Here is a 72,089-nt window from a genome sequence, read left to right as displayed (position 1 = left end):
ATGGCAGATCAATTAATGTCTCTTAAATTTAGATAAACCATCAAGAATGGTCTATGCTTTCAGGCATTGCTATTGCTCTCTCTCTCTCTCGCCCAATGATTATGTTATCATTTACTTACCTTCTTGTTGCTCCAAATCTTTTTTGGAGCACAAGTATTGTATTAACTTTAGGAAGAACACCCAAAAGACGTTTTGTTAAAGGGACAAAACAAGCACCGTGACAGTATCATAAAAGTAGTGCATATGACATGTGTGCTATATTCCAAGTCTTCTGAAGTCATATAGTTGCTTTAAGTGACAATCAGAGCTAAATTTATGTAATTGAGTTATCTTTCCCACCATCAGATTGACTTTCAAAGAGCAGCCAGGATATATCTAAAAAAGAACATCATACTTGTTTGTACCTGTATTAGCGAGTTAGCAAGCTAATCGCCAGGCCTAGCTTCGTCCGCCATTTTGGAGTTTGTTGCAATGCATTATGGGATTTCTTTCTCCTCGAAGAATAATCAATGCCGCCCTAATTTATACAATTAATGAAGGCAAACTTTTTTCTCCTGAATGAACTAAAGCACCCTAGGCAAACGAAGCCTGCATTTATACAGCGTGCGGCGTCAGGTGTCTGCCACTGAATGTTAGCAAACATCAAGTTCATCAGAGTGACTTGTCTTCATGTTCTAAACTGTAAGTAATTCATAACATTTCACAAAAGAGCCACAGTGGCTTTTTTAGGGGGATGGAGGGAGGGAGGGAGGGAGGGAGGGGGGTTTTCTCCCCTTTTCTCCCCAATTTGGAATGCCCAGTTCCCAAAGCGCTCTATGTCCTCATAGTGACTTACCTCAATCCGGGTGGCAGAGGACGAATCTCAGTTGCTCCGCGCATGAGACCGTCAATCCGCGCATCTTATCATGTAGCTTGTTGAGCATGTTACTGCAGAGACCTAGTGCGTGTGGAGGCATAACGCTATTCTCTGCGGCATCTACGCACAACTCACCACGTGCACCGCCGAGAGTGAGAACCACATTATAGCGACCACAAGGAGGTCACTCCAACATGACTCTACCCACCCTAGCAACCGGGCCAGTTGGTTGCTAAGGAAGCCTGACTGGTGTCACTCAGTACGCCCTGGATTCAAACTCACGACTCTAGGTGTGGTAGTCAGCGTCTTTACTCGCTGTGGCAGTTTTTACAGAAGTGATGATTTTGTTCTCTTAAACATATGTTATGGAAACACTACCTTGTTCACAAATAGTTTTTGCAATATTCCGATTTTGCACATAAATTAAACCTGCTGTAACTTTGATGGAAACATGACTACTGATGCCTTACATTTCTGTCTAGGTAGGCAGCTCACTAGGTTTTGACTTAAAGTGACTCATGTTTAGTAACTTTAAAGTCAGTTATATATATGGGCAAACTTCCCAGTGCATGACAACAGAGCTTTATCAGTAATAATCACAGATATGAGGCGCAGAACAGTCAAGCAATATCTTTTAATATGGGAATTCCCTAGTATAATGGGTATGTGTCAAGGATTATTAATAATGTTTCATTATTCATAACGTGCCAAATAAAGGCACTGTTAGCTGTTGCCCTTTCACATCTGTTGCTGTTATTGTAAATTAACCGCAATGTTGTTTTCCAACCCTACCTAAATTACACCTGTGTCAAGTTTGCCATGTGTTTGCTGCCAAGATGAGCTTATGGAGGGCTTGAGTGAAAATCAACCTGACACATGCTAATCAAAATAAGAGTAGTAAGCATTTTATGCACTTTTATAGATTTCTCTAAATAAGTTTAAGATAGATCTGTTTTATTTTCAATGTTTTTTTTTTTGCCATTTAGAGAGTAAGGGTTTGTCGATTACAGAAGCATGCAACGGCATACCGCACAACAAAACGTTAAAAAAGTTTGATGGGAAACAACATTGACAGTGGTTGTAATTACGTCAGTTTAGTCACCCGAAGCCTAAAACGCCTGTGGAAAATCACATTTGTTGTATAAATCATATGATTGTCAGTGGTCCAGATGTGCACACCTGCAGACAAGTGTGACATTATGAACCTCAACAGACTGAGCCTCGATTGTGCACAAAATGAGCAAATCTGGAAGACTTTGGATAATTCCAACAGTGGTTACCAAACAATTTGAGCCTGAAGCAAATACAAAATACTAGATGAACTTCCGGCCAATAGAATCTCAGGACACACATTACAAGTGGAAAAAGAAAAGGATCAACATGCTGCAATTCGCATTAGAAATGGCACCATCAATGACAGGTGGTTCACTAAGTCACTCTGACGATCACATCACAAACACCCCTGACAGAAGCATCCCTGCACTGTGAGAATCGAACATATGGTCCATATGAGCATGTGAGATTAACATCAACAGTCCACAGTTGAAGCAATCATACTGCAATCAATTGAAAACACAGTCTGACAATTGCTTACAACAATCGTTTATCTGACTAAACATTGAAGATATTTCCAAGAACTTCTGTTTCTATCAGGAAGACTCGCAGACTGGAGTGAGATTTTAGATGACATTTATTTGATGAATATAAAACAGAAAAGTAATGTCTCTCTTTGGCGTAGGCCCGGTCTGGTGGTCCGAAGAAGTTGTACTCGGAAGCGTCATATCCTGCCGGGGATAGAGGCGAGGAGCCTACCCCCGTGCAGGATGGGACTCAACAGGTGGTGGAGGGGTGGAGGAGGTTGCCGTGTTAGCACACTGAATCAGCAATGTGATAGATTGTGAGCAGACTTATAAAGCGACAGCTTGCATGTGATTGGCTGGGAATTACCCAGCTAATGATGTGATGATGTACAGCTGCTAGTCTTCCCGCTAGAACTACGCTGCGCTTACATTTCCATTTTGTGCACATAAAACTCCAGATTACATGAGTTACGAGAATTAGACATTCAAACTGTACAATTTATAGAACAGACATCTACTATTTCCAGCCTTGATTTCATCTGCATCAAATTTAATATGGAGAACCAAGTCTGACAATTTCTTTCAATCCCATACGGCAAACAAAAAAAAAATAAGAAGAGTGTATCATTTTTATCCGGCCCAAAAAATATATAAATATTCCAAATATATGTTGTAATCAGTACATTTAAATAAATAAATAAATAAATAAATAATATATATATATATATATATATATATATATATATATATTTAGTTTTCAAATTATATTACAGAACACAACTTGAATATATATATATATATATATATATATATATATATATATATATATATATATATATATACACTCACCTAAAGGATTATTAGGAACACCTGTTCAATTTCTCATTAATGCAATTATCTAATCAACCAATCACATGGCAGTTGCTTCAATGCATTTAGGGGTGTGGTCCTGGTCAAGACAATCTCCTGAACTCCAAACTGAATGTCAGAATGGGAAAGAAAGGTGATTTAAGCAATTGTGAGCGTGGCATGGTTGTTGGTGCCAGACGGGCCGGTCTGAGTATTTCACAATCTGCTCAGTTACTGGGATTTTCACGCACAACCATTTCTAGGGTTTACAAAGAATGGTGTGAAAAGGAAAAACATCCAGTATGCAGCAGTCCTGTGGGCTGAAAATGCCTTGTTGATGCTAGAGGTCAGAGGAGAATGGGCCGACTGATTCAAGCTGATAGAAGAGCAACTTTGCCTGAAATAACCACTCGTTACAACCGAGGTATGCAGCAAAGCATTTGTGAAGCCACAACACGCACAACCTTGAGGCGGATGGGCTACAACAGCAGAAGACCCCACCGGGTACCACTCATCTCCTCTACAAATAGGAAAAAGAGGCTACAATTTGCAAGAGCTCACCAAAATTGGACAGTTGAAGACTGGAAAAATGTTGCCTGGTCTGATGAGTCTCGATTTCTGTTGAGACATTCAGATGGTAGAGTCAGAATTTGGCGTAAACAGAATGAGAACATGGATCCATCATGCCTTGTTACCACTGTGCAGGCTGGTGGTGGTGGTGTAATGGTGTGGGGTATGTTTTCTTGGCACACTTTAGGCCCCTTAGTGCCAATTGGGCATCGTTTAAATGCCACGGCCTACCTGAGCATTGTTTCTGACCATGTCCATCCCTTTATGGCCACCATGTACCCATCCTCTGATGGCTACTTCCAGCAGGATAATGCACCATGTCACAAAGCTCGAATCATTTCAAATTGGTTTCTTGAACATGACAATGAGTTCACTGTACTAAAATGGCCCCCACAGTCACCAGATCTCAACCCAATAGAGCATCTTTGGGATGTGGTGGAACGGGAGCTTCGTGCCCTGGATGTGCATCCCACAAATCTCCATCAACTGCAAGATGCTATCCTATCAATATGGGCCAACATTTCTAAAGAATGCTTTCAGCACCTTGTTGAATCAATGCCACGTAGAATTAAGGCAGTTCTGAAGGCGAAAGGGGGTCAAACACAGTATTAGTATGTGTTCCTAATAATCCTTTAGGTGAGTGTATGTATATATATATAGCAGTGGGGATTTCTTTAAGACTGCAAGGGAAGCTCAGCTTCCCCTATAATGTCAAAAAAATAATGGTCAAATATGTACTATTGTGTAAACAATTTATTGACTAAAAATGCGTTAGAACACGTTCATCTCGAAGACGAGTTCGTTCAGAATCAGTTACATTACATATAGCAGGTCGGCTGACTCGATTTACTTCTCATACATTCCCGTAGCGTCAGTGCATTTCCCTGTTGAAGCCGAGCGTCCATTGACTTCAACGGGGCTGCTCTGAACAGTTTTTTCAGTGCTCGAAAATAGACGGTCATTGGATAAATGCTGCGATTATGTCCGCCCACGGACGCTCAGCGTCTCTGGGGGTGAATGAGGAGTGGGCTGGCCCGACTCCGGGCTTCGCGTGATGATTGGAGGATCTGTCGAAAGACTGCATCTCCTTTTGATTGACAGCGAATCTGTACTATAAGAAGTCACTGAAGCTATTTCAAGCTCAGTCCCATCAGCGGATTTCTCAAGTGTAGTCGAAAGACAAACTGCTGCAACCTATTTCTTTATATTTGTTTGGCGAAATTGCTAGTCAATTTGCATAATACATTTCACACAATTATACACCACATTCCTTGTTTCAGTTTTACCAAGTTTAATATATTTTGTTTTAGAGCTGTTCGTTCGTTCGTTCATTCATTCATTCATACAGTAGGCTAGGCTAGCGTCGTACGGGTGAAACTGCGCACGATGGCAGACGGTGCTAATATTGTCGACCTGATTTTGGCGAAGCCATTTGAAAGTCTTCCTTACGAGGAAAAAATTAGAATTAAACAGCAGGGCAGATCAACACCTAAGATTGATTTAGTGCAAAAAATAGGGTAAATAAGTTTATAATGTAGGCCGAAAATGAGCTTCCCTCATTGAAAGACCAGCAGCCGCCACTGATATATATATATATATATATATATATATATATATATATATATATTTATTAAATATAGAAGAACAAAAATGAAAAACAGATATCTAAAAATATATTGAATCTAATATATTTCTATATATTTAAATACATGAAAATTTATAACAAAATCTCTGTTATTTCAACATATGGGACAAGAGAAACCAGGACATTTTTTCAGAAAAAAAAAAAAAAAAACTGAACGCTTTTACAAAACAAAACCCCCTTTCATCAGATAATGCCTTCTAAGACAGGCCTTGGCTGGAAAGAGAATTCGTCCAGGTTGTTTTGATTATTGCTGTTTAGTTCATTATAGCAGAATAAACAGGACGAGCTGTGTATCGGTTAAGAGAGACAGATGCTTTTAATTAAGCTGGAAAAGTCTTGTGAGCCGTGGAGTAATTTTCTTGTGCTGGAAAGTAGATAATGGCCGTTTTCTGAGAAAGCTAGAAGCATCTTTATGTTGTCCTCAGTTCCCTCAGAAACACGGACATCTGTTGTCTGCTGTGGAGGGGTTAGGAGGCCGTGGCTTCATTAGCGTTAGCGTAGGATAATTGGTGGTGCGTGTTTTGAGTGAGGGGGACGTGGAGGAGGGGTGTTTGGGTGGGTGACCCTGGAGACGCAGGCAGACCCCCAAATTCCCACAGATTGAGTTGAAGAAAGGATAAAAAGGAGTTAGTTCATGATAGCTTATCAGATACCTCCACCCTACCTTGTTCTTCTCAAGCTCCCCACCAACTCTCTGTGTTTCCTCCCTGGAAGGGTCTGCTCCACCCCGTAGGAGAAGAATGCCTCTCTTCGTCTGTAATTTAAATTCATTCCTGGCTTTTCCAGCAGGGATTCTTTGTCGGTCCTGCCCCCTTTAAACACACATGGCAATGTTTGGAATGGAATACTTGCTCGCTAAACTGCAGAAAAAATAAATAAACAAATAATTAAAAACATTAAATCAGTATGTTTATCTTGTTTTCACGTAAAAAGAAAAATTGCTTAAGATATAAAAAATTAAATGAAAATATCTTGAATTGAGTTTATTTTATTTTACCCATTTGCAAATTTTATTTTCTTGTTTTAAGTAAATTTTACAACATGTTCTGTTATGTTTTTTACTAAATTGACAATGTGAGGAGAACAATAAACAGTAAAATAATAAAAACTAAATATAAATAAATGGATGAGTCTCAATACACTTGTCAACAAAATGACCCAGTGATATTTAACCCCAAATAAATAACAAATAAATCAATAAAAAAATATTAAAATGAAAGAAAAAAAAAGCTTCATAATTAATAATAATTGTATTAATAATAATATTATTAATACATAATAATGTATTATATATAATTATATAATAATGGGGGGTGTACAATGTGTTTAATGTTACAATATAAAACATTTATGGACCTAAAAATAAGCTTAATTTTCTAAAAGAAAAAGAAAATGTCTTATTTTTGACTTTTGATTTCGGAGTAAAATAGGACCAGGACATTTCATTACATGTTCAGCAAGAATTACCAATTGCAAGTTCGCTAGTCATGTAAATGTATCATGTTTTAACAATGTTTAATATTTATTCTTTGGAAAAAAGACACTGATTATGAAAATAACTGTGCAGTACTATTCTTTCAGAGCAGTAAGTTAAACAGTACACATTATGCAATGATAATTGTATCAAACTGAAGTGTTCTCTTAATCAGCATTTTTGTCTCGTTTTCCTGTAAAAATATCTAAACATCCTTCAAATAAGATACATTTACTTGAGAAACAATATTGCGTAAAATAATAAGAGTTTTCAGAGAAAATGTCGGCAGTTACTTTTGCTAAATGTTCATAATTGTTTTGACTAAATTGCCAATGTAGTAAGAAAAGTAACTATAGTTAAATATAGATTCTGCTATTTTGAGGATGTTTTGACATTTTTACTGGAAAAAAAGACAAAAATATAAGGAAAATATCTTAAGCCGTGTATGAACTGAATACTGTGTAGTGCACCGTTTTTATTTTTATACTTTTCTTTAAATAAATGTAATTAAGCAGTAAACATTGTGCAAAAAAAATAAAAAATAACACACACACACACACACACAAATATAAAAGAGTAGTTTGCTATATTGTTGTCACATGACCTCATCATGAGTGGAGTCTAGTTATTATCTTGGAAATTAAAATGGTTATTTTGCATTTTTATTTTATTTTTCTGAAAAATATATTAACTTTGGTAATCCAATGAGTCAAATAAAGATTCAAATAAAGAGCCAAATAAAGAGTTAAGTAAAGGGTCAAATAAAGAGCCAAATAAAGAGTCAAGTAAAGGGTCAAATAAAGGGTCAAATAAAGAGTCAAGTAAAGAGTCAAGTAAAGGGTCAAATAAAGAGTCAAGTAAAGGGTCAAATAAAGAGCCAAATAAAGAGTCAAATAAAGAGTTAAGTAAAGGGTCAAATAAAGAGCCAAATAAAGAGTCAAGTAAAGAGTCAAGTAAAGGGTCAAATAAAGAGTCAAGTAAAGGGTCAAGTAAAGGGTCAAATAAAGAGTCAAATAAAGAGTCAAGTAAAGAGTCAAGTAAAGGGTCAAATAAAGAGTCAAGTAAAGAGTCAAATAAAGAGTCAAATAAAGAGTTAAGTAAAGGGTCAAATAAAGGGTCAAATAAAGAGTCAAATAAAGATTCAAATAAAGAGCCAAATAAAGAGTCAAGTAAAGGGTCAAATAAAGAGTCAAATAAAGATTCAAATAAAGAGCCAAATAAAGAGTCAAGTAAAAGGTCAAATAAAGAGCCAAATAAAGAGTCAAGTAAAGGGTCAAATAAAGGGTCAAATAAAGAGTCAAGTAAAGAGTCAAGTAAAGGGTCAAATAAAGAGTCAAGTAAAGGGTCAAATAAAGAGCCAAATAAAGAGTCAAGTAAAGGGTCAAATAAAGGGTCAAATAAAGAGTCAAGTAAAGAGTCAAGTAAAGGGTCAAATAAAGAGTCAAGTAAAGGGTCAAGTAAAGGGTCAAATAAAGAGTCAAATAAAGAGTCAAGTAAAGAGTCAAGTAAAGGGTCAAATAAAGAGTCAAGTAAAGAGTCAAGTAAAGGGTCAAATAAAGAGTCAAATAAAGAGTTAAGTAAAGGGTCAAATAAAGGGTCAAATAAAGAGTCAAATAAAGATTCAAATAAAGAGTCAAGTAAAGGGTCAAATAAAGAGCCAAATAAAGAGTCAAGTAAAGGGTCAAATAAAGGATCAAATAAAGAGTCAAGTAAAGAGTCAAGTAAAGGGTCAAATAAAGAGTCAAGTAAAGGGTCAAATAAAGAGTCAAGTAAAGGGTCAAGTAAAGGGTCAAATAAAGAGTCAAATAAAGAGTCAAGTAAAGAGTCAAGTAAAGGGTCAAATAAAGAGTCAAGTAAAGAGTCAAATAAAGAGTCAAATAAAGAGCCAAATAAAGAGTCAAATAAAGATTCAAATAAAGAGCCAAATAAAGAGTTAAGTAAAGGGTCAAATAAAGAGCCAAATAAAGAGTCAAGTAAAGGGTCAAATAAAGGGTCAAATAAAGAGTCAATAAAGAGTCAAGTAAAGGGTCAAATAAAGAGCCAAATAAAGAGTCAAGTAAAGGGTCAAATAAAGGGTCAAATAAAGAGTCAAGTAAAGAGTCAAGTAAAGGGTCAAATAAAGAGTCAAGTAAAGAGTCAAGTAAAAGGTCAAATAAAGAGTCAAGTAAAGGGTCAAATAAAGAGTCAAATAAAGAGTCAAGTAAAGAGTCAAGTAAAGGGTCAAATAAAGAGTCAAGTAAAGAGTCAAGTAAAGAGTCAAGTAAAGAGTCAAGTAAAGGGTCAAATAAAGAGTCAAGTAAAGAGTCAAGTAAAGAGTCAAGTAAAGAGTCAAGTAAAGGTTCAAGTAAAGGGTCAAATAAAGAGCCAAATAAAGAGTCAAATAAAAAGTCAAATAAAGGGTCAAATAAAGGGTCAAATAAAGAGTCAAGTAAAGGGTCAAATAAAGAGCCAAATAAAGAGTCAAATAAAGAGCCAAATAAAGAGCCAACTAAAGGGTCAAATAAAGAGCCAAATAAAGAGTCAAATAAAGGGTCAAATAAAGAGCCAAATAAAGAGTCAAATAAAGGGTCAAATAAAGAGCCAATTAAAGAGTCAAATAAAGGGTCAAATAAAGAGCCAAATAAAGAGCCAAATAAAGAGTCAAATAAAGGGCCAAATAAAGAGTCAAATAAAGGGTCAAATAAAGAGCCAAATAAAGGGTCAAATAAAGAGTCAAATAAAGAGTCAAGTAAAGGGTCAAATAAAGAGCCAAATAAAGAGTCAAGTAAAGGGTCAAATAAAGGGTCAAATAAAGAGTCAAGTAAAGAGTCAAGTAAAGGGTCAAATAAAGAGTCAAGTAAAGAGTCAAGTAAAAGGTCAAGTAAAGGGTCAAATAAAGAGTCAAATAAAGAGTCAAGTAAAGAGTCAAGTAAAGGGTCAAATAAAGAGTCAAGTAAAGAGTCAAGTAAAGAGTCAAGTAAAGAGTCAAGTAAAGAGTCAAGTAAAGAGTCAAGTAAAGGGTCAAGTAAAGGGTCAAATAAAGAGCCAAATAAAGAGTCAAATAAAAAGTCAAATAAAGGGTCAAATAAAGAGCCAAATAAAGAGTCAAGTAAAGGGTCAAATAAAGAGCCAAATAAAGAGTCAAATAAAGAGCCAAATAAAGAGCCAACTAAAGGGTCAAATAAAGAGCCAAATAAAGAGTCAAATAAAGGGTCAAATAAAGAGCCAAATAAAGAGTCAAATAAAGGGTCAAATAAAGAGCCAATTAAAGAGTCAAATAAAGGGTCAAATAAAGAGCCAAATAAAGAGCCAAATAAAGAGTCAAATAAAGGGCTAAATAAAGAGCCAAATAAAGAGCCAAATAAAGGGTCAAATAAAGAGCCAAATAAAGGGTCAAATAAAGGGTCAAATAAAGAGTCAAATAAATAGACAAATAAAGGGTCAAATAAAGAGTCAAATAAAGAGCCAAATAAAGGGTCAAATAAAGGGTCAAATAAAGAGTCAAATAAAGAGTCAAATAAAGAGCCAAATAAAGGGTCAAATAAAGAGTCAAATAAAGAGCCAAATAAAGAGTCAAATAAAGAGCCAAATAAAGGGTCAAATAAAGAGTCAAATAAAGAGTCAAATAAAGAGCCAAATAAAGAGTCAAATAAAGAGTCAAATAAAGGGTCAAATAAAGAGACAAATAAAGAGTCAAATAAAGAGCCAAATAAAGGGTCAAATAAAGAGTCAAATAAAGATGCTAAACTTTAAAAGAGGAAAAGGAGGCATCACCGAAATCCAGAAGTTCCCAAACTAACATCAGTGACCACAAAAAAGAGAGAAATCTGAAACACATAAGCAGCCCCAAGAGTTTTGGTTTTAATGCATTTGAACTGAAACAAATAAAGGTATGACAGTAAATCACCCTTGCCAATTGAAGCACAACAAACACTATGTAAAGTGTGTAATTTCAGATTTCACATTGACAAAGCTCAAATATAATTTGCATGGGCTGCACATTGAGTAAATCGATGTTATCTTTCAGAAACTCTATTTTTTTTTTTTTTTTTCGTGGGTGGTTGCTAGGGCATTGCTAGGGTGTTCTGGGTGGTTGTAGGCAGTTACTTTTGCTGGCCCAAGTCTCTATGTTATTCTGATATGATCCAACCTTAAATGTAAATCTGACCATTTTTTGACCGTTTTATCAATAAAAACATGAAAATCTTACGTGTAAACACTTTAGACACATCTTTCCAGAACAAGCCACAGGATTTAAGTTTTCATTCATGACTGTAGCACAAACTGTGTGCCAAACATTACGCATGCAAGTGTAATAATTCGAGGTTCTTTAATATCCCTAATCCAGAGTATGAGCAATAGCGATGCTAGCTTCGCGAACACCATTATCTAGCACACTTTTCAATTAGGGCAGAAAACGCATTGTCTTAAGATATAGCATTTTCCGCTAATTGCATTTGACCTAGCATAGATCATCCAATCAAGGGTTGTATAAAACATATGCCTGACCCCAAACAAATGAGGCTTTGCACATCTTCATAAGAGAAGGAAGTTTGCATATATTAAAATTGAATATGCAAAACTGGAATGCAAATGCTGCTAATGTGATGCTAGCTTAGCTTGTCTGTTGATATTTTGACTAATTAACTTCCATGAATAATTATTTGCTCATCAGATGTTATTGTTCAGTTAATCATTTGATAAATCATGCATAAATATCATACAACAAGGGTTTAGCAGATACAGATATGTGTTCATTAACTGTTTGAAATGTTAACATTTGAGCTAATATGATGATAAATAATGCTAGCTAAGGCAGGCATACTTATGGTTAGGTTTGTGTGCTATTACTTTTCGGTCACACTTTATATTAGGTGTCTTTAACTCCTATACATTAATATTAAAATACATACAATACAATGTATTTATTGAGGAACTACATGTTGTTCTGCAAAAATCTCAAAAGATTCACATTTGCTGCTATTGAGATTGAGGTTTGGATAGGTTTTAGAGTCGTGAGTTCAAATCAAAGCATGCTGAGTGACTCCAGCCAGGTCTCCTAAGCAACCAAATTGGCCCGGTTGCTAGGGAGGGTAGAGTCACATGGGGTAACCTCCTCATGGTCGCTATAATGTGGTTCTCGCTCTCGGTGGGACACGTAGTGAGGCGTGCGTGGATCCCGTGGAGAATAGCTTGAAGCCTCCACGCGCACTACATCTCCGCGGTAACGCACTCAACAAGCCACGTGATAAGATGCGCATATTGACTGTCTCAGACACAGAGTCACTACGCCGCCACAAGGACTTAGAGCGCATTGGTAATTGGGCATTCCAAAATGGGGAGAAAAAGGGGAGGAAATCACAAAATACAAAAGCAGGACCTTCTTTCCTACGATATCATATTTGGCTCTTTTGATTTGGGCCTGGAAGCAACAACCCAGAATACCCTAGCAACTACATAGCAACTTGCTAAGACCACTCAGGACACCTTAGCAACCAAACAGCAATGGCTTAGCAAGCACCCACAACACCCTGGCATTGTCCGTTGAGGTGAGTTTTGCACAGGCAAGCTAAGCACCACTCACATTTTCGTAAAAAATGCTTAAATCGAGTAACTTAAAGAGCTGTATCCGAGTCCCATTTCTCTTGGTGATCCATTGCCCTGGACGGCAGTAATAATTGTCCATGTTCTTTGTCTCCACATGTTTTTAATTAAGATGGCTTAAGTTGTGTTGCCATTTTTCAGAGTTGGGTTGCAGCCAATGTCAACAAACATCTTCAGGACATAGCTCCTTCAAGAGATACAGCTCTGTCACAAATGTTTTATAGACTTTCCATGTATACTTATCATCATGGGACCGTTCAAAGAGTGTTTGTGTTGGTGTGTGTCTGTTTTTGCCGGCGTTTCACACCGATCAACACCTTTCAGGTACAGGAGGAAGTTCATCCACAATCAACCACAGTCAACCATCAAAGCGAGCCTGTCTCAACTTACAGTTCCATGCCGCAAAGGATATGAGTAAGTCGAGGCTGTTATAGTCAACCGTGTATGCGCTGCAAAGCAACACATCTGGTTCAACAGGTTCTTAGGGAGAAGCTCACACTTGCTCTAGTGTCAGTTCGGTTGCATGAGTCAGTCACTCAATACGCACGCTAACACCTGCGATTTCGTCTCAAGCACCGGAGGTGGATGTGTTTGCTGTGAGAACAAGTGAAGATAGGGGACAGTTTTGATAAGGAGATGCGATACAGAGGATCTGTTTACCCGTGAAGATGTATTGGCCAGAATCTTAAGGTTCATACCAAGTAGGATGTGCACTTCCATTTATTACTATTTTGCACCTATCAGAAGGATAATGAAGGCAAATGGAAGTATGAGAATGATGTAGTGACCACATCTGATATTTGAACTTCTTCAAAGCAGTTTTTCAAGCAGTGTTATTGAATGGGTTCCCATGCATTCTGGACACTTGTTGGCTGGGCTTCCTTCAGTATCCTCTCCAGCTTCGAAAACTTTTTTTGCTTTGTTAAGAAATTAGTACATAGGCACCAATTGCATTTGTTTCCAAAACTACTTTCAAATAATTAAGCATAAGCCTTCAGATCAAAATTTGTAAAGGATCATGGGAAAACATTTATCCAAGTGTCCAAACATTTGACTGGTAGTGTACATGCTAAATTTACAGATAATTATTCATAATAAAACATTACGCTACTAAGCTATGTTAAATTCAGAAAGCGCTGGGTCAATATTGTCTCACGCCTCTTTGTTTATCTCTACTTGACGGTCCTGTCACATCATTCAAAACTACAGTGAGAATGCATTGGAAGACAATACAAATCTGAATATAGTGATGCAGGAACTTCTCACATCATTATTGTTGTGCTTTCACGCCAATTTGCGAGATAAGCATCCATCGAAATAAAAGAGGTGAACTGTTTGTTTCGAACAAATGGCACACACAAATATAAGAAGAGTAATCCAGGTAAGACAGGTGTTTTTTCGGTCCTTGATCATTTGTTCCAAGGAAAGCCTTCAGTTGACATGCTGTTTTATAAACCGTATCATATTTAGCATAGTGATGACCACGATATAGAGTGAGCACTGCCATCATTTATTGTGAAAAGAAATCTTTGTACACATGAATTGGCCATGTTCGACATGCCTCATTAGTAGGGTATGCGTGTAGTGAAGTGTACAACTCATAAATGCCATAAATGGGGAGTCTTGGCTGATGCAAATAAAGAGAGTTGTGTTTTTATTTCTTTCTTCTCCTACAGCTTCAAACCAATATTACACATACTGTATCTATATAGAAAATCATTCCCATAGCCTAACCACTAAGTGATAAAAACGAACCCCTTTACAAAAGCATAACACATCTTTTTAAAAAGTTAAACCAGACACCATAGTTGCACCGATATTTACAAATCCCATTAAATTACAACATAAATTAGAAAATATTTACATTTGGAGAAAGACGATTGGAATAGCCTAACTTCTAGTCTGACTTAAATGCATGGGAAGACGATACACGCAAACAGGGTTGTACTCTCGTACAAAAATGCACATGCACGCACACCCAATCACATGATATTTTATACGACCACATTAACTTAATCATTGTAACAACACTTCTTAATTGATGTCATTTCTGAACTTTTTAGGCCAACCTCGAAGGAAACGCTAAACTAAATGACATTTCCTGGATGCTTCACTGATCTACTTGATCCAAATGGGTTACGGTTGTTTAAAATGGTAATCATACATCCATGCACACAAAACACGCACTCATGCCAACAACTCTCCCACAAACAGAATAACAATAACACTGAGTCCAATGAAGTCAAGCGTAGAACAACTTATAATGTCTCAAACATAATCACATCCCTGGTAAGTCCGATATGAGGTCAGCACCAAGGAGGAGGACACAGAGGAATGAGATTTCCTCCCCCCAAATCGGTAGCGAGTAAAAACATCATTAAAATCCACATAAACTCTTGAAATGGTGACTTTGGGAAACTCAACAACTTCCTCTTTGCGGTTCTCCTCAGAGAGCCAACTTCCTGATGCTCATCTGAAACATTGCTCATTCTGTGGCCCCACAGCAATCACTCAATAAAGAACTTCACCGTAAGCCTCACATGAAGGCTAAGTATTGAAATGTTTATGCGTCTTTTTGGAGGAGAAAGTGCTGGAAGACGTGGAAAGAGGGCATCAAGTTAAAGTTTATGCTTAACCTTGACGTTCATAAAGCAAAACGGAAACAGTATCGACAACTACGATAACAAGGAGTCAGATCTGGTTAAAAAGTTTGAAAGGTCCAATCCATTTCAACCTCGACTCATCAAGTCTCACTTTCTGTGTTTGTCCATCTTGTCTACTTTGTTGGTGCCATCGGAAGACATCTGTGAGGAATCTCCGGTAGAACTCACATACATTTTATCCACCTGCTTTAGTGCCTCGTTGAGGTAGTTCTGCAGCGAGGTCATTGCTGCACAGATGGCTGGAGAGCCGAAACCGTGGGTGATGAGACTGAAGTGAGTCAGGCAGTTTTGGATCCCTGGTTCGAGAATGGGAGCCGGTCGAGAGTTTCCCAATGGTGATCGATCCTGAGTCAGCAAGTCAGTAAACTCCTTACAGATTTGCCTGAAAGATTAAATGGCCATTAAGAGATTTAGACTATATCATTAGAGCAAAAACTCAAATTTTAAAAGCATGTTTTGTTTTATTGCAGGGAAGATTATTAATTGATTAGGTGGAGATATCCTAGAACTAGAGGACGGATTACTTTTACCACAGAGTCTGGCCATCCTAACCCTACACTATAAAAATTATAAATCTCGAGGCACCATTTGAGGTTCCTCAGCTGTCACACCAGCTGAACCCTGTGGTGGTCCATCAGATCCTTACAGTTCGCAGAGAAACTTACTTTTAGTTCCTGCAAAAACTCTAAGGACTAGGGATGGTTCCTCCTGTAACCCCATCTTAAGGGAAAGACTTCTAGGCTCTTGAGATATATATATAACATACGTTTATAAGTTTCCTGAGTGCATAAATAGGATATTTGATGGTCCTTTAAAGGGAGTCTGGTGGATCAACAAAGCGTCCTGCCACTGTGGCATCTGAGGAACCCCAATTGGTGCCTTGAGTGTCTTACTCAAGGCACCATTTGGGGTTCCTCAACTGCCACACTGTCGAAACCCTTTGAAGATCCTCCAGACACCCTTTCAGTTCTCTGAGAAACTTAATTGTAGATCTTGCAAGTACTTAAGGACTGTGAATGGTTTCTCCAGTAACTTAATCAAAGGGAAAGCCTTTGAGGCTCTAGAAATAAATAATGAAGTTCCTTGAGTTCATAAACAGGATATTTGAGGCTTCTATTGAGTGTCTAGGGGATCCCCTGAAGGTTCCAACAGTTTTGCAGCTGAGGAACTCCAAATGGTGCCTTGAGTGTCTTTTAATTTGTACAGTGAAGAGGTCACACTAGAGGAAGCTTTGACAGAGAGTTTGATGGAATGCAAGAATTTGTGAGATTTTTTTTGAGGGTTATGGAAAGAGCTTTGTCAGTTTTAATTGAAATGAGAATACAGCAAATTGGATTTTCATAAGCACAACTGGACATGCCTCTCTGACATACCTTTCATACGGTTGCATGACAGTGAATCACTTTCTCAAACTCTAGCTTTTTCCACTATGTCCTTCCGACGCACCATCTTCATTGAAATAAATGAATTTGTTGCACAAGCTCGAGTGTCTAGGCTCCCTAAATCTTCAAGCATCTGGTTTCACTTTATAGTGGAAGAACAAATGGATGGTTACTCACTTGGCAGCCAGGAGCATGGTTTTACGAGGGTTGATCTCATTGCGTTCCATGTGTGGTCGACCTAGGTACTCCGCAATTGCTTTTGCGGGAAACTCAGTCTCACAGACATACCCAAAATCTCTCGCCAGGTGTACGGCCTCACCTGCAGACAGAATCAGATGTGAATCAGATGACTCACATACCATATGACTGAGCCACCACGATGAGTCTATGTCTACTCCATTAGTTTGGAACTGACTCAAAGTAGCATCACAAAGACAATCATTTCCACTCTAAGCAAAGGTCCACTGAGATTACGAGATTCTCTCTTGCGGAGAAGGATGGTCACACTGCATGTCCTTAATGAGCCCTTGTTGCCTAAGGCATCTAACGGACGTTGAGACCCAACAGGCTCTTATTGATAGACTAGCACATTATTCACAGTCATCGTCTTTAAGGTCAGTCTCTCCTCTTGGCTAGCATGTGATAACAAGCTCTAATTCAGCTTTGAAGGTCTGTAAATAACACAGCCTTCTAGTCATGTCCCTGCTTCCAACCCATGAGCACATTAATGGCGAGAATAGTGACATTAAGAGAGAATGCTAAAATTACTATTCATTGCTTCTGGTGCTAGTTTACTCGTGATCTTTGCGGTAGCATCTCAGTGATTCAGTGCTTAACTATACTCATGGGAAAGGTAAAACCAGAGATGAAATGTCAAGAAATGTAAAGATTGCTTACATGTACACAGTATATTTATATATACAATATTGCAGAGGAGACTGAGGGTAGTTGAAAGTTGTCACAAGGGCTGTATCTCACTAGCTACAGTACGTATAAGGTTTGTAGGCAAAAGTTCAGTTGCACAAATGCTGGTTTAACCTAGTAGTGGTTTTGTGCTCCATGTTGGTTTCAAAAACCTAATTCACAATGGTCTCCTAACTCTGAATTCCTTCCCATTAAAATTCCAATGGCATCATATTTTTATAGCTGTTGGGTATCATCAAGAGTCTTGATGCCAAGTCATATTGGCTTTGTTTAGCATTATCAATAGTTCCTCTATGGAAGTTCTGCTGGAATTTAGACACTTGTTTCCAATTACATTTCCTGGCACTTCAGACAGAAACAAAAAGCTATTAAATAACAAGTTAGCTGTATGTTGGAAAAAGTGTGTTGGAAAAGTATGGTAATTGGTTTGGACTGGATTGTTACATCATCATGTTTATTTGTCAGCAGATACTGGATATGCTGATTGAAATAAGCTTATGTTGTTAGCATTTAGCATGCTAAAACTCTGGCATGTGGCTGGATTAACAGGAACAGTGATGTAACAATCGACTGACATTAAAGTGCTTACCTTCAACCAGGGCTGTTAGTAAGGTGACATTAGCAGCCTTTCTGCGACCCGCTGGCAGGTTTAGTCCAATTTTATCCAGTTTTTCCCTCAGCGATCGTCCGCCGTTCTTTGACTTTGCCCTTCATAATAAAATAAACATAATGAAGTTCATGATTCATGTTGTTATAAGCAATTTTGATGCACTTTTTCCACAGTTTCTCCATAATTTACCAGTTTCTCACAAGAAAAATGGCAGATAAAACCCTTTGCAATATCACATATTCCATCCCATGTAAGAATAACATCAAAGTGATTTTTACCACTTTAATCACATTTTACTCAATTTTAAATGGAAATCCCCATTTCATGCCTATGGATCATTCTATTGCACTTTTATGAGCAAGCAACAGCACAATAACGAGGGGGGTGGAGCTTAGCATTAGCTCAATGATTACAGGTAAAACACATTGTATTTCTTTTGTTTGTGTTATACAAAGTTGGAGCAAATATGTGAAGAGTTCTTGGATAAGTATTCGCAAGAAAACACAGGCGCATGAAGCACAATGATGTCACAGCACAAGTGTTTAAAATGCAATGAAACAAACATGCATACACACGCAGACCGAGTCCCCACTTGCTGTTTCCATCTTCGTTATATATGCATGACTAGAGCTGTGGACTCGCATTTCCCTTTAATTGTGGTGTGAGGAACTGTTGGCAGGAGGCATGAGTACATTGAGTTTGAGTATTTTTATTGTTTGATTCTCATTAGAACCTATAACAGTAGTTTTTAATACAATATCCTGATGTTTCTTTATTTAAAAAAGCATTTATTAAAGGCACCCAGGTCACATGAACATTATGTGACTGTGGCAATATTTTGCAAAACAAAATTACGTGCATTATTACACGTTTGGCTGCAGTTTCTCAGTGAAATTTCCAGTGGGGGGCGCCAAAAGCGAGTGAAATAGTGTCCGAATTAGATGAGATTTTAATGTGAATATTAGATGGAGGTTTTAATGAGTAAAACATACCTCCCTAACATAAAACTTTAAACTAAACCTATCAAATAGTGCCCTAAAATCAAATGAGAGGTGAACAAAAGAGACTTCGTTACCCTAAACCAAAACCGATAGTGTCCTAAAAGCAAGTGCAACATGAAAAGCACATTTTCTGAAGCAACCACGTCATTTTGTGTGGCTTCTATGACACTTTCGTCTCACGTGTACTTCTGAGTCCAACACTCTATACTAGATGAGGTACCGCAGAAGATAATCAAATTGGGATAAGTGTGTAAATGTAGGTGAGGCTGTAATACAAGCGTTAAAATGTGTCATTTTATAAATGATGAAAGTGTTTCGGTATCATAACTTATTACATGGCTCTTTGGTATACTCGATTCTGATTGATCAAAGGCACTATCCAGCGGTCCAGTATTGCTCTGTAACAACCGCACATCCACGTATCAGACCGCTCATCCGGGTTTGGCGAGCTGTTTCTCCTGCTTTTCGGCACACTGAGCAATCTCTACAAGTAAGCTAAGGTAATAAGTTCAACTCAAATCAATGTTTCATGTCCATTTATTTTTTTATTTGGCAGGTAGTCTTGCAATAGGCTGAATAATGATCAGTCATACAGTCATTTTCTCAAAATAAACACCAACAGAACTCTTGATTTCAGCTGTTCAGCCATTTCTTTCAATAGTATACTGTATGTCCATGTATTTATTAATTACGTCAGTAGCTTTGTAACATAAAACCTTCATGGTGATACAAGACCCCTGATATAATTTATAATAACATTCATTCTATGAGTCTAGGTTGATTAAAGGCACTACAACAAATCGAAATATATCACAGCATTTATCACAGTATTTCTGGGCATCCAAGTGTTCATATATGTATTATGATAGCTGCTCACCTGCGTAATACCCCACCAAGCAGGGAGGCGTTTAAACACTCCGGTGGAGACAAGCGTCTCTGGACTTCTGCTACCGTTACTTTGTACTTTGATGTGGAACTCAGAAGAGAGAGACGACCCGGCACAGAACAGAACACCTCTGTAGGGTTCGACACCATTCCCAGAAGAGGCTCCTTCTGGAAGGGAATTCCAAACGCATTTCCCTTCGGCAGAGACACTGTAAATGTGAGGCATAGTTGGATGGTCAACAGAAAAGCTCCAAAAAATAAACAGGACTGAGTAAAATGTAATTGCTTTCATGTTTCATTTAGGTATCAACTTTGTCCCAGATATTTCTCCTAAAATTCCTTTGGAGAAATAATAGTAGACAATGCTTTTGATGCATTGCAGCATCCTGACCAGCCAACGCAACCACTGATGTGAGTTTGGGACGAGACTACCTGTCCATTTGACCAATGGTAGGTGGGGGGAGTGTTCGTGAAACCGGTTAAAAACCATTATTTTTACACACTTACCAAAAGAGTGAAAATTATGTATCATTTTGCAAAGAGCTGAGATGGCATAAATGGGAGCCAACCATGTGACATACGTTTTGATAAAAACCAAAATGGCACACCACACTACAACGCAGTCATCCATGCTATAATCATGTCTACATAAATACTGACATAAACGTTCATTCCGCAAGGCACACTTGTGACTCATAAGAACATCTAAATTACTGACGGACTAAAAAGCACGGCAGAATCGGTCAATCAGCTGTCACATATAATTATACTTTAAGAAATGGCAAAAAAATATATCATCTGAAACAGATTTTTTTTTGTCTTGCATGTCTGTAATTGCTCGCGTAAAAGATCTTACTGCACTCTTCGACAGCGTACTTGCATGCAATGCATGTTTGCATATACTTCAGACACTCCTTACCTTGGTACATTCTTCTCATTTTTGTGCCATTTAACTACTTTGCATGCAAGCTTAACACATATTAACAAGTTTGCTTCTTTTTAAAGATCTGTTTTATAACCTGATATCTTTACGTTACCTCATTTCGGCATTACAAAGTCCTACAACACTACAACTCAAAGTTAATGTCTTATGCTTTTGGCATACACCAGTACTTTTAAGTGGTGGGTCACAACCCATCTTTGCTAGGCTTGCAGACAGCAGCGAAAAAGCAACGCTAATTGCAAATAATAAAAGGCAAATGACCATATAATCATGCATAGTTAGGATTGCAAAATAAATACACTTCCCATATCTTTTGCTGTTGACATCAACAGTGTGCGTCCTATGTTATGGTATTTTCGATGCAAATTCATCAGTCACTATGTAAAAGCAAGCCAAATTAGACATATGCCAATGTGTACAGTTAACGTGACATATCCTCATCCTCAAAAACCATGAACCGAACTATGCACGACAGAAAGAATATCACGAAATTGTTCGTTACTAAGATACTGTGTTGGGTCGCCACTTTGATGCCCAATGTAAAAGTAAAACCAGTTGAGAAGCATTAGTATATGCCATTCACTTCAGCAACTAGTGGGCTCACAAAACAAACAGACTTACAAAACTGTCTCTGGGTTTAACTTTTTCAAAAAGATTTCATGTCAAAACATATGACTGAACAAAGTACCCATGCATGTTTAAAATCCGCCACACCCCAAAAACAGTTGATTCTTGTTTCTTCATCTTTCTCTCTGTGTGTGTATTGGGGAAGAACAGCGTGATGACAACGCTCAATGCTATTTCAAAAGGCCAACGCATTAAAAAAAAAAAGCAATGCTAGGCATCGTCTCTCTGAGCAAACACACCATTTTAAAGATTGCCCAACTTCCACAACATTGGCTAGTCTTCCATTTTGGAAAGAGAATTCCTTCCTTTGGCTTTCTATTCATGTTGAAAGATTGGCATAACGCTCGTTGTATCAATGCTAGATTAGTTAAATGGACCACATGACCAAAAGGATTAGTGCTGTATGTATGAACCAGTACCACCCCAACTCAAACTAAACTAGTTTCGGGAAAAGCCAAGCCAAAGTTTCGAGCCTGACTTAGTTTTTCCACATAAACATCCTTTGACAATGAAGGTGTTTGTTTGAACTCGTTAACACATTTTAAGTATCAGGATCGAGGTCACATAAGTGATAAAAATGTGATCCATGCCTATGCATGGCATTTAAACAACCTATACTTGAGTATTTGCAAAAAGTGCATAAAATAAGTTTCAAGCAATATTCCGGGTTGAATGCAAGTTGAGTGGCATAAAATTGATCGGGACAAAAATGTATTTCGACACATCCCTCCTTTTATTAAAAGAAAAAATAAAGGTTACAGTGAGGCAGTTACAGTGGAAGTCAATGGGGCCAATTTTTGGAGAGTTTAAAGGCCGAAATATGAAGCTTATAATTTTATTAAAGCACTTACATTAATTTGTCTACTGAAACTTGTGTATTATCCCGTTTACTGGGATTAAAGTGTTGCGCCATTATGTCAGCATGGCAACAAAGTTGTAAAAATGGAAGTTACCAGTTTATCAAGAAAAAGTTATATCACACTACAATCATGTTAACAGGCATATTGTTCACATTTTGTGGCTATACTTTTAAAAAAGTGAGTATTTTAATGTTTACTGATTGGCCCCATTCAATTCCATTGTAAGTGCCTCACTGTAACATAATTGAGCTTTATTTATTTATTTGTATTTAAATGAGGGACAAGTTGAAATAACTTTTTGTGCCGATCAACATCATGTCACGATTGAGCTTAACTTGCATTGAACCCAGAATATTCCTTTAATGCAAATGTACAATTTGAATGCAAACTTTTTATTATTATTATTCACTGATTTTTATGTCATAATCTTATTTTGTCTAATCACACTTTACAGAATTATAGAGGGATAGTTGATCTGTGATATGCTACGCTACGATATGCTACGCTCCATCTTAATCTATTGTAAACAACATTTTATAATTGTATGCATCACAAAATCTTGTTGATAAAAAACTCTATATATTATGAGTTCAACTGCCCCATTAAATATACATTTTTATGATTGATCTTGACAGACGTATTTGTCTTTCTGAGATACAGAAATTATATTTTGTGGAATCACATCATATTTTAAGAAGTAAAAATTCAACCAACCTTTTTTGATGACAGTATGATCAGGAATTACAATACTGTGATCACCTTCATGCTGCAAGAAACAAATTGCAGATGCATTACCGTCCACTTATTCCCAAACACATTAATATACAATAACCATTTAAACATATATCACATGAACTCACCTGAACATCGTCCAATCCGTGGCCTAACTCGTGCAATCCAATGTGATCGCCTAGTGAATCTATGCCATGCATGTGTGGTGTCAGTAGCTCTGGTCTCCTAAAGCCGTCCCGACGCATCCCGGACGAGCCCCCTTCCAGGCCCAGAATCGGGCTGGCGAGTCCACTGCGGCCGTGGGTCCCAATTGCCTCTTGTCCTTGCCGTCCGGGCCATGACTGCTGCTGGTTAGACACTGCAGATTGGTGTATTGAGTTGATATTAAACGGGTCACCCAGGTGAGAGTACGGGTCACTGGATTGAGCGTATGTTAGTGGTTGGTAAGGGGGAGGGAAGTATGGTGGTTGGAAGTCCGAGCTGGCAGTATGCGAGAGTGACGGTGGCGGGCTGTAAAGGTGCTGGCTCACCGCGGGAATGTGTGGTAGCCTGGAGCTTCCATTACTGCTAACGTCATGTCTTTCCTGCTGAAACAGAGAGAACATCCCATTAAACGACCCAAAGTTACCCCTTACAAATCAGTACAAATTTGTTCATTGAACTACTATAATTTCACATACTTTTAAGTCACTTTGGATAAAAGTGAAGTACATATTGCCAAAAACATACATGTAAATGCATATATTTGTAGTGCTTCAAAGGGAAAGCATACATTTGGTGATCCAGGAAATCTCAAAGTAAAAAACATAATCTTCCATTTCAAGTTTCAGTTCTTGTTTAGTTATTAGCCTTGACAATTGCCATGGATACAGGCAATTTGACAGTCACAATTCACAAATTCCTGTAAATACAATTCCTGAAATAACTGGGATGTTCCATGCAAATCAAAGACAGAATTGTAGTCTTTGCATATTAAAATATATAATTAGCATATGTATGCAGCCTATTTTTTAACATGCAACATTATATACAGGCTCAAATGCCTTGCAATAAATAACACCTTGCTTTTGTACATTTTAAAAAGTGAAAAGATGCAATTATTGCCTTAACAGTTACTTACATTAGTGCAATCTAATATACTCCGGTTAATTTACATTTGAATAACATTTTTGATTTTAATCAAACTAGTTGTGATTTAGATCTTTCCACATGATGCACATTTTTAGGGTACTTGAAAACAGCTTTTACGGTGTAATTTTTTCTCTTTTTAATATACATAAAATGCAGCTATTTTGCAATAAAGCACTATTGTTTTAATAGAAACGCTCCTCTTGTGATATGGTGTGCACAGTCACTTGTGTCTGGCAAAAATGATGGCCCATTTCTGTACAGGTAAATAGAGACCATATTTCTCATATTACTCATATTCACTTTTATACTGAAAACTGATACTCGAAAACAATCAGTCATGTTGCTGTTATGGAATAATGTTGTGCCCAAGTGGTATGTGGAATTAATGCAATATAAAAAAATTGTTTTACTTTTTTTATTACACTTTTATTATAAGGCCTATCCTCGTCATAGTCATGTGTTAATAATTTTACAAGTATTGTTCTTGTAAGTAGCTACTTCAATTATTATTATTAACTAATGAAGTAACTTTTTAATACATTTTAAAATGTATTTTTCATTTATTTATTTTTTTGATTGGTTGTCACAAATAGTCTAGAGATGTCTTTCAGCACAAGTTTGAATTAAAAAATGTCATCTATTACAAAAAATTAAAAAGGAAAGAAAAGAAACGCTTAAGAGAGAGGGGGAAAACTCTTACGCAATTTCTCTTTCGTGCGTAATTAAGCCATGTATCTTTGGTTAACTCTTCCCCAGAACTCGGTTTGCATATTTCAAAATATAAATTGCGTTTCATTTGTCATTCTGATATTTTAAACAATTAAAATACACTCGCTTCTCTAATAAAATACTACAAAACTTAGTAAAACTATTGTTTTGGACATAAAAAAGTGCTTTATCTCATCGGGTTCTCCCTCTTACCTCGCAGTCATCTTCATATTTCACGTTATCTGCTAATTTCCACAACATTTTGCCTTTCACAAGCGCAAATTTGTGGATCTGTGGAGCTGTTGAGATGGTTTCTTACAGTCTAGAATTTTCTAATATATTATGTTCTCCAAAAGTATCCAGAAGAGCATTTAATCCGAGGCTTGATACGTAGACGTCAAACATCAAAACGAAGCGAACTCATGAAGCTCTCAACACAAACTGATTCGAGGGGTCCCGCTCCTAAAAGTTGCGTTTAAGTGCTGATACTCGACTCCCTCTGACGGCCAGAAGTGTTGCTCAGTCCTTCACTCGCTGACATTCTGCACAATTCTCACTATTATATTTGCGTGAGCCAGCAGTGGGCGGGGCGAAGCATTGCCCGCTGCTGATTGGTCAGTGAGGGAACGACGGACCAATAGCAGAGCTATCCGTCTGTTCAGAGGGTACAGTAATCTTGGACGAAAAGTTTCGATGCGTTCGTTGATGTAGACATAATAACAACAATAATAGTCATTATTTATGACTATTATTAGGCTATACAAAATAGAATGCGTTTTAGTTAGAATTTAAATAATGATAGATTTAATAGATAGCAAATTTAAGATGTCTATAGGTCAGTAATCAAATAAAAGCACGATTGTGACCATGTTAAATCTTTGCACAGACAGATCTCTTTGCTTTTATTGAATCACACAAAATGCTCCTTGGGAAATTGTGAAATCATGCTGGATATCAAGCAAATAAAAAATGGAGATTATATTAGCCTATATATAATACAGCATGTATTAAAAAGAAGATAAAAAAAAAAGTAGTTTTCACTGCAAAATTTTACCCAAATTGTTGTAATTAACCATTTTGTTTCATAAGACTTTCTGATTTTTTTTTTTTTTTGGGTGTCGGGAAAAATGCAAAATAGAACAATTTTAACTAAAGAAGTGTATACTTTTGGGCAACACTGTACATTTTCCCATTTGATTGATTGATTTATTTATTAATTGTGTATCTGCTTAACGAAAAATATCGAATATAGTAATAATAACAATAGGCTACATTTTTATAATGATAATCATGAAAAACAAAATAAGCTACATTTTATTAAAGACAAATCTTTTGCATGGAAAGAAAGAAAAATTAGAAAAAACAAAACATTATTGGCGATAGATAATCCACAGGTCTCACCAACACAGTCACCTGTCTGTTCATTCCTTTAATGCAGGTGAATTAAATGTAATCCCGGGGCAAAAGCGCCTGCGGTTATTTACTGTCTCAGCTCGAGCTTGACTGCGATAAATGACGCTTTTGTTGCATCCTTACAAACGGTGTGTAAGTACAGGGAGCTTAAACGCTCGTGTTCTCACTAAACCGCAGAAGCTGGTGGGATTCACCTCTAATCTTAATGAGCGCTTTCGGTGAAGCTGCTGCCAGAGATGTGTGATCCTGCATCAACAACAGCAAGAGACTTTTTGCATCGCAAGAAAGCGTTCACTGACATAATACAATGCCTAAAACAATATCGAAATAGTCGGCCTGTGCTGAAATGGTCATTTTGTTTTGTTGCTGCTGCATTGGGTCACTCACTGTGATACGAACTGCATCACTATGAATGATCAATATAAAGTAAGTCGTATTCACAGTAGCCTATATTTTATTTCATGCAGGCCTATTTTAGGTCAAATATCCTCATCTGAGAAAGAAATAATAGAAACAAATCTATATATAGGCTATATATATATAATATATATGCGCAGAGTAAAACAAATCAAATTGACCATTCATAAGTTGTTCATGAATTGTTAAAATAGACTACCTGCATTGAAATAATAGTACTGAAAAGAGCTTTATAAAACCAATGTGTACAATTTGCTATCTACTTAACACAATTTGATGGTGTTTCCAAAACTACAATATTTCGCATCGCCAATAACGAATCTTTCATTTGTTATAAACAAAACGACAACATTTCTAATTGTGACAGCTTGTTTTTTTCTTTCTCATAAGCCGCTTTTGAGAAGAATTTATGGAAAATTAATAAATTGAATGCAGCGTTAGTTATACCAATTTATATTTTCTGCCTGAACACACACACACACACACACACACACACACACAAAATAATAATAATAATAATAAATAAAATAAAAATAATATATATATATATATATATATAGGTCTAAGCTTTCAAATTTCAGTCCACTTGAGTAATTTTTTATCAAATAAATAAACTAAATATATTTTACGTCTTGTTAATTAAATTTGGTTAAAATTACACAATTAAATTAGCTGAAATTTAGTTACATTTAAAAGCGTAAATTTTAAAAATAGGCTAAAATATGTTTGCCACTAATAACACGGACGAGCAGGTAATAAACTTTGCAGTTATTCGGCTGTTGTTATATTATAATTATTAGCATTATTAATATAATTGTGATTACTATTTATATTATTTTACAATTGTGAGACTTTCTGCACAAAAAATTAAATAAATAAATAATAATTTTTGATTATTGGAGCAATACATTTCCCACAACATTTTAGGCAGAAGCAGCAATTGTGAAACTTGAAATGTTGAAACTTTCTTATTTATTATTTTTAATGCATTAATAAAAATAATTCTGAAAATAAAACAAATGTTATTTGGAAAACATTATAAACACTGAAGATTAAAACATTTGCACAGATGTGGGCCAATGCGTGTGGAACAATTGTGGATTTATGTCAAAATTAGGCCTAGTATGTTATATCTATATGATAGCAATTTTTTTTTTTTTTTTTGGTTGTTGTTCATCCATAGCAAGCTCATCTGCAGAGACCAATAAAAAAAATAATAATTGAGTTGAAAAACCTACCCGCCAATCTAGCCTCTCCAGTAACGACATCTGCATTGCTGTTCAGTCCCCACCGTGAAGCAGTGAATGCTCAGATCACAGGCGCTGCGCATCACTCATTACACCTGGACGGAGGCGGCTGACAGTGCGCATGCGCGGCCTGTTGAATCACCTGAGCGGGGGGAGCAACATTCCGATCGATGTAAGTGATTAGTCATCACATCAGCTCTGCAGAGAAACACACTATTGCACAATGACACTTTAATGAATTTAAGTCCAACATTGACAATCCGGTTCCCACACCGTTGACCAACGAAATACCACTTTTCAGTCATTCGTTATTATGAAGAACATAATTCTGCGTGCACTAACACATATATTATAAAACCACAAGCTAAACCAATACGGATAATCACTATAAAAAGAAATGCATCAGATTCAGATCTGGAAAACAGCATTTTAAAATCCCCTGATTGAAATACAACAATAAATACAAATAAAAAAACATAATAATAAAAAAGTCCATCAGGCAAACTTAAATTGTGCAACATTTTTAGGAAGCAAAATAATGCATATATACATTTAATAGTTCCCTAAAACAATTTGAGTTCCTTAAAACAATGTGTAATGCATGATCTTTGAAGTTGCACTTTCCAAGTAAATATTTATAATATTTTAAATAATTGCTGTAACACACACAGGAATTAAGAAACATAGAGGACAACTCAGAGTCTGGGTTTTAAAATGTAAATGGTCTGTTGTACATCAAATATAATATTGAGGTTAACGCAAAAGTAAAGATGAAATGATGTGTTAATGGTGCAGAGCTTAACTGTAGACCTCTACTGCCACCATCTGGTGACATGTTTAAATGAAGCAACACATTCCGAAATTGTGCATAATGACTTCCAAACATGTATTATTGCTCCTAAATAACACCTGTGATGCATTTTTGCTTTAACCGCCTTAAACTGAATTAAACCAGCAACACAACATAAACGAGATATTGCTGCAAAACACTTGTACTACTGATAAACAAATACAGAGTCAGAATATCCAAAAATGATTTATTACAAAAACAAATGAACACTTAACAGGTTTGCATAAACTGTTCAGGCCTATGAAGAGTTTAGCATGCAAGGAAAGCTCTATCGATAAGATGTCCATAACTGGAATATAACCACACGGTCAACAGGTGATTTTAGGGTCAAATCAAATTAAAACAGGAGGCAATGTATCGATCCACCAGACAGTGGGGTGTAATTCGCTGCTTATCCAAAGCCTGACCACTAGAGAGTGCACTCAAAAGTGGTAGGGCGTGTGAGTGACCCAGTTGGAGATCTGGTCTTTGGTGCGTTTGGCAGAGCTGTGAGAGGTGCAGAGCGATTTGTAGGTCTCAGATTTGTCCTGCATGTCTTGGACCGATCGCTTGCTGCCGGTCAAGGGTCCCGCGAGGGTCTTCGAGCTCTCACCGGAGGGTGACGGACCGGGTGCTGAGCAGAACATAAAGAACAGGGCACATTTTGGATGATTAAAAAGGAATATTCTGAATTGTATTACTGAACATATAGGTGTTTCTATACTGACCTGCTGAGGTTACACTCTTGTGGTTGTCAATATATTTCCCTATTTTTGTAATAAGTTGGGGAAGTTTCTTTGTATTTTGGTTTATATGGGAATTTAATTAGTCTTTTGCTTGTTATTTTGCTCATACTCATCTCTGAAGTTTGTGCTCCCTTTCTTTTCAAATTCAATAAATGAAAACAAATGATTTACACTGTCTGCTACGTCAGGGTCACATTTATGCTGCAACTTTATATATATATTTTTTTTTTTTATTGAAGCAAAAAAGTTATCCAACATCAACATCACCCATGTGAAAAATTAACTACCCCTTTAAACTTCATAGCTGGTTGTGCCACCTTTAGCAGCAACAACTGCAACCAAACGCTTCTGATAACTGGAGATAAGTCTTTCACAACACTGTGGGGGAATTTTGGCCCATTCTTCTTTGCAGAACTGCTTTACTCATGAATGTTACTCATCCAATCAGAATTTAGAGTGGGGACTGTCAGTTTTAAAATACTAGTTTTAGGGGCCTTTGTAGCTTAATGATTAAAGACGCTGACTATCACCCCTAGAGTAGCAAGTTCAAATCCAGGCCGTGCTGAGATTAGGTCTCCTAAGCAACCAAACTGGCCTGGTTGCTAGGGAGGGTAGAGTCACATGGGGTAACCTCCTCGTGGTCGCTATAACGTGGTTCTCGCTCTCGGTGGGGCTCGTGGTGAGTTGTGCATGGATGCTGCGGAGAATAGCGTGAAGCCTCCACACGCGCTATGTTTCCATGGTAACGCACTCAACAAGTGTGATAAGATGCGGAGGCAACTGAGATTCGTCCTCCGCCACCCGGATTGAAGCGAGTCACCAACATGAGGACATAGAGCGCATTGGGAATTCCAAATACGGGAGAAAATCCGCAAAAAATATTTCAGACAATTTTTTTTTATTTACACATATTATCAGCCTGATGTCATGAAAACACATTTTCTGAAGCAACCACATCATTTCATCTCGATTCTATGAAGCTCTTGTCTCACATGTTAGCTTGCGTGCTTGACTGGTTTTCAAGCCTCTATGAGGTGAGCTACAGCGGAAGCGGAAGCTAATCACATCAGAATAAGTGTGTAAATGCAGGTGAATCTGTAATACAAGCATTCGTGTTTCAAGATCATAATATAGCAGTGGGGGAGTAACAGTATGAAAATAAATGTTTACGAACTGATAATCTGCAGTTTTATTAGTTATTTGTGTGAAAGTGAATAAAACGCACAGTTGTTGTAGCGCCTCTAGTGTTCATTTCACCAGGAATTTTTAATGAAATTGTGTTATACAATTGAAATGAAACATTATGTAAATCTTAAAATGATTTTTGATTGCATAATGGGAAGCTGTGTTTGCATTGATGCCACACTTTTCATGAATTTTGTATTAATTATCTTATCTTTGCAACCATCAGGATACAAATAAAAAGAAATTTTTTTTTACTTGTCATTGTAAGTATTTAATTCACTGCATCAACTACAAAAATAGACATTGCCACATTATTATTTTAAGTAATATTAAAGTAAATTAATATTGTGACATATACCATTACCATAAAATGATTTATACCATGACATACAATTTTGGTACCTGCCATCATTAACAAATGTCAACCATTTACTCAATGGTTCAATTTAAACGTCAAGTTTAAAGTTCACAAGAACCCCTCTCGCGCCCCTGCATGCTGGATTACCTGATTGACTGTCGTTTAAACTGTTGCTCTCTCCATTCGGCGATGTAGATTTAGTCCCAGAGATGTTTTTCATCTCACAGTTTCCTTCATTTAAAAGACGGAGGGAAAACAAACACATTTACTAAATGGCATGCTGTAGCCAATAATGTAAACACTGTCACAAGTTTATGATGTAATCGTTCAGGTAAACTCGTAATAATAAAGATACAAATATATAGTAAAGTAGGAATGTAGTACAAAAAAAAAAAGCAGAACAATTAAGGAGCAGTGAGTGTTTTTCTCCGTCTTTTTTTCCGTATAAAAAAACATAGTTGTTACATAAATATTAACAACATAATAGAAAGTGGCAGGTCTATTAAGCTGCATTTACACACTGGAAGTCAACATGCACAGAGGCAATATTTTGACTTGTATATGATTTACGGTTCCACTTGTTTACTTTTATTACTACAAAGTAAGTGTTTATATTATTACCTCACTTAAATGGGCATTTTGACCATGAAGCACATTTGACTGAGTGCCGTTCAGACAGCACATGCAAAAATAAACACGTGAGCGTTTTTAAAAAGCCACCTGTCAGTCAAATGTGTCGGTACTTGGTACTGCTGAAAGTATGGTATCGTTACATCTTTTTAATTCAGCATTGACTTTGGCACTTTTGACATCACTAGTACCTGTTGAATCCTGCGGCTTGGAGGTGACCTTTGAATCTTTGCCCTTCTTTGATTTCTGCCGGGAGAAATGTTGTACATTTGTGATAACAATGCTTATAAATAAAGTACGTTTAAAAACGGTTCAGACTGAAACATGCTCTTCACCAACATAAAACAGAAATGAACGTTTTCATTTAGTCTAAACATTAAAGGGATAGTTCACTGAAAAATTAATAATATCTCAGCTCTGTAGGTCCATACAATGCAAGTGAATGGTGCCAGAACTTTGAAGCTCCAAAAAGCACATAAAGTCAGCATAAAAGTAATACATACGACTCCAGTGGTTAAATCAATGTCTTCTGAAGAGATATGATAAGTGTGGGTGAGAAACAGATCAATATTTACGTGCTTATTTACAATAAATCTCCACTTTCACATTCTTCTTTTGTTTTTTGGCGATTCCCTTCATGCATATCCCCACCTACTGGTCAAAGGGTGAGATTTATAATAAAAAAGGACTTAAATATCTTTCACACCTATCACATCTCTTCTAAAGACATGGATTTAACCACTGGAGTTGTATGGATCACTATTATGCTGCCTTCATGTGCTTTTTGGAGCTTCAAAGTTTTGGTCACGATTCACTTGCATTGTATGGACCTACAGAACAGAAATATTCTTCTATAAATCTTCATTTGTATACACATCTAGGATGGCATGAGGGTGAGTAAATGATGAGAGAGGTTTCATTTTTGGGTGAAAAATTCAACACGATCACACACGTGAATTCGGCATGATGTTTCCGATAGTTTCGGTACCCTAGGATCAGAAACTGTATGCAATTTGCGCAATTGGTAGTGCGTTGCATCAGCTGCGTGGAAGCCAAGCAGTAACCACGTTAGAATAATCAATGACGAGCATGATTCGGAGGTTTCACTTTTCCATCTAACATTACTTTTTTACTCCACTAATGGTTAAGGTAAGGTTTGGGTTTGGATATATAATCTATAAATATATGCTTTTCTCTTCATTGTATTACGTCCTGTAAAGCTGAAAACCACTTGCTTCACTACTAGCTTTGGCGACCTCTCCTGGACATAAATGGAGCTCACATGTGCCCATGTGCACAACACTTACCGCTTTGGCCACTGGGGGCAGTGTTTTGAAATTTCGGTCAACATATACTGATTTTGCCGAAAGAAAAGTCTGTCTACTCTTTCCGATTTCGCTGTGTGATCAAGCTGGAAATATTCGTTGAATTTCCCGCCTTCTCGGAAAATGATACAAATAATTTGATTTGCTTTCGCTTGTGGTTTTTGTTCATTCGTGCTTTCAATCACATCTATTCTATATCATCAGGACGTCACCTTTGCTGTTTTTGCCTTCAATCGGCGCTCCTCCATGGCTTTCTGCAGCCTCTCCACCTCCTCCTTAGATCCATTCAACATCACAGTGTCATCATCCTTGAAAGGATCACCACACTGTAAAAACAAAAACACAAGAACAACAAGAACTTGAGCCGGATGAGAACATCAAGCATTCTGAGTACCGTAATTTCCGGACTATAAGCCGCAACTTTTTTCCCACGCTTTGAACCTCGCGGCTTATACAATGACACGGCTAATATATGGATTTTTCCCGCTTTCAAATGTTATATATATATATATATATAAAAAAAACATTCTGTGACGTGCTCAGTTTTTTGGCGGCGTGAAGCTTTCATTAGACCAATTAAATTGCCGAACGGGTTAAGGTCAAAACAACTTTTTTTGTTTACTGTTTAGATTAAATCGAGCGCGCTCAAACTTCCCATCATTCTGATTACGGTAGTAGCCTAATTTTGTCACCCTCACCATGGCAAAGACATGGAGAAACGCATATGATGCTGCTTTCAAGTTGAAGGCGATTGATCTGGCTGCTGCACGGGAGCTTGGACTTAATGAGTCGATGATAAGACGCTGGAAACAGCAGCGTGATGAATTGACTCAGTGCAAAAAAACTAAATCTGAGGCTATTCAACTCCGACACCGAAGGAGATGACTTCAGTGGTTTCAGTGCACAGGACGAGGAAGATAGTGACCAATGACTTTCTTGGTAGGCTACTGTTTACTGCAAATGTTTTATTACAAGCCGTGTGTGGCAGCGGGGGCGTGGTCAAGCGCCCGTCCGGGAGAGAAAAGCTGTAAGGGCGCTTACACCTGCACTAAATTATGTCTAACACCGGTGTCTAATTTCAAGTGCCCTGCTTCACGTGTCCTTCTTGGGAAAACTGTCACATGAGCACCAGTGTGACAGTTTTCAGCAGGGCACTTGACGTTCCAGGTAAGGCTTTTAATGGCCACAGCAATGTTTACAATCAGTTTTATAAAGTTTCTCAATTCTTCTATGCGCCAACACTAGACTGACGTGTGTCACTCTCTCAGCTCTGTGGCTGCTGCCTTTTTATGCCGCTCCCCCATGCTTACTGAAATTAGACACCGGTGTTAGACATAATTTAGCTCAGGTGTAAGCGCCCTTACCGCTTTTCTCTCCCGGACGGGCGCTTGACCACGCCCCCGCTGCCACGCCGTGTTTCGTTAAAGCCTGAGTAAAGTTCATTTGTTTCAATGTACCGGTAGGCACCTGCGGCTTATAGACAGGTGCGACTTATTTATGTTCAAAATAATATTTTATTTAAAAATCAGTGGGTGCGGCTTAGCCTATATTCGGGTGCGCTCAATAGTCCGGAAATTACGGGTAGGCAAATTATATGCAGTGATGGTGGGTAACATTTTACCAGTACCTTTTTGAAATAAGCAATGTTAATTACATTTCTATATATGTATAAAAAAAAAATTAAATTGAGAAATACAGTTTTAAACATCTCCCTTCTTCATAACATCCTCAAGTAGGCCTACGCAGTGTGCATGCATTTACATTTACATTACATGTATGCATTTGGCAGACGCCTTTATCCAAAGCGACTTACAGTGCACTTATTACAGGGACAATCCCCCCGGAGCAACCTGGAGTTAAGGGCCTTGCTCAAGGGCCCAACAGTGGCATCTTGGTGGTGCTGGGGCTTGAACCCCCGACCTTCTGGTCAGTAACCCTGAGCCTCAACCACTGAGCCACCACTGCCCTAGTTTTGCATGCGCAAAACTAGATTGATTTTGTTATATTCAATAATTGGGATGGGCAACAGGACGATGTAATCGGATAGCGATGATATCTTACAAAGATGCCGAGTGCGAACAGGCAATGAACGACAATAATGGGACATGGCATAACCATGGCTCTGGGAAGTCAGCAAATATATTATATAAACAGTGGCCATTGTGAAACTGGCACCCACCACATGCAAAATGCGACGAGGCTGAATCCAGTTCTCAAGCTCCTCATCCAAATGTATTTCACGCACGGGTAATCTTGCTAATCTCACCGCAACGGGCAGGCGACCTGTAAGATGTCACGGAGTGAACAAGAAATGCTGTTAGACACAAAGACACCCTTTATTATATTTTTAAGAACAGAATAAAAGAAAAGCCGCCAATGCTCGTGTCTGATTCACTGTTTGTTCAGAGAGTGGAACAGGCGAATGTAAAGAGTCGTCATAATGTTTTGCAAGAACAATGTCATCTATGAGAATGCTGCATTCTCTGATCATCTCAGGAGGTGTTGTGAGTTTATTTCGCTTTATTTCTATGGACCAGTTTGTGGTTAACATACATTGTGAACGCTGAAAGTACAGTATGTATTTGACGGTTTACAATGTTGCTCTTTACTAAGCCAGTGAAACACTGTCATCTCCGTGTTTTTAGGTTTGTATAATAACTTGTAACAGTTACAAATGTTTAAAACTGCACGAATATATTAGACAGACAGCGCTTGCTTTCACAATGTGCGTGAACTGCTCTGAAAGCACTGAAAACGGTGTATCATGAGCCCCGCGCGCACACTCATTCACTCGGAGGCGGTTTAATGATCACATTTGATCATATCACCATTCTGATGAACTTTTCAGCCATGAAGGATCGTCAACTTGGTCTAACGGCACATTCTTTAGGAAACTTAGTGGGCATAAAAAGTGCACACAAATGCTTAATTTTATACTGCCAGTGAAATCGTCACAACTATATTGTTAATATTTCCTCAAGCCCTAATAGAAAATGACGTTTTATCAAAATTGTACACTTTCTACTATGATGTATCCACTGGTTGCATGCAACAACCAACATACGATGTGGTCAGTGCGAGCTATTGATGTGAAACAGTCTAACGACTTTAGTAACTGATTCGGTCAGAGTGGTTCTTTGTCATTACTTTCAACATGTCGACTCTAAATGAACGGACAATTGTTTTTGTGTTTTTAAGGCTTGAGAGACTTCAAACAGCGTAATCACTGACTAGGTGATCAAGCGCGAGGAAGTGTAATCGAACCATAATTCATGAATGCGCCAATGAGACCGCAGATGGACCGAAAGGAGTTACAGTTTGGTTGGTTCAGGGTATGACATTAACTTTTTTGCCCACCCACTACAATTTTACTAACCACTATTATACACACACACACACACACACACGGCCAAAAGTTTGAAACAATTCCTTTAAGAAACCAGAATCGTGGAATTGGATTCAGAACCAAGAAATCCCAGATATCACCAGAAAAATAAAAAAATAATGAAAAAATTGTTGCACCAATGAGTCCAAGTAAACAGACCCAGATACAAAAGTATGCACTACAACAAAAGCTGTGTTCACACTGCCAGTTACTTTGTCGCTGCATGTTGTCAGTGGCGGGCGGTTAGGTCGCTAGTGGAGTCCAAACTTCTTTACAATTAATATTATTATTAAAATATTAGGATCACGTGAGCTCTACCATCTTCTCTCATATTGGCTGTCGCTCCCGAAAGTCGCTCTTCATTTGCATCAAGTTAAACATTCTCAACTTTGTCGCGTAGCTGGACACGCCCACATCCAGTCGCCAACGGTCGCCATCGCTCGTGTTGCCGGAAGTCGCTGTGCTCTCATTAAAATATTGTGTAAAAACATTGGTGTTTTTTTGTTATTTTTTTTTTTAATTGCCCTGTTTGAGCATCCTGAGCACCTGGCACAGCAACAAGGACTCAACCAATGTATATATATTATTTATCCAGTTATGCCTTGCCTAGTACTAATGAAATGAAAACAAGTATGAAGGATAAAAATAGGCCATGATGGAAACAGTTTAACTCAGTCCGTCAGAGTGACCGATAAAGATTTTCTTCTAGAGCAATCTCTGTGTCCGACCCGTGGAAGGGGGTTGTGTTTGTGAAACATGGTTTAACTTTGAGTCCCCATTAGGGCTGAAACGATTAGTCGACGTTATCAACAACGTCGACAAAAAATGTATTTGTCGATTAGTCGTTTAATCTCATTTAACGCAACACGAGATCACATTAAACTCTAATGATGACACGAGAGAGGAGCACATCAGCTCGCGCCTGACTGAAGAGAGGAAGAAAACACATGTCCAGATGCACTCCAAACTTTCCAAACAGCTTCAGGTGATGTAGATCACAAAATATAATGGAATTATAATGGAAAATAATAAGGAAATACAGAAGCGCTGTCATCGTGAAATAGAGCAGAGTCGGATCTGGCATTTCACTTAAGCAAAACCTGCATGTCAGAGCATCTAATAAGCAAATAAACTGCTGTTATATATTTAATGCAACCTTTATTAAAGTTCAAATAATAAGGAAGTGCATCATAAAGAAACAACGAAAATGGCATTTCTCTGTGCGGTCAGCACCACGTCTATGAGTCGCGTGAAGGGGAAGAGATTGAAACTGCACCCGACTGAGGCACCCTCTGGAGCAGGATGCCAGTCCCTCATGCGTGTTGCTGTAGCTAGATTAATAATAATAAATAATCGTTAGTTGCTGCCCTAGTCCCCATTCACATTTCTTGCATTCATAAACAATTTCCACCCCCCCCCAATTTATTTTTTTTTACTAATTTAAAAATGTCAAGAGGTGTAACCATTAAGTAAAAGGTACTTTTCTTTGCACCTTGAATAAAAGTGTGTGAACACAACTTAATCATTCATTTAAAAAAAAATATATATATATATATATATATATATATATATATATATATATTCGAGTTACTGAATATCAAGAATGTTTCCTATGGTTATTCCATATGACCAGAACAAAATGTGTGTTTTTTTTTAAATGTCAAATATCTGGGGGGCCTGGGTAGCTCCGAGAGTAAAGAAGCTCACTAGCACCCCTGAAGTCGCGAGTTGGAATCCAGGACTTGCTGAGTGACTCCAGTCATGTCTCTGTGGCAGGTCGTGATCCTACACACCCGGTCCCGTATTAGGCTTATCAAGCCTCCGTAAACGATCTCACTCTCTCGCACGATCCCCTGCAGTCGAGCTTTAAACAGGCCAATTGGAGGGTAGAGTCACTTGGGGTAACCTTCTTGTGGTCACTATAATGTGGTTCTCACTCTCGGTGGGGGCGTGTGGCGCTATGTCTCCGTGGTAACTCAACAAGCCACATGATAATATGCACGGATTGACGGTCTCAGACGCGGAGGCAACTGAGATTCGTCCTCCGCCACCACGAGGACTTACAGCGCATTGGGAATTGGGCATTCCAAATTGAGGAGAAAAAAAGTTAAATATCGGATATTTGTCATGGACGGTCACAGTTCTAAAGGGGTCCTCCCTGTTTTATAGTTTTGTCTCTTGACAACAAAATGACTATACCTACAATATGTTGGTTAGACCACCTGACTTTGATTTAGTGCACAACATTTTTTTAAATAATACATGTAACTAATATATGAATAAAACAAATGTGACAGCTTGTTTTTTTTTATAAAATAATAATAAAAGCTTATTCCAAACTACCTATACAAACAGTTTCTTGTACTTAGTATTTTAATTGTAGCTTTTAATGAGACTTTTATTATTATTACAATTTAAATATCACCAGACAGTTTTACCATATATAAATATATAAATGACATTAAAAATGAATTTGAACTCAGAAATGTAAAACATGTTCATCAATGCATTTTTTGATGTATTTTTGAATCACTTAATACAAAACACAACATTTTTTATTTGCGAGTTATATATTCCTTACGAGTCGATTGACAACACACATCCAACCAGTTCTGCTCCAACAATCGGTTGTACAACTTGTTCTACAGATGTTCCGCCTTAGATGTTAATGTGGAAAACAAATGAATTGCTTCATGGCAATATGCTTCTCTTGTAATAGAGGAAGAAGTAGTGTTGAGGAGAAAAAGAGGGGCAAATTATGGGTCTGGTTAGACCAACCCCTTTATCACCTATGGTTCCTCCCACTCCCTTATGGGGTGCGTAACCGAGCAGCCAATCCCCACAGCTTAGCGAGGACAGCACGCGCATGACCACATAACAGCAACAAGCGGCACACACCCAGTCTAATTTCTCTGTCTCTCTCCCTCTCTCAGTAATGCAGATGCACTGACTGTAAACACACAGCAGCAGGATACATCTCCCGACAACATTTGGTAGACAGTGCTCATGCTGAAGTAAGCATTCGCTAGAACGTTTGTGAATAAACATTCTCATTTCCCATTTACAGGAGTGGATAAGGCTTGAGCTAAAAGGTAGGAACAATTTAAGTAATTGATTATTGGGTTGTGTCTAAATGCACTTGAGGGAGGGTAGAAAACAACATCAGGTTAACTCTCCTGATGCCATACACATCACTTCAAACATAATACAGAATAGCGCAACAATCTGAAATACTACTAATTTGAAATGTTTGAGATTTATGTCTCATGTTTTAACATTACAGCCAGACTTGAATTGCAATTGGTCACACTTTATTTTACAGTGTCTGTGTTACACATGTTGCATTACTATTTATCATTACTACATTAATAAAAAAACAATACAAAAGTAATAACTGTACACAAGTACAAGAAACTCCAAAAAATAATTATTACCAGCATTACGTTTTATTTAATATTAAATATATCTAATGTATAAGATTATGCCAAACTAGTTGATATGGTGTTTTATTGAGAATTTCACAATTTTAAGCAAGTTTAATTATTTGGTACAAAGTTTGTACGGTTACACCACATTGACATTTTTGCCATCATCCCCCATATATTCACTCAAAATGTATTAAAACCAAAACTTTTAGACTAGGTCATCAATAAAAGAATGTATGCAAGTAATTTGTACATTTATTTTCAAATTTGAACCCTTTTAAATGTAACTAAACCACATGGACACAAAACGTCCATCACATCATTGACCCATTTACTTATATTCTCTTGGCAGGTGCTTTAATGAATTTAAAAGAAAGTCTGTTTGCCAACTGACCATTACTTCAACAGGTCAGAGATTGCACAGATGATCTTTCACTACGAAGCCAAGCAATTCTGAAGAGAGATTATTACCATTAAAAATAATTATTTAGAACTACAATGGAGGTTGTATTCTCTTGGCAGTCTTACACAAGTACGTACAAATCAAGAAAACACTATGTGTGACAGGGCGGAGGGCGGGTCGTGATTTTACACACCCCGTCCCTTATCAGGCTGATCAAGCCTCCGAGAGGGATAAAGGCAGACTGCGCAAGGTGGTGCGACGAGAGAGATCGTTTATGGTCAGCTGACCGTCATGTGTGTTTGTGTCTTTGGTTTCAGTTTTACATTAAACTGTTATTTATACTGTCAAGCCTGTTCTCGCCTCCTCCTTTCCAATGAACTGCGTTACACTGGTGCCGAAACCCTGGAAGGAGGAGGGATACGCCGTAGTAGAGTTCTCGCTACTACCATCCACCCCAATGGAGCAGCCGCGAAGGGAGAAGGGGCTCCTAACCGACTGCCTGGAGCAGTCAGGGCCGCTGCCAGGGGCGGAGGAGACCCCTTCTGTTCCCCGAGAGCGCAGTGGGGCATTCTGTCCGCCAGGGGCTGGAGGACTGCCTCCAATCCGCCCGGGGAGGCACAGCTGTCGTTCGTTAGAGGGTGGAGGAGTGGCCAAGGACCAAGCTATCGGCGTATCGGAGAACCGGCCTGACAGTATAAATAATAGTTTAATGTAAAACTGAAACCAAAGACACAAAAACAGATGACGGTCAGCTGACCGTAAACGATCTCTCTCGTCGCACCACCTTCCGCAGTCGGCCTTTATCCCTCTCGGAGGCTTAATTAGCCTGATAAGGGATACGGGTGTGTATGATCACAACCCGGCCACACCCTCCGCCCTGTCACACAATGAAACAGTCAATAACATACTTTCTAAGTGTTTGATTTCAAGGTGAAGTGAAGAGTTTAAGTTTAAGCCATTGAAACACTTACTTGAATAATAAATTAACCAGTCTGAAATTCCCCAAAACATTCCCTATAATATCCTTAAAGGAAATTTCTGGGTTTGTAATGTTGAATATCACAAAAAATGTATTTCGACTCATCCCTCCTTTGCTCTAAAAAAAGCACAAATCTGTTACAGTGAGGCACTAACAATGGAAGCGAATAGGGCCAATCCGTAAACAATAAAATCCTCACTGTTTCAAAAGTATAGCTGCAAGAGGCAAATAATATGAGAATTACAATTATTTTTGCTTGATAAATAGATTACTAACCTTTTCTGTGTAAGTATATCCAACCCTAAATTACATTTTCAACAACTTTACAGCTGAAAAAACACACAAAATACTAAACAAAAGCAAGTGCTTCTATAGGCAAACCCAATGTTAGATTGAGAAACTTTTCCACATATGTGAATAAGGCCAGTATTTGTGCAAATGTGTCTTGAAAATAATTACAGCAAGCAAATACATCTTAATAGTCCTAAATGTAGGCTTCATATTCTTTATGAAAAATACACTTTCAATTGCTTAAATCATTACAATTGCTGAATTGCTGCTTGCCTGATAACTAGAAAATGAACAAATCATCCTCTTAAAATCTAAATTCTGATTACTGCTGGCACAACACTAATTGCGGTAGGCAAATAACACTAACTTGCGCTGAAAAAAATGACAATAACTTAATTTTGATGCGCATGGCGTGGTACTACGCCAATGCAGAAAGCACCTAAATAAAGGAGCACGCAGTCATTTTTTTAATATTTCTAAAAACAAATAAATATTATTAGTAGAGTATTTTTTTTAAATGTCAAAAATAATGCATACAAACTTGAGATGAAGACTCCAGTCATATCGGTCTTAACCCTTATGCATGTACGATCAAACCGGTGTGATTACGTTAGGCTAGGCTCAGATGCGTATGATCAAACTGGTGTGATCTGCATTTAAAATCGGTTGTCATAATGAACCAGCAGCTCAAATAGTCTTTTCAACATAACAATATCTTTATTTTTATATATATTACAAACTTTAAAACAATCACTAAATAAAAGTATAAAGCCGTTACCATCAGAGTGCACAATTTAGATGCAGCGCTGCGGCCATGTTTTCTGGCTTCAACGGCTGAGGTCGCGTCTTATTTTTTATCTGTCAATGACTTTAATGTATATGCACATACATTTACAAATGTTTTTACCTTTTTTGTATTACCAATACAAATAAAAATATGAAACGAGACAGCCTCGATAACGTATGCGTCCGACAAATGCGACCTCCGGAGGAGGCATCCTTCCAAACGAGACATAGACAAAGAATATACAAACAAGTCAGTTAGTTCGAGCCTTCTCCCAAACTCAGAATCCCATCTTGCATTGCAATGAAAATATGGCGGCACGCATATCCGGCAAGCGCATTCACGATCGCATCTTTTCTATTATAATGAATCATTATAAACATCTAAAAACCATTATATGTTTAATAATATATAATCTGACCTTCAGTTCACCAACTGTGATACGCGTCAGTGAAGTTTACTATTTAAGACTCAGGGCTCAACTGTGCGCAAGACGTAACGGTACGCGGAGGAAAAAATGGCTTTATTCTACCAGCTATACTAGGCGCACATTCATGTATGCCCCCATGTTGTGATCATATAACCATTTGAATATGAATCGCTTTATCTCTAAATACCCCATTTACTGAGAACGTGCTTGATGCTTTATCTATGCCACTAGGTGGCAGTGAACATAAACATGAATATTGCTGAATGCACCTGAATCAAGCTTAATTAATTTTTGTTTTTGTGCTCTGTTCCAGAAGATCTATTGATGCTTTTCTAATGCTGGACTATTATGGTCCAGCTTGAGAGCACCAAGTGCGGTTTTCTCCTTTGTCTTGGAATCTGCATACTAATCTGTTTCACCATCTACATGAAAGTCAAAGTATCCAATATCCCTCAAGCTATTGGCCCTCCAAATGTCATGAGCTGCCCACCCCTGCCCGACAACTGTCCAATTCTTCCATCGCCATCTTCTGGGTATAAATGGCAGCGAAAGAACTGTAAGGAGATCAGCAATATCAACAAACCCAAAGTGAACTGCACTCGATTGCGGTCAGAACTTCAATTCATTATGATGCCACTGAGCAAAGAGGAAAAAGAGTTCCCTTTGGCCTTCATCATCACCATACACAAGGAGCTAGAAACATTTGTGAGGCTCCTGAGAGCGATCTATGCACCTCAGAACGTCTACTGCGTTCATATAGACGCTAAAGCGCCAGAAGAATACAAGAAAACTGTCCAGAACTTGGTAAGGTGCTTCCCAAATGTCTTCTTGCCATCTGTCAGCGAAAGGGTGGTCTACGCTGGCTTCTCCCGTCTTAAGGCTGACATCAACTGCATGAAGGAACTGGTAAGATCTCCAACAAAATGGAGAAGAGTTATAAACTTGTGTGGCCAGGACTTCCCCATCCAAACCAACTTGGAGTTGGTCCGGTACATGCACAGCTCTGAATGGAAAGACCGGAATATGACACCTGGAGTCAAGCAGCCACCAACTATGCAGCACAGGACTCAGTTTCAGTACGAAGAGGTAAAAGACTCCCATGTGGCACGAAAGGGCAAGGGTGCAAAGAAGGGACCTCCTCCGCACAACTTGACTATCTATTTTGGGACTGCTTATTACGCCTTGACAAGACAGTTTGTGGAATATGCCCTCAGCAGCCCGCTGGCCCAAGACTTGCTGAAGTGGTCTAAAGATACCTTCAGCCCTGATGAACATTACTGGGTAACATTAAATCACTTGGAGGGTAAGCTAAAACTACACCAAGAAATTACATTGACTAGGGTTGGAATCTATGTCTTTTCCATGCATCGATAATCAGAAAATTTTCCAGATGATTATCAACCTATATCTGCCTTATATATATATATATATAGAGAGAGAGAGAGAGAGAGAGAGAGAGAGAGAGAGAGAGAGAGAGAGAGAGAGAGAGAGAGAGAGAGAGTGAGAGCTACTCATAGTCTTCATCCATATTTCTCAACAAAACGCTGGACGTGTCTGACAGACAACAAGGCACGTCCTAAAATTAGAAAAAATAATGTTTTTATGAAGGTACGCATACCGTCGCCACCTCTCGCCATCTGTTGATGCTGCCCATCTATGACTTTGAAGACGGTGTCAAATTCTGCACCACCACGGAGAGCAACTCGCAAAGTTTTCCATTAACTTCAAACCAAATTATTATCAAAGGACATTTTATATTATTTACTCTAGCATCACTGGATGATATATTGAGTCATTTTGAATTAGTAATGGCAATGTTTCTGTAAAAAGCTCTTCGTTTGGGGCAATGGAGGAGTTAGGAGACAGCGAAGCAAGTTCAAGGTCAGGGTTTTTAATCTTCAGTTCCACACACACAATCGACAGTAACCGTCAATAAAATAAAGTTTATAAATAAATGAAAAAGCACTCTCTGCTCGTAGCTGTTGTGCTTGCTGGTCACTCTCTTTCTGTATACTCTCTCTCTCCCTCTTTGGGCACTCGGCGTACCTTTTATGTCTCCCTCCACATCACTATAACGAGAGACAGGTGTTAGGGTTAATTATGAACCAGGTGACAAGCATTTTCAGAAGTAGACACCTCATTTCGTGCCGCTTCTACGACTCTATTGTGTCATGTGTCAGCTGGACTTGAACCGCGGTCCATCAGGTCTATCTACGCTCTATCAGTTGAGCTACCGTGCAAGCTATTTGTGTTAAAATAAGTTAATATATGTATATATATAGTGAATGAATGAGTTGTTGTAGCACCAGGGAATTGTACCTGGAGACACATTAAATAAGTTTGCAAAACTGTACATAGAGCCACGTTTTCACTATGAGACCAGGTTGTGAAAAAATTTGGCTGTACACGGATAGTACACCGTATAACGTGCCAATGACAACATTTGCGTTGCTCTGAAGATGCACATTTGTTGCTTCTTGCTGGCGTAATGGTAGGTGAACAAAACGCTTAATGAATGGATTTAAAAGACTCGAGTCACTGGAGTTAATCAAAATCCCAACAACAACTTAGAAATCCATGAACAAAGACAAGCTGAATGATGTTTAGAAAGCTACTTGGCCAATCAAATTCAAGGAGCGGAACTGTTGCATTCTCAGAAGTATGGGTGCATCTTGCTGTTTGTTGCCATAAAGTGCTTTCAGATTTCGTGAGAAGCTGTGGTGAGCTCAGAATCACATGGTCTTCCATTGTCTCCTTAGAAGCACCTGGCAGTTTCGTCAAAGGCGGGTGGGAAGGCAATATTCGTGCAATCAAATGGAGGGACCAAGAGGGAACTGCACACCAAGGCTGTGAAGGTACAAAATTGGATGGGTAACAATTATTTTTTATTATTATTTTTAGCCCCTTTTCTCCCAATTTGGAATGCCCAATTGCCACTATTTAGTAGGTCCTTGTGGTGAAGTGGCTACTCACCTTAATATGGGTTATGGAGGACAAGTCTCATTTGCCTCCGCTTCTGAGACAGTCAATCACTGCATCTTATCACGCGGAGACTCGCAGCATGTGGAGGCTCATGCTACTCTACGCAATCCACGCAGAACTTACCACATGCCCCATTGAGAGTGAGAACCACTAACCCCAAGGAGGTTACCCCAAATGACTCTACCCTCCCTAGCAATCGGGCCAATTTGGTTGCCAGATCTGGCTGGAGTCACTCAGCATACCCCAGATTTGAACTCGCGACTCCAGGGGTGGTAGTCAGTGTCAATACTAGCTGAGCTACCCAGTCCCCGCCAAACAATTCTTAATTAAAATATTGTATTCATTTCAGGCAAATTCAATCAAGTCACAATACAAGACACATTTACCTGAGAAGCAAAATTACATTAAGTCTAACAATTTTCAATTGTGAGGTTTATGTTATGCTTAAAACAAGAAGCAAACAAAAGGATTTTTATCTTACCGTATTGGCAATTTCTTTCTTTGATTTAAGCATAAAGATTTTGTTAGAATGTTTCTTCTGAAGTAAATGTATCTTGTTTTATAGATATTTCAACATTTGATTAGGGAAAGAAAAAATACTGTGTAAGAAAATGATTTTCTGCAGTGAAGGTCTTTGTGCAATCAAAACATTACAGTTGCAACCAATATTGTGTAATATCACATCGAGTAAATTGTTCAATATCTAATTTGATATTACGTAATCCCACAATCTGCCTTGAGTATTTACAACCTCACATCTAATGACATCAAGAATGCTGTGTTTGTACTCACAGGACGATATGTCAGGGACATCTGCATCTTCGGGATTGGGGATTTACCATGGGTCGTTAACAAAGACAGCATGTTTGCGAATAAATTCGAGACTGCAAGCTTCCTCGAAGCTTTGGATTGCATGGAACTGTGGCACAGGAATAAACTTCTCCAACAAGCCAAAGTTCCCATTCAGCCATCATGGAATCTTGCAAAAGTGGTCAATGTAAACAGCCGGAGGTTGAACGTAAAGACTGTTTTGGACCAAATATAGCCTGATTGACTGTCATAAAGAAAGGGAACTAAGGCAAAATTCTAACCAATAGTAACCTATTGTTTTCAGGCTTGACAACTACCACAGTCTTAAAACCATCCAAAATGACAGATCACAAAATAAGCTGTTATATCCATTAGCATCCGTTCCTGTGCTTGTTAAAGTGGCGAAACCAAAACTTTATGTATGCTGCATTTACAAATGTCAAGGGAAAATATCAAAGACCTCAGTGGAAGATTTACTTCGTTCAACAATACAAATTTGCAGGACATACTGTACACAATATACAGACAAATATACAGCTCTTGAAGTTTTAACATTGTGTGAATGTTAATAGTTTTGTGAGTGTTTCAGTACTATAGCTAGTAATATAACTGTTGTATTGTTAAAAGTAACATTAGTCATTATTTATGAATTTACAATTAACATTTTAATGCAGTTTCTGAAGCATTCATTAAGGGGATAAACTGTAGTCGAAATCAATTAAGATTTATTTATGTTCTTTTTCAAGGTTCTTTGTAGTTGACTGTCCAAAAATTGTTGATAAAAGTTATAAATGTGCAATATAGTGCAATTGCTTCCTATGGTTTTACTTATTGCAATACTGTCGTGAGCGTTCAAACAGTAGGGGTGGACAATTAGACTTTTTCACATGTCACCTCAGGGTAAAGCTACTTCTATGCGTTTGCAGCTATTGCTTTAGTTTACATTTGCCTCTAATAATGCTTCTTGCCTCTTAAGTGTGGTCTGTTTTACACAACATAATTTTCACAGAAATCATTTATCATCTTTTCACAAACTGATTCTGCTATTCAAGCCGCAGTGTCTTTTGAGTTTATGTGCTCAAATGCAGCGCTGCAATGGTTTCTTCGCCAGCTCCTGTCTTATTATCATTCAAGTCTCCATCCTCTCATCACCATATCATGCGACATACATTTTAAAAAGCTATTCCCAATTCAACTGAACCTCATAAGAAACTCCCAAAATATGAAATGCAATGCATGAAAGTGTCCGTGGTGTGAGCGATCAGACACGCTGCTTCTCATTCTGGAGCTGTACAGGGAGGGGATCAAGGCTGCCGAGGATTTTCTCCGCACACAACGTGCCGTTTTCACTTACGATAATGCAGAGTGACCCAAACAGACACAGAGAATGAAATTACAGCGCATTCACAAGTTATTTATAACCGGTGTAGTCTAGTAGCCTGAATTTCTCACCGAATATGCTTGATTAAGTCACGCTATGCACGTATATTCTTTTACCATAATCAAGCTAAGGAAACAGAAATATTCAACAAGACTCCAGTGGTTTAATCCATGTCTTCAGAAGTGATATGATAGGTGTGGGTGAGAAACAGATCAATATTTAAGTCCTTTTTTTTACTCTTAAATCTCCACTTTAACTTTCACATTCAGATGTAAACGTGAAAGTGGAGATTTAGAGTAAAAAAAGGACTTACATATTGATCTGTTTCTCACCCACACCTATCATATCACTTCTGAAGACATGGATTAAACCACTGGAGTCTTGTTGAATACTTCTATGTTTCCTTAAAGTGATTTTTGGAGCTACAAAAGGTGTACAAAAGATGTAAAAATCAAACCTTAGCATTGTGATTTGTGATGGTGAATTTTGCATGGGCAAGCACCACTCACATATTCAGACAATGAGAAAAAAAAAAAAAAAGGAATTTCCTGAATTCTGATAAACAGGTGCTTGTGCCCATGCTAGTGTATATATGAAACTGTGGTCTTTATGCGTCATCTGAGCAATACTGCAATAGAAAAGATTGCAGCCTCTTATCTGGCCATATGAACCGGCCGCCTTTCCCTCGAGCCAAAAACAGGCATGATAGATGGGCATTCAAATGCTAAAATATATGTAACACAATACATAACCACATGTTATGATAAACAGCACAATGAAGTTAAAATGTTGGCTTCAGAGATATCAATCCCTCAGGCGTTTACATACCATATTCAAATTTTCCGTATGTTTTTCAAAGCACAGATCAGCACGCCATGTTCAATGTAAACTTGTTTATACTGCTTAAAGACTGCATGCAATTTCCCCATTTCTGCCATGATGCTCTGATTAAGACAAATGTGACGGATATTCATTAGCTCACCGAGCCTGAAACCAATTAAAATGAAGCAGGGGACTGCAGAGTTAATCATTCACTACTGAGAGTACAGTACACTGCAGACAAATCAACACTCATTAGCCATGGTCCAAACCAGTCCAAGCCCAACCATTCTCCGTACACACAGTAGAACGTATAGACATTAAAAGCAGGGTGATCATTACCAGATTACATTTTACAAGTACGGAAAAGTACACAACTTCAGTTGCTGGCTGACTATAGCTCTTATCTTCACATATGATGATAAGCCATTGTCCAGTCGTATCTACTGGCTATAAACCAAATTACTATTAGCAATAATGTACCACCACTATATTGTCGCAGATAAAGGTTATTGTCAGCCATGCAATGCACCGGCTCCTTCTGCTAGAAGATATAGTCCCTGACATGTAAACTGAAAGGCTGTTCACCCTGAAAGTGTTCTTGCATCCACCCTCAATATCGTGAATATCACAATGATTTTAATGATGCTTTTATTTGGCCATTATATAGTCAATTTCACGATCCTTCAGGACTGCACAATTAATCAAAATAGATAAATGGCCATATGTGATAATTAAACTGCAAAAGGCTCTTCTGAATCAACAGGTGACGCACTGTTCTGTGCATATGTGAGGCTCATGGGCTCGTGTTTTTAGAGCTTTTAGAGCAGTTCATATATATTTTGAAAGAAAACGTACTTCATGCTCAAGCATTCGCACAATTCCAAACCGCTACGAGTTATTATACACATCTACAAATGCTGCGCAGTATAACAGAAAAGGATAAGTGGACTAGTTTTAGCACACATTGTTTATTCACAAACTTTATTTAAGTAAAAATATATGAAGGTAAATAATGGTTTCAATTAAGCTACTTATCATTGTATATTAAATATAAATATAAAAGTGCATTTCACCCATTCACACACATATTCATACACCAATGGCGGCAGAGCTGCCATGCAAGGCGCTAGCCTGCCATTGGAAGCAACTTGGGGTTCAGTGTCTTGCCCAAAGACATTCGGCATGTGGAGTCATGTGGGCCAGGAATCGAACCACCAACCCTGCGACTGCAGCCAACCCGCTCTACCACCCGAGCCACAGCCGCTCCCATCATGGTGAAGAGTGGAGCTTGAGCGTATGTTGAGGACCAGTATATTTTGAGTATTCTACATTAGAAGTACACCGATATATCGGTTCTACCTATTGATCGTGCCAATAGTTGCTTTATGGAACTATAGTTATCAGCAAAAATATATGCCGATAGTTGAGGATAGTTTTTGCATCATTACAAAATAAGAGTCCCCGGTGTCGCATTCAGTGTTATGCATATTTTAATTAAGGACAAACTGCATCTGGGAATTTATTCATTTAGGACTCTTTGTCTGTGCCATCATAGTTGGGAAAAAAACTATTTATTTTTACATTCTACAAATCTAATTTAAAAACGATTGGCCAATTAATTGGTTATCAGCCTTTCCCACCACCTTAGTTACCAGTATCATCAAAATCCACAATTGTCAAGGTATAATGACTAAGTTGCACTTCCCACCACATTTCCCCCAACATCTCCTGTCACTAGCTAGCATATCACAAAAAAACAGTTTCATTTGAGTTGTTTTGGCAAGTTAGTTTTGTTGGGTTTACTTCATTTAATTAGGCTAATTGAAGTACTCAAGTTGAAATTACAAGGTATAAAGTTCAGCCAAAGAGTTATATTTTGAGTGAACTGTATCTCTAAATACATGGATCCACTACGCGGCATGCCGACAATAGTCTTCAGCTAGGACTATAGTCCTAATATACTGTTGTTGAACATTATTACTTAAAACATTTTAATTCCTATTAAAACATTACACAAAACGGTCTTATTTTGACCATCCAATTAGGCATTAATACATCATAAAGGAAACCATTCACCCTTAATCAATAAATTCAAAATTAATCTTTAGTCTGGCAAATTCAAAAGCATAATCTATTATTGCATTTCTACTACTGCATTTTGTTGTCTTTGTACTTGTACTCTGCACAATGACAATAAAGTTGAACCTAATCTAATCTAATCTATTAAACAAATATTTAATCCAAGAGCTCTGACCAAGACATATGAAGAAGATTAAACATATTTTGCATGAAGTAAACAAATGCAGCATATTCTGGCAATGTCACTGGTTTTTACCCTGTAGGGTTTCATGAAAATTATTAGCATACAGCTGATCCAATAAAGCACTTACACAGAAAATCAACAAACACAAAAGGTAGAGATGCAGCGATAGCTGGCCCAGAGGGGAACATGCAAACATAAAAAAAAAAGCATAGGGGTTTTTGTTCACTCACCTTATGGCAGATCTCAGTCTTGACCTCTTTGAGTGCTCGCTCTGAGAAAACACATCCACACGTCTACAGGAAACAAAACCTGACACAAAGTCATTGCAATTAAAATCACATGTATTATAACACCCTCAAGGGAACATGGATATAGAAATGTATATATTTATCATTTGTCCAGTATACATGGACAGTCCTTCAATTCCATTTAAAAAGCATCTCAGGATGCACTTCATGAACAGTGTGATACTTTTAAGAAGCTCAAATATAAGAGTTTCAAATATGTCTATCACTACATAATTCCTATATTTCCATGTTTTAATGACTTTCCTGTAATATTAACATCTGGATAATAGTAATAATAAAGTATGAGAAGGTGTTTTAGAACTATTGCCTGGAACTCTGTCACTGATCTCACACGTGTGTTCGGAAAAGGCTTCATATTTTCAGCCTGATCTCATGAATATTACATGACATTTTTGCAAAGTGAAATGACGAGCTTCATTACACATTTCACTGCAGTTTTCCAGTAAAATATCCAGCGGGGGGCACCAAAAGCGAGTGAAATAGTGTTGTATTCCGATGAGGTTTTTAAAGTGAATTTTAGACAAAGGTGTTAATGAGTGAAACATACCTCCCTAACCTAAAACTTTACCTTAAACCTAAACAATAGTGATCTAAACCAAATGACAGGTGAACAAAAGAGACTTTGTTACCCTAAACCAAAACCGATAGTGTCCTAACAGCAAGTGCAACATGAAAAGCACATTTTCTGAAGCAACCACATCATTTTGTGTGGCTTCTATGACACTTTCGTCTCACGTGTCAGCTTGCGTGTTTGGCTTGGCTCGAATTGCGTACGTTAGAGTCCAAAGTCCATCACTCTATCAGGTGAGATTTATATAATTATATTGGAATAAGTGTGTAAATGTAGGTGAGTCTGTAATACAAGGGTTAAAATGTATCGTTTTTCAAATGATGCGTTATGGTGAAAGTGCTTAGTTACCGTAACAGCAGTGTTTGAGCGAAAAATACGTCTTTATAAAGTCATAAATCAGCCTTTGAAGTCGTGATTTGTGTGAAAGTGAATAAAATGCAAAATTGTTGTAGCACCTATAGTGTTCATTTCACCTGAAAACAGCAGTGAAATCTATTTTATCTGTGGTCAATAGCAGTGCATGACCTGACAGTATGTTGTCTTACTTGTGTTTGCCATTCATCTCCAGACTGACGACAGGACATATGAACATGGCACAGTTCATGTCTTCATAACAATCTCCTTTAATGTTCCTGCTTTCACCCTCCCATGCTGGGTTATCAGTGAGGTTCAACTCCTTCACATCCTACAAAACACATTAACACACACACACAGTTCAAACATTATGTATCAGGTATATGGTCCTATAACAAGCCTATAGTCACACTTTTATGCATGACTTAAAAACTCTCAGGGCTCATTGTTACAGTTGAACATGTACTGACCTTGATTCCACGGATGTGAGCCACAACCTCAGTGGTTGGCCTCTGCTGACTTATCCAACAGGTACTCGATGATCACATCTTTATTATACAGTCTAGTGGAAGAAATGATACTTTCAATACACTTTTTATGGTTTCAATATAGTACTTTGTGTAGTAGAGTCTAGTTTATTTGGTAGATTATTACTAGGCTTTGTGGATTCCACTTGCTTTTTAATACAATTATGGCAGGTATTTTACATAAATGCTATAGTTTGTTATAGAAACCATAGATACTTGATGTGAGCATGGTAATAGGTAGGCCCTCAACATGCACACTGTTTTCACTATGGGGGGACATATGCAGAATTATGTGATATTAATTTAAAACAAGGCAAAATGTGTCAAACAGAGGTGAGAACACTATACTCTTGTTGGTATCTTTGTAAAACTCAAGATACAGTTAAAGTCAGAAGTTTACATACACCTTAGCCAAATACATTTCTTTCATCACATTCCCAGTGGGTCAGAAGTTTACATACAGTACACTTTGTTATTATTTATAGGATTGTCTTTAAAGTCATTAACTTGGGTCAAATGTTTTGGGTATCCTTCCACAAGCTTCTCACAATAAGTTGCTGGAATTTTGGCCCATTCCTCCAGACAGAACTGGTGTAACTGAGTCAGGGTTGTAGGCCTCCTTGCTCGCAGACGGATTGAGGTCAGGTCTTTGTGATGGCCACTCCAATACCTTGACTTTGGTGGTATGCTTGGGGTAATTGTCCATTTGGAAGACTCACTTGTGACCAAGCTTTTTCTTCCTGGCTGATGTCTTGAGATGTTGCTTCAATATAGCCACATATTTTTCCCTTCCGCATGATGCCATCTATTTAGTAAAGTGCACCAGTCCATCCTGCAGCAAAGCACCCCCACAACATGATGCTGCCAGCCATGCTTCATGGTTGGGATGGTGTTCTCCAGCTTCCAAGCATCACCCTTTTTCCTCCAAACATAATGATGGATATTATGGCCAAACAGTAAAATTTTTGTTTCATTACACCTGAGGACATTTGTCCAAAAAGTAAGATGGCAGTTTTGGAGCAATGGCTTCTTCATTGCTGAGCAGACTTTCAGGTTATGTCAATATAGGACTTGTTTTACTGTGGATATAGATACTTATATACCGGTTTCCTACAGCATCTTCACAAGGGCCTTTGCTGTTAAGGTTGCAGTGGTTTTACGGTATTGAGAAAAAAATGCAACCGGACGGAGAATCTCACCTGCGCGTGCGCATCTCCTTTCCTCCTTGACTGCCTGTCAGACTCGTCAACTTGCGCCACACACACTCACACACATGCAGCGGAGAAAATGTCATACAGAAGCAAGGCCTCTGACATAAGTGAGAGTGTGTGTGAGTTAAAGCAGTGTTTCTCAACTGGTGGGGAGCAGACAGCAGGGAAAGAACAATGCCATGGTTCTCCCATTGTAGATATGTCGGCAGCCGCCCAAGTGATAGACTATTTAGGACAGCTGAGGCAGATTTACCGATAATCTCACAATAAGCTAAAGGCTTCTCATCTGCACTTTCACACGAGTGTAACAGAACCAGCCCACAAACATGATATAGTCTACTATTCTCTCTGGCGTGTGCAACAACTCAGGCTTCCCTCAATATTGCAGCACGCAGACCTAATAACTGATGTGACCGATTTCAATTTTAGTGAGACTTTTCTAGTTTAAAGCATTTTGGAGGAGGTCAAGGCGAACCTCTCAAACAGTAGGCAGACCTGACATGGAGAGAGAACTTCCTGTAGATTTTGTTGTTGACAAACAAAAATAATGTCACTTGATGCTGTGGTGGTGGCATAGTGGGCTAAAGCACATAACTGGTAATCAGAAGGTTGCTGGATCGATCCCCACAGCCACCACCATTGTGTCCTTGAGCAAGGCACTTAACTCCAGGTTGCTCCGGGGGGATTGTCCCTGTAATAAGTGCATTGTAGGTCGCTTTGGATAAAATCGTCTGCCAAATGCATAAATGTAAATGTAAATGTAAAAATGATGCATGTCCTTGTATTTGAAAACCATGAACAAAACTATGTAACATAAAAGGAAATGCAGGCTATGTTTTTACTACATTTACATTTTACATTTATGCATTTGGCAGATGCTTTTATCCAAAGCGACTTACAGTGCACTTATTACAGGGACAGTCCCCCCGGAGCAACCTGGAGTTAAGTGCCTTACTCAAGGACACAACAGTGGCATCTTGGTGGTGCTGGGGCTTGAACCCCCAACCTTCTGGTCAGTAACCCTGAGCCTCAACCACTGAGCCACCACTGCCACTATGGCTTCCCTCGATATTGCAGCACGCAGACTATGGTGGGTCTATGGACTATGCACCCACCATTTTTACTATGGTGGGTCTACACGCCACTTGATTTCCAATGAAAAATCAGGGTCCTTTTTTCTTTTTTTTCATGATGTCAAGAAAAGAGGCACTGAGATTGAAAGTAGGCCTTAAAATACATACACAGGTACACCTCCAATTTTCTGGAATTTTCCAAGCTGCTTAAAGGCACAGTTAACTGTATGTAACATTTGACCCACTGGAATTGTGCTCAGTCAATTAAAATTGAAATAATCTGTCTGTAAACAATTGTTGGAAAAATTACTCATGTCATGCACAAAGTAGATGTCCTAAACAACTTGCCATAACTATAGTTTGCAAATATTAAATCATAAAGATTTAATGACTTCAACCTAAATGACTTCAACTACATATAATTAACACTCTTTATATAAATGCAAGTACCAAAAAATACATGAAAAGGAAAGTAATGATACCATAATAAACCACAGTTACTATGAAAAAACTTATAAGGGAGGTAAACATGTGAAGAAAACCTGGCACAATTAGCTAAATTAGCACAATGCTTCTGTCAATAATCTTAAAGGAATATTCTGGGTTCGATACCAGTTAAGCTCAATCGACAATATTTTGGAGTGAAAAAATCTACGTTTCAGTGAGACGCTTACAACGGACATTGATGGGTACATTTTTGGAGGATTTAAAGGCAGAAATGTGAAACTTATAATTTTATCAAAGCACTTACATTAATTCTTCTGTTGAAACTCATGTATTATTTGAGCTTGAAGGTGGTTTAAATCATAACTTTTCCCCCCCAAAAAAGTTGCCAAGCTATTTTATCACACAAAAATAATGTTAACACACATATTATTCACGTCTTGTGGGTACGCTTATGAATCAATCAGTATTTTTACATTTACGGACTAGCCCCATTCACTTCCATTGCAACCACATTTCTGCTTTATTTAAAGAAAAGGAGGGACACGTTGAAATGTATTTTTATGGTGATCACCATTATGCCATAATGCTGTGACTGACCTTAACATGGATTGAACCTGGAATATGACTTTAAACTTTTTTGTGCAACTGTTTCAGTTGGACACACACCACTCTAATTAGACGAACAAAATAGCAAAGAACAAACTCACCTGCCAATCTCACAGGCCACAATGGGACGCTTTAACTTCTCTTGACTCAGAGCACAATATTTCCATTTGGCAGCAAGTTCTGCATTTTTATCAACCTGTAAAACAAAAAGTTCTGATCTATTAACCAAAGTTATACAGATAGTAATGGAGTTTCTGTAACTCTACATACATAAGTAATTCTACATAATGGCAATTCCAGCATTATGGATGTGACATTTTCACTGAAAATATGGATTTTAACTTTTAATATATAAAAGTACTTTATTGCCAGTATGTCAAACAATTTTAATGTATAATTGATGAACCGTACGGAGAGTCCAGAGATCAGAAAGGTTTCTATCTGGACAAGTTTGTTTCCAGTTTTGTCATGACAATTACAATAAACACCTGATTTACACATAACACAATTTCCACATTTTGTTACACAACTTGTCAGGTCTCCTAAGCAACTAAATTGGCCCGGTTACTAGGGAGGGTAGAGTCACATGGGGTAACCTCCTTGTGGTGGTGATTAGTGGTTCTCTCTCAATGGGGCGTGTGGTGAGTTGTGTGTGAATTGTGGAGAGTAGCATGAGCCTCCACATGCTGTGAGTTTCCACGATGTCATGCACAATGAGTCACGTGATAAGATGCGCGGATTGATGGTCTCAGAAGTGGCCGAAACTGAGATTTGTCCTCCGCCACCCAGATTGAGGTGAGTAAGCGCGCCACCACGAGGACCTATTAAGTAGTGGGAATTGGGCATTCCACAATTGGGAGAAAAGGGGATAAAGTAAATAAATACAAAATTAGTCCACACACGAATGCTGGCTAGAGTTTGAGAATAGAAAACTAATATTACATCATTCTAATTAAAGGTCACCTGATAGGGGATTTTGCCGATATGTAAATAAGGTGGTGGGAAATGTCGATAACCAATTAACCGGCCTATAATAGTTTTTCAAATTGAATGTAAAAATAGAAAACAGAGTTATAGTATAAATGGAACGGTTGTGGCGTAGTGGGCTAAAGCACATAACTGTTAATCAGAAGGTTGCTGGTTTGATCCCCACAGCCACCACCATTGTGTCCTTGAGTAAGACACTTAACTCCGGGTTGCTCCGGGGGGATTGTCCCTGTAATAAGTGCACTGTAAGTCACTTTAGATAAAAGCATCTGCCAAATGCATAAATGTAAATGACACAAAACCTACACAAAGCCAAAACACACTGGGGACTCTTATTTTGAAATGCCTAAATGATTAAATAACTATCAGCAACTATCGACAGATTTTTGCCAAAAACCAAAAGTCCCAAAAAGCAACTATCGGCACAGATTAATCGTTAAACTGATATATCAGTGTTCCTCTAAGTCTAATAATATTACACTCACACATTGCACATTTATGAATCATTTCACATTTAAAAACATATTATATCATTGCAACTTTAATTGTATTTAAGTGCATGTATGCAACAGTCCTAACATTTTTTTGTGAATCCAATTTATATGGGTACAAATGATGATACAATGGTTCTGAAAGATGACCATATTCATGCACTAATGGTATTAACATATCACTTAAAATAATAACATGATATTATCTCAAACCCATGTTAAATCAATAGCACATGTACAACACTATGGCAATATAATGATGATGATTATTTTGAAAATCATAACAAATAGCCTAGACACTTGAAATTTAGCAGCCAGCCAATTGATAAAGGTTTAAGAAACATTTATTCACAAATATAAACAAAATAATTGTTTATTCCAATTCTATTTCACTATGAATGTAGAACATACAAACTTCGAGACATTCTCATGCTAATTCGCTACGAGCTGACTTCCGGAGAAGAAATTGACAATTCACAAGTATTTAAAGAATGTTTAATTACCTTTTCAACCTTTTTCGGTCCTTTAACTAATTCATGTCGTTTGGGAATTGTTCCGCCATCACACCCCATGATGAAAATCTGATTTAAACAGCTTTATTACTGAGAGAAATTATGACTGCCGCTTACAGTGAAAGCCTGTATCCGTGTAAACAACCAAAGAGTTTCAGTAAAGAGTGACCGCTGTGTGACTTCAGTTTAGACAGCGCCCCCTTTCGCGTTTTCAGGAAATTACATTTCTTACATGTTGTTTTAAGCACAGACCAGAAGAGGGCGCTAGATACCCTATTTTAGTTTTACGACCAGTGTTGGGTAAAAAGTAATTCATTACTCATAACTAATTACATATTCTACAGTGCAGTTTGATAATTAAAAGTAATTGCATTAATTATTACTAATCACTTTCTAAAACCCTGATCAACCTCGACCAGATGAAAAATACAAGGATAGACATGAAACAGTCCTCTGAATTCTTTCAAGTAAATCATATAAAATCCAATCAATTATTCATGAACCAGCCAAAGAATTTAAGGAGGGAGAATTAAATTAGAAAACATATATTTTAACATGTCATTACATGAAAAATTAAGAGTTTACTTTTTTTTTTTTTTTTTTTTTTTGTTTAACCTTTATTTAACCAGGAAAAGTCCCATTGAGTTACAGTAACTCTTCTCCCAGGGAGTCCTGGAGTAATCCCATACTTTAGTTTTGTCAATAAAAACGTTATTTAATTACAGTAATTAATTACTTAGTAATGCATTACACCCAACACTGATGATGACGTTGAAAAATAAGCACGTAATTTAATCCTTGTGCGTCAATAAAAAAAAATGACTCAGAGGTCCTTAAGAGGACAAAAATGTCTGTCAAAAAAAAAAAATATTATTTTCCACTTTCAATTAGTTGATTTTGGTAGTCCTGATCATAACTACCAAATATTCATTTTCAGTATTTTAACCCTTTAAATGCCGGTTTGTTTATAAAATGCCACTGAAGTTTTTTTTTTTTTTATGGAAAAAATTAATTATTTTCCATTTACAAAATGCTTTTGGGAATTATTTTTTTTATTTATTTATTTTTTGGTGGGGGATTATCATAGTCTGGGATGAGTCAATGATTAGAAACAACATTGATTTTGATGCATAATTATTTTTTGTAGTCAGATTAAAAATTTTTTTTACTCAGGATCTTGGAGGACAAAAATGTCCAAGTCAATGCCACTGTTGTTTTTTACACACACACGCGCACGCGCACACAACACACACACACACACACACACACACACACACACACAATTTTAGCTGCATCATTTATTAAATTGGTATGTATACAGCAAACAGTAAATAGAGGGAAAGCATGTATTTGCTCCATAGGCTAAACATGAGAAAATGGCGCCATCTGTTGGAAAATATAAAAAATTCAAATACTGAAGCCAGAGCTCTGGAATGAAAGTATAATATCATAGAATTCATGATTTTATGCTTTAAAGGCTCTGGGATCAAATATTGCCGTTTTAATGGGTTTCAATGAGGACATTTTTCTCCTGAAGGTCCTGAGAGTAACTATTTTGTGTACATAGTGTATAATAGATGTCAGTCATGGCAGTGCAGCTCCTATCTTCTTGAATGAGGGAACCTTGAAATCTCAAAAATGGTCAGTCAAGATTATGATTAAAGAAGATATTTAAAATTAGCAATAAAATCTGATAATATTGGAATCATAAATTGTGCTTCTTGACCTCATATTAAGCTAAAACACGAAATTTTCCCGGCTTGTATTGCTAATGTGCATGCGAGTTGATTGACAGGTGATGTCACCTAGAAGGTGATTGGCTCTTTGACATGTAAGGCGGGACTTCCTTCCTACATACGTTGACCGTTGAGCCCGAGAGCTTCTTGGATGGCCGTTGTCATTTCTCCGATTAATTTAAATAGAAGTGGTCTCAGTCCGTCTAAATGATCTCTGGCAATATTTCTAGTAGTCAGGCCCGTCTATGCTGCAGCTGGATTTTCAGCTATTTCGTTGCAATTTTGACACTTTCGACAATGAATATGAATCGAAATAGTCAGTGACAGGCCACTTAGTCTAATTCTGTAGGTGAGGGCTAAAAGTTGTCTTAATAGAGGAGGTGAGTGCTTATAAAGTGTATTTCCTGTGCCTTTAGGAACGGCTGATTGGTTTAACATTGACACGCACATCTGAGTGACCATTAGATTGTGCTGCGATATTTAAAGGAGTACTGCGGCTATATCGTTTATTAAACTGCATGGCCTCAAGTACATTTTTCTTTATTTTTTTTCTTCTTTACATTATCACATAAAACCATATAGTTCATCTCCATTATCTATATGCTCTACCAGTAATTCAGAAATTGTGTTATGTTTCTTATTGGATTAGGTATGCCTCTCTCAATTTTCATTAGATCAAGGAGAGCTCTAAACTCTTAGTGCACACTTTGAAATTCTTAAAGTGTCTCTCAACACACTAGTGCAGATCACTGGATCCATAATTGTTTTCTAGCTCTCTCTTGCTTTGATATACAGATTCACTCTCTTAGATTCACCTCTGAGCACACTTGCAAAACAGAGCCATTTATCTGAATTTAATTGTCACTACATTAACATTTCAAATTGAGTTTGGCTGAAAATCTGTTGTTACCATCCATAAAAGTTGTGGCCCAGACTACAACAAAGGCCATCTTCTGTGAAAGAGCTTTAAGGAATACACTGTAAAAAAAAAATATATATATATATATACAGTATATAGTGTTCACTGAAAATAAAAATAATTAGTATTTTTGTCTTGTTTTCCAGTAAACATCATATCTAAATAATAATAAAAAATATATATATAATTATTTGACAAGTAAAATGGCATAAGATTTCAAGTGTTTAGACATTTTTACTGGAAAACAAGACAAAAATGCTATTTTAATTGTATTTATTTATTTATTTTTGCAGTGTTCCAGTAAAAAATATTTAAATATTCCTTAAACAAGATACATTTACTAAAGAAGAAAAATTTCTTACAAAAAAATACACATAAAATGTGCCTGTGGGGTGAGAAAAAAACTAAATTTAAGCCATTATTCACTGATAATCTTCTCCAATCAAATTCCATTAACGCTTGTGTTCAATTCAAAATATGCACTTTTAGATGCACAGCGCACACCTTAATTTCTCGCTTGTCATGTGACCAATCACGACATGGAATGGTTCAATCAAATGTGACTGCAAATAAGATTTGAAAGCTGCAGCAGAGGGGAAGATTATCAGTGAATAACAACCCAAATTCCAGAATTCAGAAGATTCGGAATGTAGCACGAGTCGTGTGGACGACTTTTATGTTGCTTAATCATCTACTGTAATTTTGCTTTATAAGATAGAAGAAAGAATATAAGACAGGATAAGGAACAACATGAGAGTGAGTAAATAATGAAATAAAAACATAAGATGTTCATGTTTTCAGCTTCTTTCAGAAACAGTAACAGAATCTACCTATCCCGTTCATGCGATCACAACGTTTAATGACTAGGGTGCAATCAAGTTGAACTTGGCCGTGCAGATGAGGCGTGCTTTACTTGAATGCACCAGAGTTCACAAGGCACTGAATCAAATGCTTTTTGCATGTCTAATTGGCCAGGCATCTCTGTGTTTGAATTGGCCAGTTCCCATCCCAACTCGACCAGTCTTCTGCTGCTTCAAGTAGGCCAAATTCTGAAAACCCGAAGGAATGTGGATTTTGTTTTTCATGCTAAAGCCGGAAGCATAGCATACCGAGGAAATTTTTGCAGGCAGATATGGTATAGACATCATGCAGCGCATTCGGGGTTAAAATAATAAGCCTTATAGTTCATTCAGGGAGGGGAACATATCTTGATTGAGTTTCAAGGAGTCGTCCATCAAAATATTGAGGGCCATGTGTACTGGACATCTTTGAACACTTTGAAAATAAGCTTTTGCACCTTTTTTACAGAATGCCCCTGGATAAGTTAACTGCTCAGACAATTTGTCACTTATTATGGCAATTTCTAAAATATTTGTGGATTTTCAAGGAGGTCATTAAACTACAGTTACTAGAGTTTGCCCCAGCAAGTGGTCTAACACAGACTGCATTTCTTGGGAATCATTTATAGTAATTAGTGGTGATTATTAAGGCAATCATCTCTATTATTATTGCTCTTTCTTAGGGTTAGTCATTTAAACCTACGTATTAAACTTCACTTTTGCATTTTGCATTTGACACCAAGCTGTATTGCATTTAAGGTTTATATTATATCAGTACTGTAAGAGTGTGTGTCAGGGCTGAGGGCGGGGCCGGGTTGTGATTCTGCAAATCCGGCCCCAATCAGGCTAATCAAGCCTCAGAGAGGGATAAAGGCCGACTGGAGACTGCAGTGCGAGAGAGATTTACGGACAGCTGTCCGACACCTTTGTGTGTTTGACTTTTTGGTTAAGTTCTTCATTAAAATATTATTTATATCGTCAAGCCGGTTCTCGCCTCCTCCTTTAAATTAACCCCTTTACACTGGTGCTGAAATCCGGGAAGGAGGAGGGATACGCCGTAGTAGAGTCCTCGCCACTACCATCCACCGCAACGTAGCAGCCGCGGCCCGGCTGCCTGGAAGCGGAGGAACGGCCGCCAACCACGAGGGGAGGAGGGGCTCCCAACCAACTGCCTGGAGCGGTCACCGCTGCCAAGGGCGAGGGAGACCACTACAGTTCACCAAAAATGCGGGGCAAAAATGCGGGGCAAGGGGCATTCTGTCCACCAGGGGCCAAAGGTCTGCCTCTGATCCTGTTGTCCATTAGAGGGTGGAGGAGTGGCGAGGACCAAGCTACGGTGTATCGGAGAACCGGTGAGTAAGCTCATCCAAATGAACAACAGAAGGAATAAAGCATAAAATAAACCCATAGCATCCACATGGCAATGCCCTGGCAACCATCCACAATCCGTAGGTCACCCTTGAGTTTTGCACAAATCTAGCAATATAAAAATCGCTGTTCTTTTCTGCATATTTTGTGGTCCGTTCTGAATAGCGCGACGGCTCATAGCGCGGGCCCGCTAGATTCTCCCAATGGCCATTCTGCACCCTGATCGACCACAAAGTGCGTCGAACCACCGGGAAAATGCCAAGTATGCCAGAATACCAGTCCAGCCCTGACTATACAGGTGAAACTCGAAAAATTAGAATATCGTGCAAAAGTTCATTAATTTCAGTAATTCAACTTAAAAGGTGAAACTAATATATTATATAGACTCATTACAAGCAAAGTAAGATATTTCAAGCCTTTATTTGATATAATTTTGATGATTATGGCTTACAGCTTATGAAAACCCCAAATTCAGAATCTCAGAAAATTTAGAATATTACATGAAATCAATTAAAAAAAGATTTTAAATACAGAAATGTCGGCCCTCTGAAAAGTATAATCATGCATATGTACTCAGTACTTGGTTTGGGCCCCTTTTGCATTAATTACTGCCTCAATTCGACGTGGCATGGATGCTATCAGCCTGTGGCACTGCTGAGGTGTTATGGAAGACCAAGATGCTTCAATAGCGGCCTTCAGCTCTTCTGCATTGTTTGGTCTCATGTCCCTCATCTTTCTCTTGGCAATGCCCCATAGATTCTCTATGGGGTTCAGGTCAGGCGAGTTTGCTGGCCAATCAAGCACAGTAATACCATGGTCATTGAACCAGGTTTTGGTACTTTTGGCAGTGTGGGCAGGTGCCAAGTCCTGCTGGAAAATGAAGTCAGCATCTCCATAAAGCTTGTCTGCTGAAGGAAGCATGAAGTGCTCTAAAATGTCCCTGTAGACGGCTGCGTTGACTTTGGACTTAATAAAGCACAGTGGACCAACACCAGCCGATGACATGGCTCCCCAAACCAACACAGACTGTGGAAACTTCACACTGGACTTCAAGCATCTTGGATTGTGTGCCTCTCCATTCTTCCTCCAGACTCTGGGACCTTGGTTTCCAAATGAGATGCAAAATTTGCTCTCATCAGAAAAGAGGACTTTGGACCACTGAGCAACAGACCAGTTCTTTTTTTCTTTAGCCCAGGTAAGACGTTTGACATTTGAAGCCCATGTCCAGGACCCGTCTGTGTGTGGTGGCTCTTGATGCAGTAACTCCAGCCTCAGTCCACTCCTTGTGAAGCTCCCCACACATTTGAATGGCCTTTTCCTGACAATCCTCTCCAGGCTACGGTCATCCCTGCTGCTTGTGCACCTTTTTCTTCCACACTTTTCCCTTCCATTTAACTTTCTATTAATGTGCTTTGATACAGCACTTTGAGAACATCCAACTTCTTTTGCAATTACCTTTTGAGGCTTTCCCTCCTTGTGGAGGGTGTCAATGATGGTTTTCTGCACAACTGTCAGGTCAGCAGTCTTCCCCATGATTGTGAATTCAACTGAGCCAGACTGAGAGACCATTTAAAGGCTCAGGAACCCTTTGCAGGTGTTTAGCTGATTAGAGTGTGACACTTTGAGCCTACAATACTGAACCTTTTCACAATATTCTAATTTTCTAAGATTCTGAATTTGGGGTTTTCATAAGCTGTAAGCCATAATCATCAAAATTATATCAAATAAAGGCTTGAAATATCTTACTTTGCTTGTAATGAGTCTACATAATATATTAGTTTCACCTTTTAAGTTGAATTACTGAAATTAATGAACTTTTGCACGATATTCTAATTTTTCGAGTTTCACCTGTAGTGTAAAAGTGCAAGGTGTCCCATTACAGCGTGGATAGAAAGAAATATGGTGGAAATCCATCAATGCCAAAGATAAAGCACAAACAAAGAGTTTCAAGGATGACTGGACAATATATGCGGTAGCTAAGACACGTCGACCGTCACTCCACCATAATCTTACTCCTGCATCTGAAGTTTCCTTGACAGCTCACTTTTGCGCCAATGTCATTTCCCAAATTAGGAACTACAACCCGTGACTAATTCCATTTTCTCTGGATCCTTGTCAGAAGACAAGTTGTCCACCATCTCAATTTGATTGCATACTTCCAAAGCGTCACTTTACCATCTTCTAATGCTTCATTCTGTTCAACTCGGAAAGTCTGCATTTTCCAACATCCTACTTGGAAAAAATTTAAAAAGTCCTGCATACTGTCATAAAGCATGCAAATATTTATTTTGCATGTTGTTTCTGCGTATTCCAGTACCCTAGGATCAGACACATAATGCAGACTCACCGAGAAGCACTATCTCCTATCAGACATTTTTACAAGGACTCCAGCATGTTTACCTTCTCTTTTAGCACAACTGGAAGCACATTGCATCAGCAGAGTGGGCGACTCGAGTTTAGATCCCATGTCCAAACTAGGAAGTAATCGTGTTTGCATAATCAGTGTTAAGTGCGGTTCAGAGGTTGCATTTTTCCACCTAACATTACATTTTTATTCCATGTATGGTTGCGTGTAGGTGTGGGGTACATTTGATAAAACATTCATTCCTCCTCATCCCTGTATTTCATTCTTCACAGCTGAAACTATCTCACTTATCAACTTGCTTTTGGCGCCCCCTTGTGGACAATACACACGGAAAATGGAGCTCATGCGTGCCTGTACGCCCACAACACTTACCGCTTTAAGCTACGTTCACACTGTCAGTGAATTTGTTAGGTCGCTAGTGGGCATTCCCACTACTGGTTGCCTAGTAACGTTTATAATTGACATTCACGGATGCCATTCCATTGCTGTTGACAGCAAATCAATTTTCTTGCCGCTAAAAACAAACATTTTGGAGGGAAAAGACTAAATATAAATGAAATCCGTACATAAAATGCTTTATATCAAAGATGAACGAGAAACGAGGCGTGCTGTTTGCCATAGCGGCTTTTTATCTGCGGCGAAAACTCCGGTCTGTCTGGGTCCACAAAACCATTCAATCTTGGAGTCAGCACGGTGAGTACCACCGGCTGATACAGGAGCTGCGGCTGGATGAAGTCCGGTTCCAGCAGTACTTCAGGCTTGACAGGACCCAGTTTGATGAGCTGTTGCAGAGGGTGGGTCCCCTGATCTTTCCATTAGTGCAGGAGAGAAGGATCACGTGAGCTCTACCATCTTCTCTCGTATTGGCTGTCGCTCCCGTAAGTCGCTCTTCATTTGAATTAAGTTAAACTTGTCTCAACTTTGTCGCATCACTGGACACGCCCACATCTGGTCGCCAATGGTCATGACAGCTCGTGTCGCCGGAAGTCGCTGTGCTCTCATTGAAAATGAATGGGATGGTGTCGCTGTCACTTTCAACTTGGAAATATGACAAGGGAAAAGCTTTAAGCCCTTGAGCATTCTGAGTAACATAGTCTATAAAGTTTTCCAGATTATTTTGTATCACCATAATGGAACCACCCAAAACAGAATATTCCAACTAATATGGTGACTCATATGGATGATGCACGCTCTCCCACAATTTTACTGATGTCTGTCTTAATTAGTCCGTCTTCTTGAAGGACTCAAGACTGTTTCCACCACAGTGAAGTATCAGTAAATGGCTGAGTCGACGTTCCTAATAAAGGATGCCTGAAGCTTGAAATTCCAAGGAAAACCCATACCTCTAAAACTGGATCGGTGTGCAACCCCCAACTCAGCCAAACTTGTAAATGGCTGTTTGGGCCTTTTCAGATCGAGTTAGGCTGATGGGAGAGGTTAGGACTTCTGGCAGCTCCTTGGCCAGCCAGGGGTTACCCACTGGGCTGAGAGACATACCTGTGGCTGTGATAAGTTTGTGTGCGATGCAGACATGCACTGAGGCGATGTGGAAGAGTGCGCCAGGCCTCCTCTCGCTGTACCCCAATAATAACAGCAGCACTCTCTGCCTGCACCGCATGCCTCTGCATATCAATGAGCTGCAGTTTACTTTTCCACATTCAGCACTCTCTGTCTAAGAGGGAAATGTCTCAGTATTGGGAAGCGGTGTGTGCGCCTGCCAGTTTGCCAGATGGATGAACACGGATACCATTTTACACTGCTTGTCTGGGAATTCCCTTGCATTTCCTATTTTGTGTGTAATTCTCTACCAACTTGTCTGTCTGTCTGTCTGTCTTTCTGCCTTCCTTTTTGTCTGTATATCTATCTATCTGTCTGCCTTTTTGTCTATCTGTCTATCTGCCTTTCTTTTTGTCTATCTATCTATCTGTCTGCCTATCTTTCTGTCTGTCTGTCTATCTATCTATCTTTCTATCTGTCTATCTATCTGTCTGCCTTTCTTTTTGTCTATCTGTCTGTCTGTCTTTCTGCCTTCCTTTTTGTCTACCTATCTGTCTGTCTTTCTTTTGTCTGTCTGTCTGTCTGTCTTTCTGCCTTTCTTTTTGTCTGTATATCTATCTATCTGTCTGCCTTTTTGTCTATCTGTCTGTCTATCTGCCTTTCTTTTTGTCTATCTATCTATCTGTCTGCCTATCTATCTATCTTTCCATCTGTCTGTCTATCTATCTATCTATCTGTCTGCCTTTCTTTTTGTCTATCTGTCTGTCTGTCTTTCTGACTTTCTTTTTGTCTATCTATCTATATATCTATCTATCTATCTATCTGTCCGTCTTTTTGCCTGTCTGTCTGTCTGTCTATCTGTCTGTCTGCCTTTCTTTTTGTCTATATATCTGTCTATCTATCTGCCTTTCTTTTTGTCTATCTATCTGTCTATCTGTCTGTCTGTCTGTCTTTCTTTTGCCTGTCTGTCTATCTATCTATCTTTCTATCTATCTTTCTATCTGTCTGTTTGTCTGTCTATCTATCTGTCTGCCTTTCTTTTTGTCTATCTATCTATCTATCTATCTATCTATCTATCTATCTATCTATCTATCTATCTATCTATCTATCTGTCTGTCTTTCTAGTGTTCTAGTGAGTTGCTTTTAGGACCAGTCCTGTCTTTACAGCACAGACTAATCAGCTGTAAATTTTTCTTTACTGTAAGAAAGGAGAAGGAGTCAAGGAGTTAAAACACTGAAGCCCGTTGCAAAACAACTCTCTCAAAGGAGAAGAGAGGGAAAGGGGGAGTGGCCAGAATGAAACAGAAGACAAGTAAAGAGCTATGGGGGTTTGACAAATGATCTAATAAAGAGGCAGGAGGATTATGGGCCAGGCGCCCATTGGGAAGAGGAAGTGTATGGGCAAATATTTTTAAAGGCTGTCAATAAACTTGCAGAGTTGAGAGTAGCTTCTCACATGAGGAAAATAATCATATCAGAATATAATTGAGATATATATATATATATATATATAGACATTATTTATATACATTAGACAGAAAATGCTCTTCAAATGCTTTCCTTTTTTCTTCGGTGCATAACTCAAAATGTGTCTCTGGGACAAAGTTATTCAAAATGATGGAACAGGTTACATATTTCCAGCACAGGCACAGAGTGGACAACAACTGTCCATTTTACTGCCCCACATTCACTGATCCGCTCAGGTTTTTGGGATTTCTTCTCTGCGTTCCTCTCCACCCACTTCTGCAGTGTTCTTTCTCAAGAGCTCGGCCCTTTGAACCTATAAATTTCACCTCCACTCACTTTCCCACACCATTCATCTTAGCTGGGAAGTCATCAGTGTGTTAAAGCTGATTTAAGCAGTTCACCTGCGCTGGCCAGGGGGCAGTTGTTTCTGGAGTTGGGTGAGAGTTTGATGAGGTGAGGAGGGATCGCGCAGGGTCAGGCCTGTGTGCACTCGCCCCACAGAGAGGTTGAATAGAGAAGATAGAGATGGGGTGTTGAATCAGACGTGCTGGAGAGGTGACGGAGATGATCTCTGTTATGATATCAGACCAGTTGTTTTGGAAGTTAGGAAGTTGAGGGACTTTCCTCCAAAGCCACCAAGATATCTGCTTGTAGGAGTGCATTTCCTATAGTTATTATATTTTATAACGGAGTACACTGTATAAAATGGCACTTTGATTTTGAAGACCAGCATCAAATTCAAACTAAAGAAAAAAAAAAAAAACATTACCGCATTGAGTGTTAACACTGTTTTATTTTTTGTTCCCTGAAATATATCTGAGGAAAAATTAAGGCAGAAAATTTAATTTCAGGACCTCCCTGGATTCACTGTTGAACAAGGAAATATTACCCCTTAAAATCTGATTTAATCACACACACAAAATAAAATAAAATAAAAGGTCTAGAATTAAGACATATTTCAGGGTACAAAAATAAGAAAGAAAGAAACATGGCAACAATCCAATATTTTAATTTCAGGAACTCACTGGATTCAGTATTGAATATAAGAAAATATTGCAATAAAATAATGAATTTTAGAATAAAAATAAACACATTATTGCATGAAGACTTCTCTGGACTCACTCTTGAACAGGAAATATTACCTTAATTAACTACATTAATTAATTATAGATAATTAATCTAAAATATGGAAGAAAATAATAATACAATCCTAAACTGAGACCATTTGGTTGTTGGAAAGCCATATCATTCAGAAATCTTTTTGGGGATTTAAGGTCTTTATTGTCTAGTCTTGCCAATCAAACAAACTTACAGCAGTCTAACATACTGACATATTTCATATAAATAGTCCGCATGTGAGAAGTGATCTGTGAATTTTAAATTTTGTGCTACTACACACATCATTATTCACTCAGGGTTTTGGACACACACACACACACACACACAAACTCACACACAGAAACACACACACTCACACTCACAAACACGTACGCACGCACACACTCAATCACACATACGCTCACAAATACACACACGAGCGCACAAACACGCACTCACACACACTCAATCCCACTCACACACACTCAGTCCCACTCACACACACGCGCGCACACACTCAATCACACACACAAAACACACATACACTCACTCACACATACACACAAATACACACACACTCACACGCGCGCACACACATACTCAATCACACACACACAAACACACTCATACACGCGCACAAACACGCACTCACACACACTCAATCACACGTAAACATAAACGCGCACACACATACACACAAACACACACATACGCATGCACACACACACTCAATCACACATACACTCACTCACACGCAAACACTCACATGCAAACACACACACGCTCACACACACACAAATACACACACACACGCAAACACACACACCCTCACACATACACACACATGCACACACACACACACTCTCAATCACACATACACTCACACTCACCCTCCCTGTAGAGCTCTCAATATCTGTTGATGTGGGTCGTTTCTTCACATTTAACAGAGTCTGAGGACATTCTTGCTCACTGAGGCGTCATTATAGTCCCCGGCTGCATTATGAGCTCAGAATAACATCACATCTTATTGAGTCAGCGTAACCAGATTTTTTACTTTTTATTTTTTATTTCAGGTCTGCTTTGCATCTGATTCTGTTTAAGAAGAGTCCACTTGTGCTTCTACTAACAGAAGTGCCATCAGCCAATCAGATTAGCTCTTATTGGATTGAGAAAGTGTTTTGTGCATCAGTAAATGGACTGTAGGCAGTGTGTGGGTGTGCTATCTGAGAGTATGTTACTGTTGGTCTGAGATTTACGCTGTGTGGAAATGTGGTGAGCTCATTGACTGATCTGCAAAAAACACTGTAGACGATCTGAACTCCAGCAAACATTCGCACTGACAGGCTGCGGGATAGATGAACCTAACCTAATCTGTGTTCCTGTCCTCCCGTGTGCTAAAAGGCCTTTAGAGTAGTCCGCCTCTTTACACGCTCACATCACCTGCTGGATCTTTCCCTGGAACACTTCATTCATCAAAATATCTAGGACAAGCCAAGAGCGTTTTTTAATTCTTCTCTACTTTTGCATTGCATTTCTATTACAGTTTTTGCTTTATTCTGTAGTTCCGCCTGTCAGATGTTTTCCTGAAAATTACACCTCGCAGCAACCACCCTAGAAACGGCATAACAATGCACAAAAAACTCCCTCAGGACATCTTCGCAACCACATGTCCACGTACTGGTCAAACACACAGTGGTGGTAGTAAGTTTTGACCAAGCGAGCAATGCACATTTTTATTCAGAAAATGCACAGATCATTGTGTCTTACTCTTCTTCCCTTCACCAGCACACATTCTCCATCTACTCAAACAAACAGTAACCATGAACTACAGGCAAACACAAGGAACACAGACCAATTGAACTCATCACTGCAGTAAGCGCACAGCCCAACACCTCACTAAATCAAACATCTGTCTTCACCAATTACCATCAGCTTTCTCTGTGTGCCCTAGTGGAGTGAAGCCAACGTCTGGGGTTTCATGCCCACCATCAAGAGGCACTTTTCTAAACTCCAATTTACTCAAGAGCTTTTTAACAATCATAGGCAGAAAGATTGTGGAACAAGAGCCACCATCAAAACCATCTCACTTTCACCGTGAAATTGTCAGGATTCGTACGAATTTCTAAATTTGGCTAATTTGTATGATGTCGTGCAACTGCACTCGTTTGAATTCCTACGACTTTCACAACAGCCAATGACGTCGCTGGACATCGTTTACATCTAATACGTGACAATGAATTGCTTCTATCACTCACAACAGCTTTCTATCATGTTTACACACTCTACTGGTTGGTTAAGTTTAGATAAGGGGTTTGGGTAAGGGCATAATATTATTAAGTATGTCCTTTTTCTTTATTTTTTTTTTTTTAAATGTTTTATATTAAGTATGTCCTTAACGTCTCGTACGGACCTCGCGCTTACTTCCGCATTAGACATCCGGGCATTTGCACGTGATGAAGTTGTGCGAGTTTATGCGAACAACATTGTGTGAGACCATACGAAATAGCCAACTCATAAATTATGTGTGAATTTTCATGAGTGGGGAAAAGCAATTTTCTATTCTTCTTAAAAAATATATATATATA

General features: G+C 38.2%; 2 protein-coding genes and 1 pseudogene across 5 annotated transcripts; 1 reads left to right on the top strand and 2 right to left on the bottom strand.

The window, feature by feature from the left end:
- Positions 1–14,046: 14,046 nt before the first annotated feature.
- On the bottom strand, positions 14,047–28,236 carry LOC127653917 (transcription factor AP-2 gamma-like). 4 transcript variants are annotated; one of them, XM_052140775.1, is made up of 7 exons: positions 28,092–28,236; positions 23,313–23,771; positions 23,167–23,218; positions 20,015–20,231; positions 18,116–18,234; positions 16,780–16,921; positions 14,047–15,602 (listed from the first exon to the last, which is right to left on the bottom strand). In XM_052140775.1, the coding sequence occupies exons 1-7, from the start codon at positions 28,125–28,127 to the stop codon at positions 15,308–15,310; spliced, it is 1,320 nt and encodes a 439-aa protein (XP_051996735.1). In that variant the 5' UTR covers positions 28,128–28,236; the 3' UTR covers positions 14,047–15,307. The 4 variants fall into 4 exon arrangements, with proteins under 4 accessions (XP_051996735.1, XP_051996736.1, XP_051996733.1 ...); XM_052140776.1 differs by having other exon boundaries at positions 23,313–23,768; positions 28,092–28,228; XM_052140773.1 differs by lacking the exon at positions 28,092–28,236 and adding an exon at positions 25,237–25,546.
- Positions 28,237–29,372: 1,136 nt separating this feature from the next.
- LOC127653919 (replication termination factor 2-like) lies at positions 29,373–58,344 on the bottom strand (annotated as a pseudogene).
- Positions 43,219–46,897, top strand: LOC127653886 (beta-1,3-galactosyl-O-glycosyl-glycoprotein beta-1,6-N-acetylglucosaminyltransferase 7-like). Its single transcript, XM_052140701.1, has 3 exons — positions 43,219–44,173; positions 45,630–45,725; positions 46,647–46,897. The coding sequence occupies exons 1-3, from the start codon at positions 43,219–43,221 to the stop codon at positions 46,895–46,897; spliced, it is 1,302 nt and encodes a 433-aa protein (XP_051996661.1).
- Positions 58,345–72,089: the final 13,745 nt, after the last annotated feature.

Source organism: Xyrauchen texanus, chromosome 13 (genome assembly GCF_025860055.1).
Source record: "Xyrauchen texanus isolate HMW12.3.18 chromosome 13, RBS_HiC_50CHRs, whole genome shotgun sequence".
NCBI lineage: Eukaryota > Metazoa > Chordata > Actinopteri > Cypriniformes > Catostomidae > Xyrauchen > Xyrauchen texanus.
The sequence above is the reverse complement of the archived record's forward strand: the minus strand, read 5'-3'. Positions and strand labels throughout refer to the sequence as shown.

Coding starts and splice junctions, on each gene's coding strand:
- LOC127653917 (XM_052140773.1), bottom strand. CDS start 25,284: ATGTTGTGGAAATTAGCAGATAACGTGAAATATGAAGATGACTGCGAG. Junction 23,219..23,312: donor ACGGATTGGACGATGTTCAG/GTGAGTTCATGT, acceptor TGTTTCTTGCAG/CATGAAGGTGATCACAGTAT. Junction 15,603..16,779: donor ACCATGCTCCTGGCTGCCAA/GTGAGTAACCAT, acceptor TTAATCTTTCAG/GCAAATCTGTAAGGAGTTTA.
- LOC127653886 (XM_052140701.1), top strand. CDS start 43,219: ATGGTCCAGCTTGAGAGCACCAAGTGCGGTTTTCTCCTTTGTCTTGGA. Junction 44,174..45,629: donor AACATTAAATCACTTGGAGG/GTAAGCTAAAAC, acceptor TTGTCTCCTTAG/AAGCACCTGGCAGTTTCGTC. Junction 45,726..46,646: donor TGCACACCAAGGCTGTGAAG/GTACAAAATTGG, acceptor TTGTACTCACAG/GACGATATGTCAGGGACATC.